We start from the raw sequence: 71,350 nt of genomic DNA, 5'->3' as shown, positions 1-71,350 counted from the left end.
AGCTCAAGGACAAAGGTGGCCATTATTGTCAGAGGAACTTGGTGTGGAGGGATGGAAGCCTCAGAAAGCCTTCAAATAATACACCGTAATGAAGAGGGGACTTACTGAGGTTCAGGACAAACCTCTCTCTCCTTTGGAAACCTATAGAGATGTTGGACAGTCCATGCCTGGGATAAAACTTCCCTGCTTAGAGCTGAGGTCTGCCTGCCTGTGCCTATCTAGAAGATGAGAGTGTCCTGGCTCTGCCCTTTGGACCTCAGACCTACCTGTCTCCTGCTCTTCATAGGACAGGACCTCCAGCCCTCTCCCTACTCTGTAGCCACCTCTAGATTTTTCTCTGTCTGCTCTGTCCCTTTCTCAAAGATGAGCCAAAGATCTCCAAACAAGACAGAACAGAGGAGAGGGTCTGAGATGTACAGGAGGAAGGTCTCCTTCCTCTTGAGCCTGTGGTCCATTATGACCTTCAGATCTTATTCACATTAACATATTACCTGGGAGGGCCTTCCTCAGCACACATTTAGCAGTTAGTTTCCATTAATTTCTCCTCCATGAGGGAGAAACCATATCCACCTCATTATTTGACTCAGCAATCTCAGTCTCATCGCTGGACTGTCAGCTCCACAGGGCCAGAGAGGGGCTGTCATGACACCATACTCTCCCCAGCCCTGAGCATGATATCTGCACAGAGGTGGCACTGAGAGGGCAGCCATTTTTCACATGTGAAATATAAATACAACAGAGGATTATAACCACTAAAAAATCATTTTAAAACAGTAAGTCAAAGCAAATTAAGTCAAATCAATAGGATAATAAAAGCACTTTTTTTCTTTTTTGAGACAATCGTGATCACTGCAGCCTTGACTGCCAGGGCTCAAGCAATCCTCCCGCCTCAGCCTCCCAAGTTGCTGAGACCACAGGTGCATACCACCCCATCTGGCTAATTTTTTTATTTTTGTAGCAACAGAGTCCTGTTATGTTGCCCAGGCTGATTTCAAACTCCTGGCCACAAGTGATCCTCCCACCTCAGCCTCCCAAAAGGAGGTGGGAGCCGTTGGCTCATGCAGGCGTGAACCAACATGCCTGGCCAAGGAAAGCACTTTCAACTAATGGTGCTGAAACAATGAGACGTAGATATAGAAAAAAATATATATGTCAACTGCTGCAATTGATTCAAAAATCAATTTGAAATGGATCTAAATGTAAAAAACAAAGCCAAGTTTATAAAGGAAACATATTAATATTTTTGCAACATTAGAGAGGCAAGCGTTTCTTGGTCAGGACACAAAAAGCACTAACTTTAAAACAAAAAAAAATGGATAAATTGGATTTCATCCAAGTTCAAATTTTCTGCTCATTACCAGACATTAACAAAACTAATAGGCAAACCAAAGACTGGGAAACAATATTGACTCTGTGTGTGTGTGTGTGCTTGTGTGTGTGTGTCACAAAGGGTTTATTTCTAGAACATATAAATAACTAAAAATGAACAGTAACAAGATGAATAATCCTGGACAGACACAGTGGTTCATGCCTGTAATCCCAGCACTTCAGGAGGCCGAGGCAGGCAGATCACTTGAGGTCAGGAGTTCAAGACCAGCCTGGCCAACATGGTGAAATCCTGTCTCCACTAAAAATACAAAAATTAGCTGGGTATAGTGGTGCACACTTGTAGTTCCAGCTACTTGGAAGGCTGAGGCAGGAGAATCACTTGAACCCTGGTGGCAGACGTTGTAGTCAGCTGAGACAGCATCACTGCACTCCAGCCTATGTGACAGAGTGAGACTCCGTCATAAAAAAATATATATATATGTATGAATAATCCAATTGTGAAACATGGCAGAAGACTTGAACAGATACAAAAGAAGGTATCTGACTGATAAGCACAAAGAACAATGCTCAGCACCAAGGAAACACAAAATGTTAAAATTATAATTATAACCAGATGCCATTTTACACTCACCAGAATGGCGGCATTTTTTTTTTTTTTTTTTAAACTTACAACACCAAGTGCCATGAGGATGAGGAGCAGCTGGGACTCTGACTCCGCTGGAGGATATGTGAACTGTGCAGATATTTGGGAAAACATCAGGAAGTTTCCTATAAATTCAGACAGCTAAGGGGATTTATGAGATACCTAAAATTAAGCAGACATCTGCTGAATAAGTCAATCATTCCACTTGCAGCTTCTTTACCCAGGAGAGATGAAAACATGTCTCTGCAAAGACTCATATGCAAACATGTGTGACAGCTGTCACACACATATGAGCCGCAAACTGGAAACAACCCAAATTTCTATCACCAGGGATGTGGCTAAGGAAAACTGTGGAGCGTCCATACTACAGAATACTACTCAATAATAAAAAGAAATGAACTACTGATACACACAATAACCTGGATACATTTCCGAAACAGCACACTGAGTGAAAGATGCCAGACCCCAGAGACAAAATCCTGTACAAGTCCATTTACATGAAGCTTTGGGACATGCAAAACTGAGTTGCGGTGAAAGAAATCAACGATCTTCCCACCTCAGCCTCCCAAGTATCTGGTCCTACAGGTGTGAGCCACCACACCTGGCTAACTTTTAAATTTTTTGTAGAGACAGGGTCTCACTATGTTGCCCAGGCTGGTCTCAAACTCCTGGGCTCAAGCAATCCTCTTGCCTCAGCCTCCCAAAGTGCTGGGATCATAGGTTTGAGTCACTATGCCTGGCCAAAATGTATCTTAAGAAAAAAAATTCTAAAACAACTATTATTAATAATAATGTAAAATCATAATAATATTGCAAACTGTGAATTTCTACCACCAGCTTATAAAATAGAACATTACTACTGTGCATCCTTCTCCCTTTCTCAGAGGTAATCACTAGCTGGGATTTTACATTCGTTATTCCTCTGATTTTCTTTTTAATTGTACTACCTCTAGTCTATTCCCTACATAGCATATTGTTTTGTGTGCCTGTTTGGACACTCTATAGAAACGGACTCATTCTGTTTGTATTCTTCTGAGACCTGCTTTTTTCACTCACGTTGTGTCTCCATCATTCATTCATCCATTCATTCATTTGTTCATTCACATAGCTATAACTCATTCATTTTCATTGCTGTATAGTATTCCAATGTAGAGCTATTTCTCATTCTTCTGCTGATGGCCACTGGGTTACTTCTAGGTGACAGCAAATTGTGCTTGTGCATATCTTCAGGTGGGTGTTGGTATGAGTTCCTCTAGGGTATAAAGGCAGGACAGGACTTGCTGGGTCATGTTAAACATGCCTCTAATTTGCTAAATAATTCCAAGTTTACTAGAAATTACTGGGTAGTTTCCAAAGTGGCCACCCCAATTTAGACTGCCACAGTAAAGGATGAAAATTCCAGCTGCTGCACGTCATCACCAAACCTTGGAATTATCAGAATTTTCTATGTTTGCAAACAAAAATAGGAATCACAAACTCAAATGCCCTGGGCGCCATTAATGTAACCAGTGACTAGACTGGGAGGACAGCAAGGACTGGTGGGGACTGCATCCAACATCTGAAAGAGGCAGACTTAGCTCTGCTCCCTGACTGTGGCCAGGAGGGGATGCAGATCCTGGGCTGCCAAAGCTCCGGAGTTTTCCAAGGAAGCTAGATATCTAGATTTTTACAGAAAGTCTTCTTTTGAAACGTCAGCAAAGATTTCAGATTTGTTTCAAACACAGTATGGCCGGGTGTGGTGGCTCACACCTGTAGTCTCAGCTACTCAGGAGGCTCAGGCAGGAGGATCGCTTGAGCCCAGTTGTTGGAGACCAGCCTGGGCAACATAGGGAAACCTTGTCTCTTAAATAAATAAATAAAACACAGTATGGACCATGTATATTTGTGGGCCAAGCCTAAACTATCCCTGTTAGGTTTATTTTGTTAAAAATTAACTCAGTTGAATGTATAACTCTCGGAGCCTGTTGGAGTTTTGGCAAGTGACCTGACTCTCCATGACACAGGTGCCTACGCGCACCACCAGCTATTGTTCCGTTCTGTACCAGCGTGAGTTCACTGTTCTTCCTTCTGCTTTGTTGTTGAGAAAGCTCAGGTTTCCGGAAGTCCTGCTGAGTCAGAGGAACAAGGGTAATGAGGGTAATTACTCTAGTCTGCTGTGAAGTAAAAGCTACTCACTCCAAGCTGCTGGAGGAATCGTTCCTCATTCATCCATGCATCCCCTCGAGCTCTCTGCAACTCATTCTTTCAGCAGCCAGATGGATTCTTTTATCTTTTCTCTTTTTTACTGTAATTTTTTTTTTTTTTTTTTTTTTTTTGTGAGACAGATTCTCACTCTATTGCCTAGGCTGAAGTGCAATGATGTGATCAAGGCTCACTGCAGCCTCCACCTCCTGGGTTCAAGCAATCCTCCCACCTCAGCCTTCCAAGTAGCTGGAACTACAGGCACGCACCACCACACCCGGCTACATTTTTTTTATTTTTAGTAGAGATGGGGTCTCACTATGTTGCTCAGGCTAGTCTCAGACTCCTGACTTCAAGTGATCTTCCACCTTAGCCTCTCAAAGTGCATGGATTACAGGCGTGAGCCACCACGCCCAGCCCAGATGGATTCTTTCAAAACATAAATGAGATGATGTCACTCTCTTGCTTGACCTTTCCATTGATTCTTATCATCCCCATACCCTTGACCAGGGCTCATCGTTGTCTCTTTGCCACCCACCCCTCCCTGGCTCCCCTACAAGCCATCAACACCCTACACTCAGTCTCAGCTGGGGGTGTTTACACATCTGCCCCCTCTGCCTGCATCACCTCTTCCTTCACGCCTCCCCTGGCTGCTCCTTCTTAGCCCCCAGATCTGTCTGACATGAATGTCACCTCCCCAGGAAGGCCTCCCCTAATTCCTTTCTAAAATAGCAAATCACCACTCCAGCAGCTCTCCACACAGCTCCCCATGCATCTCAGTCTTGGCACTCCACGCCCCGCAGGGACCTCCTGCATTTGTGTGCTTGTCACTGACTAACTGCCCTACCATGGCACGAGGTCCCCAAGGGGCTGGGACCTGGAACTGACCACCACATCCCCCGCCCCTAGTGTAGGGTCCAGTGTGTAAGTAGCCTTGGAGTGAATGCCTGCATGTGAAGCACCTACTATGCGCAGGACCCTGTGCGCTGGGCCATGTTGAGGTGACATAATGGAGGACTGTGGCCCAGGCCTCAAGGAGCCCAGGACCTAGAAGAGCGGGCAGAGACATCCACGGAGAGCTGCGGTCCAGGGCAGGAAATGTCACACAGGAGCAGGGGTGCCGTTGGGCGCCCTGAAACATCCAGCTTGGCTGTTTGCTGTTGGCATCCATGCCAGTGGGTTGCTTTGTCCTGCCAGTTGTGAGCTATTTTAATTTTCTCCCATGGATGAAGCTAGAGATTAGAGCAAACTCCAGCAGAGCAGAAAGGAGGTAAGGGCAGATGAACACTGGAGGCAGAGTCAGAACCCAGCTCTGCCCCCTTAGCTATGGGCCTCGGGAGGTGTCAGTGTGGAGGCAGGACAAACACCAGGCCCCACTCCACACACACAGGAGGGCAGAAGAAGTCAGCACTATCCTGTGTGGAGTAATGGGGATGTGTTTTAAGAAATGTGTCCTCAGGCAATCTCCTTGTGCGAACAACAGAGAGTGTCCTTACACACCCACGTGGCACAGCCCACTATACACCTAGGCTGCATGGAATGGCCTTTTGCTCCTAGTCTACCCGCCTGTACAGCATATGACTGCGTGGAACACTGCAGGCAGTTGGAACACAGTGGGAAGTATTTGTGGACCTGAACATATCCAAACATAAAAAAGGGACAGTAAAAATACGGTGTGGAAGATAAAAAGTGGTTCCCCTGTACAGGGCCCTTACCATGAATGGAGCTTGCAGGACTGGACGTTGCAGGACTGGACGCTGCCCTGGGTGGGTCAGCGAGTGAGTGGTGAGTGCACGTGAAGGCGTAGGACATGGCTGTGCACCACTGCAGACTTCAGAAACACTGGACACTTGGGCTACACTAAATTCATTTTAGTTTACTGTCACTTTTTTACTTTATAAACTTTTAAACTTTTTTAACTTTTTGAGTCCTTTCTAATAACAGTTAGTTTAAAACACAAACATCTTGTGCGGCTGTACAAAAAATATTTTATTTCTTTATATCCTTATTCTATAAGCTATTTCCTATTTTAAAACTTTCAATTTTTTTTTTACTTTGTAAACTTTTTTGTTAAAAATGAAGTCATGAACGCACACATTAGCCCAGGCCTCCATAGGGTCAGGATCATCAAGACATCACTACACGATAGGAATTTTTTAGCTTCATTAAAATATTGTGGGACCGCCATCATGTACATGGTCGGCCATTGACTAAAATGTCGTTGCACATTGCATGACTGTGCTTACTCTGTGCCTGGCAGTATCCTCAGCGCTTTGCATATATTAACCCATTTAATTCTCACAACCATCCTTTGAGAAATGTGCTATTTTTCTCCACCTTTTATTTTATTTTATTTTATTTTATTTTATTTTATTTATTTTATTTTAATTTTTGAGTTAGGATCTTGCTCTGTCGCCCATACTGGAATGCAGTGGTGTGATCACAGCTTACTGCAGCCTCGACATCCCAGACTTAAGCAATCCTCCCACTTTAACCTCCAGAGTAGCTGGGACTATAGGTGTGCACTACCACATCCAGCCAATTTTGTTTTAATTTACTTTTTATAGAGGTCATGTCCCACTATGTTACCCAGGCTTGTCTTAAACTCTAGGGCTCAAGTAATCCTCCCACATCAGCCTCCCATACAGTTGGGATGACAGGCGTGAGCCACTGCACCGGGCCTCTCCTCGTTTTATAAATCAGGAAACCAAAGAAGACAGAGGTTGAGCCCTTGCCCCCAGGTCTGTCTTACTCCTAAGCCTGGGCTTCACCAGCTGTGTGGTGTGCCTCCATGCTGCACCGAGGCAGCCCACTCAGACCTGTTCTGTAGCCCAGGAGGGCAATGCCAAGGCCAGCCTGAGAGGTGGCAAGCCTCCAGTCTCAGGGGGTGTGCAAACCAAGAAGGTCAAAGATGCTGTGGGGATGGGGCCCAGGGTGGCCTGTGTGCTCCTCTCCCTGCTGCACTAGGGGAGCCCTGAGTCCTATGACCCACTTGACTGCCGGCTGGTCACTTCTGCAGTGGGCACCAGCCAGGGCACATGGGAGGATTTGGCCCAGGTGTATCAGCTGCCTTGGGGACCAGGTTGGGTTGAAGCTCTGAATTCCAGGGGCACCACAGGGCCTAGCTGGGTCCTGCCCTCACCTTGGGAAGATAGTGACCTCTCCTCTGCCAGGGCTGAACACACCAAGGGGCTGAGCAGTCAGCAGAGCAGAAAACATTGCTCTAATTAGTCTAATTAGGCTCTTCACAGTGGCATCTGGATCTGCCCCAAAATATCGTAGGTTTCTGTCCCCACAGGGGCCCAGCTGGGTCTGGCTGCTTGGTGATGCCAGTGGGTAGGAAGCCTGCCAGGATGGAATCTGCCATGGGCCCTTTCCTTTCCTTCCTTCTTTCCTCCCTTAGACATTTATTGAGCACCTAGTGTGTGCCAGGCACACTCTGCTTTATGCCTTAACTGTTGGTGTTCTACGTCTTAAGGCTCCTGGGGTGGAGGTCACCTCCCCTCCTTCAGTCCACTGTGCTGAAGAGTTGGGCTCTGACAGCCCTGGGTGCAAATCCAGAGACTACCATTTGCTCACTGTGTGGCCTCGGGCAGGTTGCTTTTCACTCTGTAAAATGGGCTGACCACTCAGCCCATGTAGAATGTGACCGTGGGAGCCCCTCCTCAAGGTTAGTCACCTCCTCCAGGAAGCCCTCCTGGTTTCCTAAACCAAACTAGCCTCTCTCTCCTGGACTCTGGTGGTGCCCCTTGCCCCTGCCATGCACTGGGGAACATCAGGGCTGAAAGACTGGAAGTGACCAATGAGTTCAACTTTTGCCCCATGCTACCCAGGGGAAACTGAGGCCCTCTCTGGGGATTGCCTGAGATAATACAATGAGCCAATGGCAAGGTCAGCACTAGAACTCAGGTCTCAGGACTCCCTGCCCAGTGCTCTTCCCACAACAGGGCTCTCCTTGAGGCAGCTTAGCTGGTGGTGAAGACAATGGATTGAGGAGTCTGTTGGACCTGGGTTCGAATCCCAGCTCCACCTACCAGCTGGGAGATCTAAGGCAGGTCCCTTGGCTTGCTGAACTTCGGCTTCTGCATCTGTAAACAGGGGCGGTAATCACATCGTTGTCAGGGCATCTATTGCAGCAGGCCCTTAGGCAAGTCAGGGGTGTCAGTCTCAGTGGCTCTCATCTGGGCCCTGTCCGTGGGTAGATACTCCCACTTCTGGGAGGCCTGTGGTGGGTCACAGCATGCACTCTGGAACCAGGCCTGGCTTTGTTCCTTCCCAGCTGTGTGATCTTGGGCAAGTTACTTAACCACTCTGTGCCTCAGTTTCCCCTCTGCTAAAACAGAGCTAGCACAGAAACACTCCTTGTTGAGGATGAAATAAGTTACTGTTGTGAGGTGCTTAGAACAGACCTTGGCACATGGACTAAATGTTAAAATACAAATGCCTGCTTTGCGTTCCCCACCAATACTCTGGGGGAGGTTTAATCCCTCCCTTCCCAGAGGGCTCTGCGATTACTTTGGCCAGCTACCCCACAAGATGGGGGCACCCGGCCCAGCCCCCTCTGCCTTCTCTCTGGCTGGAGGGTGAGCTCTGGGCAGCAGTCACTGGGTGGGCAAAGAAAAGATTACACATTTTGAACCTTTTAGTTTCCATTTTGAGTTTGTTTTATAATGTGCATAAGATACTAGCTCAGTAATCACATCTGTACTTTCCAAATAAGTATTCAACTATGAGGCCATATGCTCCCTAAAATCCTAACAATCGTAACAGCAAACGCTCAGGCTGCCCCGCCAGGAGCCAGGCACCATGAGGAACACCTTCCCTGTGTCCACCCACTGGGTCCCCGATGACCCAACAAGATGAGTGCCATCAGTGTCCCCACCTTCCAGGTGAAGCAGTGAGGAAGTTGAGGACTCACCGAGAGCACACAGCTAGCACCAAGCTGTGTCCTTGACCACTGGGCTATGCTGCCATTTAAACCCAAAAGGTCTAAAATGAAAGGAAAGCTCTTTCATGAGGATGAGTTTTCTTCCTTTATCTCTCAAAACACACACAGACGCACACACATGCAGACACACAGATGCACAAACACATACACAGACACATGCACACACACAGACATGCACATGCACACACATGCACACAGGCATGCACACTCAACAACCACTTGTACTACTGCTGGCTTGTTGGAAAAGTTGATGTTACTTCTATTAGTGTAATTTTTGCTCCATCTCCTTTGAACAAAGATCCCAGGCTTGGAAAGCTCAGTGAGCATCCTCTCCCTGCAATGTCAAGGTCTCCGGTCACATCCTCTTTCCTCCAATTACAAGTTTTCTACCCACTGTCTCCCCTGGGGAGAGTAAGACTGGGGAAGAGAGTGCAGGCGAGCCGAGCCCAGGGCTGGGTGCAGTGGGTCTGTCTGTCTGTCTGTCTGTCTGATGGCGGCTGGTAGCCTCTGTGCTCCTCCACATCATATGGTACAGCCACCTGGGCCATGGCTCCCTCTTATTCATCTCTGCATCCTACTCAGGAGATGTTCACAATCGCTTCCTGCAGGAAGGAACACAGGAGCCACTCCAGCCCCATCTTCAGAAAGTCAGCCAGGGCATTCTGGGCTCCTGGGGCAGTCTGAATTCCAAATTCCGCTCTGAGGAAGATTCTTGGGACAGAAGAGGAAACCAAAGGGACTTTGAGAGACCGGCACCCTTTGGTGCGGTGCTCAACCTTATTTTACAGAAAAGGACACTGAAGCCCAGAGAGACACGGTAAGTGGGCTAGAGTGTCTTGCCACAGCAAATGGCAAGGCTGAGACAGGGTCCGGGTCATTGGGATGAATGAGGGCATGCAGAGCAGGGCCTGGGACATCTCCCACCCCAGAAACAAATCCTAGGCCTGCAGATCCCCACCCCTATCCCAGAGTTTCAAGGAAGGAGCTGTGAGAGCCTGCCATGGGCGAGGAGAACGATTGCCTCAGGCCTCAGACAGAGCCAAGGAAATTGTTAAGGCCAGGCCTTCACTTACTTGTCCCACCTGCCATATGCAGATGTCTAGCATGTATGTGTCCCCTGGGGTCCCGCAGGGGAAGGCCTGGCCAAGTGGGTTAAGATGACATGTTGGAAGCTGGCATGATTGCCTTCAACACCAGCTCGGCCGCTCCAAGGCAGCTTGGACAGATGAACGCCTCTTGTGAGCCTCAGTTTCTCCATCTTCACAACAGGAATAATGACAAAACCACAGCCCTACTAATAACAATAGGAACTTCAGGTTCACCCCACTGAGCACTGTGCATTCCTGGCCTGGCCAGTCCTCGGGGCAGCACTAAGCAGCCAAGATTGTCACTGTCCCTGTTCACAGACAAGAAATAGAAGGCTACTGCCCAGGAACATGTCCACCTTTGCACAGCTGTGCAGCTGTCCAGGGTCAAGTTCGGGCACAGGTTGTCAATCTCTAAATCCAAGTTATTTTGACCACTGCTGCATTAATTACCCACCTGTCTTTTACACGAGGGAACAAATGAAACAATCTATGTGCGAAAGGTCTAGTACCGTGCCTGGCACAAAGGAGTGCTGGTAAGCAGTTAGGATTAGACTGACTGTGGTTACTATGGTAACCACCAGACTTGTTCATGGTCCCCAACACTGTGAACTGCAGAGTAGTGGAAACACCTGCAAGCCAGAAGGAGAAGTGTTGAGCAAGAAAATGTGGCCTCGGCATAGAAGCATTTACATTTTTCTTTTTTTTTAAGCTTATAATTATCAGTCACGCTACAGCCCCATCCCTAGGGCAGAAACTTTTTTCCCTTTGAGCCTCAGTGCTGAGTACTGAATTACACCCCCATCCCCGCCATGTGCCAGGCACATGATCCTCATTGGCCCAGGCAAGCACCACCCTCCATGCCAATTTCCTTATTTACTCTTCTCTTCCTGTTTGCCAACGCAGGTGAGCAGTCTACAGAGTGGAATGCCTGCCCTTTTGCACGCATTCTTGCAAAATGCATAAGCTTGTATTTCTCAGTAAAGTTTTCAAAGTAAAACATTCATGCAGAAAAAAGCGCAAATGACGCATGTAGAGCTTTATGCATTTTCACAACCTGAGCACACCCATGTCACCCAGAACGAGAAGCAGAATACAATGGGCATTGTAGAAGCCCCCACAGGCTCCTTCCCCCAAGGGTGTCACTCCCGTGACTCTGACTCCAGAGAGCAGAAGTAGCTGCCCTGTGCTCTATACAAATGGCATCCTGCACCATGTACCCCTTGGTGCTTGGCTGCTGTTGCTCAACTGCACATCTGTGAGATTCACCCAGGTGGTTGTGTCTGGTTTGCTCTGGTTCGTTCGCTCTCATGCTGTCACGTATTCCCTTGTAGGAAACTACCCCTGGCTGTTTGCCCAGTCTCCTGTTGTTAGATGTGTGGGTTGTTTCCAGCGTGGCGCTATTAGAAACAGGTCTGCACATTCTGGAACGAGTCCTTCGGTGATCATAAGCACAGGCTTCTGTTGGTTAAACAGCTAGGGGTGCTATTGCTGGGTCACAGTATATGCGTATGTTGAGCTTTGGTAGTTTCTGCCCAAGTTTTCCAACGTGCCTATACCGTCTGATACTCCCGCCAGCTGCACGTAAGAGTTCCAGTCGCTCCAGTTCTTCATCGACTTGCCATTGGTCTGTGCTTCCCCTCACAGCCACTGTGATGGCTGTGCCTGGTTTTGGATTACTGTTTTACAGTTCTCACTGTTGCCTCTGCATCCCTCTTGATAGCTGGAAGCAACATCTCCTATGTGCTGGACACTTCGTATATACCAGCCTCTAGAGCTTAATCTTAAACACATTATTGGCCGGGCGCGGTGGCTCAAGCCTGTAATCCCAGCACTTTGGGAGGCCGAGACGGGCAGATCACGAGGTCAGGAGATCGAGACCATCCTGGCTAACACGGTGAAACCCCGTCTCTACTAAAAATACAAAAAACTAGCCGGGCGAGGTGGCAGGCGCCTGTAGTCCCAGCTACTCAGGAGGCTGAGGCAGGAGAATGGCGTAAACCCGGGAGGTGGAGCTTGCAGTGAGCTGAGATCCAGCCACTGCACTCCAGCCTGGGTGACAGAGTGAGACTCCATCTCAAAAAAAAAAAAAAAAAAAAAAAACCACATTATCTCCCTTAATCTCCACAGCCACCCTTTGAGAGAAGTACATCTTACAGATGAGGAAACCGAGGCACGGAGAGGGGAAGACTCCTCCTCCCAAGGCACAGCCAATGATTTCAATTGGCGGGAAGAGAAGGGGTCAAAGTGAGAACTTCAGCATGACTTGGGGGTGCTCTGACCTGACCCCTCCTCTGTCTCAAATGTGTCTAAGGGACGGAAAGGGTCTCCTGTACTTGAACTCACTTCCCTGATCCTGGGAAAATCCTAATCCTTCCCAGTCTTCAGTCTTCCCAGCTGTGAGATGACAGCAGCCAGCACAGGGCAGGAATAAACATGTGTTTGCTGCACTGACATCTACATCTTGTACTGAGCCCCTACAGCATGCCAGGCAGGCTTCAGATATCGCATTTAATCCTCACAAAATCCCTTCGAGTTGGATGTTAATACCTCCCTTTCATAGCTGAGGACACTGCGATCCTGAGAGGTGGAGACACTTGAGCAAAGTCACACAGCAAATGGCAAAGCGGGATTTGAACTCACTGAGGTGTGGCCAGTCCCTTCAAGAGCCCTCTATTTGGGGCTCAGCCCAAGCTTTGCAGAGGCTACAGGATGGCTTAGGTATTGGAATGTATTTTTAAATTGTTCAAGAAAGATTACTGTTAAATAGTTCCTGACCTCCTCCAAACTAAGAGGGAGCAAAATGCTAAGCATAGAGTTCCCATAGGATTCCACAACTCCACTCCTAGGTATACACCCAAGAGAAAGGAAAACATCTGTTCACACAAAAACTTGTACACCAATATTTATAGCAACATTATGCATAATGGCCAAGAATTGAGAAAAAGTGACCATGAATTGATGAATGGATAAATAAAATGTGGTGTATCCATACAGTGAAATATTATGCAGCCACAAAAAGGAATAAAGTACTGACACATGCCACAACATGGATGAACCTTGAAAACATTAGGCCAGGTGAAAGAAGCCAGTCACAAACGACCACATAATATACTATTGCATTTATTTATTTATTTATTTATTTATTTATTTATTTATTTATTTATTTTATTTTATTATTATTTTTTTTTTTGAGACGGAGTCTCGCTCTGTCGCCCAGGCTGGAGTGCAGTGGCCGGTTCTCAGCTCACTGCAAGCTCCGCCTCCCGGGTTTATGCCATTCTCCTGCCTCAGCCTCCGAGTAGCTGGGACTACAGGCGCCCGCCACCTCGCCCGGCTAGTTTTTTGTATTTTTTAGTAGAGACGGGGTTTCACCGTGTTAGCCAGGATGGTCTCGATCTCCTGACCTCGTGATCCGCCCATCTCGGCCTCCCAAAGTGCTGGGATTACAGGCTTGAGCCACCGCGCCCGGCCCTATACTATTGCATTTATATGAAGCGTCTAGGATAGGCAAATCCATAGAGACAAAAGTAGATTTCTGGTTGCCAGGGCGTGGGGGTCAGGAAGTAGAGACCGGGAGGAGCTGCTAATGGGTAGAGAGTTTCTTTTGGGGTGATGAAAATGTTCTGAGATTAGACAGTGGTGATGGTTATGCAACTCTATAAATAAACTAAAAAAAAAAAGCAATGAACTGTACATTTTACATGGTTGAATTTTATGGCATATGATTATATTTCAATAAATTTTTAAAAAATATCTGAGTAAGTGACCCAGCAGGAAGCATGCTGGACAGGACACTCCCTGAGGGCCCTCCAGGAGCTCGGCTGCCTCCTCACCTGGGCAGTGTGCCCCTTGTCACCCTGCATGGCCTGTTGTCTTGAGCACGTAACAAAGGTTGTCTGAATGGACTTAGTGTCCAGGTTCGACTCACTGCTGCTTCATTTGCAGGGGAAATTATGGGCCACCTTCCTTGTTGTTTTTCTTTTTTTTTTTTTTTTGAGACGGAGTCTCGCTCTGTCGCCCAGGCTGGAGTGCAGTGGCCGGATCTCGGCTCACTGCAAGCTCCGCCTCCCGGGTTTACACCGTTCTCCTGCCTCAGCCTCCCGAGTAGCTGGGACTACAGGTGCCCGCCACTTTGCCCGGCTAGTTTTTTTGTATTTTTTAGTAGAAACGGGGTTTCACTGCGTTAGCCAGGATGGTCTCGATCTCCTGACCTCGTGATCCGCCCATCTCGGCCTCCCAAAGTGCTGGGATTACAGGCTTGAGCCACCGCGACCGGCCTGTTTTTCTTTTTAGGCCTCTAAACCACCTATTCTGGTTCATTCATTCTTTTGTTTATTCCCCAAGCATTTATTGAGCAACTACTGTATACCAGGCTCTGTGCTGGTCATGAGACAAATACGAGCTTGTCCTGGCCCTCAAAGAGTAAAGATTTTATCAGGAACATAGACCCAGAAAAAGTGAAGTGTAATATAATGGAATACTTCTTGTCATCCATTTGACAATGATTTATTGAACATCTACTACATGCTGGGTCTGTGTGAGGGGCTGGGGTAGTAGCAGAGCCATGACTTGGGAACATAGACTGACTGCAGCTGTGCTGCTTGGCTTCAGACCCAGGTTCTGCCACTGACCAGCTGCATGACCTTGGGGAAGCTGCTGTCCTCTCTGTGATGTGGAGATGAAAATGGAGTCATGTTATATGGCTGGTGTGAAAGTTAAATGACTCCACATACACAAAGTGCTTAGAAGTGCCTGATGACTACCAAGGAATAGATGAGTGTGAGCTACTGTCACTCTCCCTGTAGTTACACTAGATATGGGCAGCCTAGGCAAACCAGGGGGCAGTGGGCTTCCAGCCCAGGGGAGACTCTGAGCCAGCCTGGCGACAGGCGGCAGAGGAACAGATGCAGAGGCCCGGAGGCAGAGCCACCAGAGGCACAGCAGAGGTGGGCGAAGGTGAGAGATGAGATGGGCTCTGCGGACTCTTTGTTTGGGATTTTTTGTTGTTTGTTTTTAGAGACAGAGTTTCATTCTGTTGCCCCAGCTGGAGTGCATGCAATGCAGTGTGATTACAGCTCACTGTAGTCTCAAACTCCTGGCTTCAGGCAATCCTCCTGCCTCAGCCCCTCAAAGTGCTGGAGTGAGCCACTACCCCTGGTACTCTGCAGGCTCTTGAGTCTCCTGGTTGTCTCTGCTCTGGCTCTATGTCTTTCGAGGGGGTGGTGGTGGTCTCTCCCTCTAGGCCACCGAGTCACCTCCAGGCCTTGACATCAGAGGAGGCTTCTGGGGCCAGCAGAGGGGAAAAGGGCTGGTGGGAGTGGGCAGAGAGTGGCTGGGACGAGCTGGGTGCAGCTGTTGAGGGCCGGGTGTGCAGGAAGTATTGGCTTTACGGATTTCCTTCACTCCAGCATCACTATTTCTAGGAGGGTGGCACATCATCATCCCCATTTTACAAATGATAAAACTGAGCTTCCAGGAAAGGAAGCACCTGGCCCAGATCACCCAGACAGTGAGTGGAGGTGCTGAGGTTCAAACCACATCTATTTCCCAGAACCTTCTATCCTTAGCCACCAAGCCAGGGGCAGGGTGGTGGCTGGGGAGGCTGAAGCCTTGGATTAGGGTTAGGGTTAGTGTTAGTCAGTGTCAGTCTTATAGATGGGGGCGAGACTTCCTGTGAGCCCTGGTAAACTCTCCCTGTTCCTGAACATGTTTCCTTCTCTGTAAAATGGAGCCACCAACACCCAACTCACCCAGTGGTGGTCCAAGGGGCGTTTGAAAGTGCCAAGCACCACCTGTGTGGGTATCCAGGTCAGATACCCACTGTGTGGCCTCAGGCAAAGCCTTCTGCTGTCTGGACCCTGGATCACAAATGGGGAAATGTGTCACTGTCATCTGGGGTTTCTTGAAAATGTGTGCCTGGGCTTGAACCACAGGGGCCCTGAAGATAGTTTTGGGGTTTCTGTTAAGAGATGAAGCTCTCACAGGCTAGGTAGGAGTAAGGTTGCAAAATTAAGCAAATACGATGAAAGATGTCCACTTACATTGGAATTTAAGATGGACAACAAATAATTTTTTAGTATAAGTATGTCCTATGCAATATTTGGGACATACTTATATATTTTTTAAACTGCTTACTTATTTGAAATTCCAGTTTAACGGAGTGTCTTGCGTTTGATCCTGTAGCCCGGGGCTAGATTGAATGTCTGCCTGAAGATGCTGGTCTTTGGTCTCTCTTCACCACAAAAACATGGCCCTGGGAAGTGAGGAGCTTTGTGGGAGGGTTTAGGAAAGTCAGAGGAAAAACATATCTGCCCCTCCAGCGTCCTCCTACTTCTTTTCTTGTTGTTTTGAAACTCACCCCTGTGGTTGGCTAAGAGCTGGCACCATCAGTGCTGGGGGCCGAGAGAGACATGATGTAAGAATACCCTTTATCTGATGGGCAGACTCAGAATGGCTGTTCGGGTATTTGGGGCCAGGACGCTGGTGGGTGGAGATGGTAGCTTAGGGCCTTGGCAGGCTCCAGACCACTGACTGTCTTTGCCACTCCCTCCTACTTTTGCCACCACCCCACCATGACCTGTACCCAAAGAGCACCCCTGGGCGTGAGGACCACCCCACCTCCCAGAAAAGGCTATGTCTTGTGAACCAGCCTGCAGCCAAACAGGGTCTGGGCCACTCGGAGGAAAGAGACCCTTCTCTCCCTGAGCCCTGTTTCCCCTCCCTGTGAAAGACGATTTGATTACTCTGACCACTGCAGCCTGGGGAGAGGATGTGCCAAGTCCTCCAGACCCAGTGGGCAGCAGCCTGCTCCCTGCCCGCTTTCCTCTGTCCAGTCGCAGTGCCTGCCTGGAGTCCTCGAATGTTTCCTGCCCCAGGTCCACTCCCTAATTTGCAGGGCCTAGCATAGAACGAATATTTGGGGCCCTGTTCAAAAGACTCTGTTTTATTTTATTACTTCTTATTATTACTGAGACAGGATCTCGCTGTGTCTCCCAGGCTGGAGTGCAGTAGCAGGATCACAGTTCACTGCAGCCTCAACCTCCTGAGCTCAATTGATCATCCTTCCTCAGCTTCCTGAGTAGCTGGGACTGCAGGTGTGCACCACCACACCCAGATAAATTTTGTATTTCTTGTAGAGATGGAGTTTCGCCATGTTGCCCAGACTTGTCTCAAACTCCTAGACTCAAGCAATTCACCCATCTCAGCCTCCCAAAGTGCTGGGATTACAGGTGTGAGCCACTGTGTTCAGCCAAAAGGCTCTGTTTTGAAACATCATTAAAAGTCTAAAATATGAAACTCTTCTATTCTTCCATGGTTTTCTCTTGACCTGTCATGGTTTTTTCTTGGCCTGTCATGGTGTTTTTTGTTTATAATTTAATGTCACATTCTCTTGAGTGCAGGGATGCTCGTGGGGGACCCTCCCAGGGGCCTGGGACTCGGCCCCCCTAACTCATCAAGCATGCGTGAAGCCACTGTCAAGTTTCCTCTCCTGCCAACTACCCAACAGCAGGCCATGCCGCAGACAAGCGGGGAGACCAAGTCAGGTGTCTCCCCTTCCCCTGGGCATGCCACTCCAATGCATGGTGGACAGGCAACCCACAACGGTACACTTCCCTGCTGGGGCAGGTCCCTTGTGTTAGGTGCCTTACCCCACGCCCTCTGGAGTTGCCCACCCAATGTTTCCAGTGCTGCCAGTGTGGAGCAAGGACTGCTCCTGCCTTGCCCTTCCCTGAGACACACACCCGATCCTGACCCTCTCTGTACCAGCGCCCAGCCCCTGGAGAAAGCAGCAGCAGTGGTTGGGTGGGGCCTGGGGTGCCAGAGAATGGGGTCATGAGCCGGACCTTTATTGTCCTGGAGAGGTGCCAGGCAACAGTAGCCCATGTGAGCAAGCCAAGGCTCCAAGTCCCCTGGGCACACTCCACTGTTCCACAGGGCTTCACTTATAAAACATAAATTCAGCCGGGCGCAGTGGCTCATGCCTGTAATCCCAGCACTTTGGGAGGCCGAGGCGGGCAGATCACGAGGTCAGGAGATCGAGATCATTCTGGCTAACATGGTGAAAACTCGTCTCTGCTAAAAATACAAAAAATTAGCCAGGCGTGGTGGCAAGTGCCTGTAGTCCCAGCTACTCGGGAAGCTAAGGCAGGAGAATCGCTTGCATCCAGGAGGCAGAGGTTGTAGTGAGTGAAGATTGCACCACTGCACTCCAGCCTGGATGACAGAGCGAGACTCCATCTCAAACACACACACACACGCACATGCACACGCACACACACACACAAATTCAGGCCAGGCCTGTTGGCTCACATCTGTAATCCCAGCACTTTGGGAAACCAAGGCAGGAGGATTGCTTAAGGCCAGGAGTTCAAGATCAGCCTGGGCAACATAGCGAGACCCTACTTCTAAAAAAAAAAATAGTATCCAGGTGTGGTAGTGTGCACCTGTGGTCTCAGCAACTTGGGAGACGGAGGTGAGAGGAGGGCTTCAGCTTGGGAGGTAGTGAGTCATGATTGTGCCACTGCACCCTAGGCTAGGTGACAGAGTGAGACTCTATCTCAAAAAAAAAACCAAACCCCAAAACACCACAAATTCAAAGATAAAGTTATTACAAATTTAAAGCCGGCAACCAGGAGTATTAAACATCAAGGGCAGGCTCTGAGTGCCCAGCCTGGCCCAGGCGTCCGGCCAGCCTCACCTTGCTCCTACCCGCCTTGGGGCCCTTGCCATGCCGTTCACTCTGCTTGGAACACTGTTCCTGCCCTCCTTCCTGATTCACCCCCACTCAGACACCGCCCCTGGGGAGCCCACCAGGATCTTCCAGCCCGTGTCACCCCTCCAGTGTCATGTCCCTCACGTCTGAAGCCCCGTCCCAGCGTGTGCATGTGTGTGTGTGCTCCTGTGAGTCACTTCTATCCCCCAGCCCACACTGGAGGGGTCATTAGAGCAGCGAACAGATCTGTGTTCTTCCATCGCAGAGTATCCAGGGCCTCTCACAGTGGGTTAGTAGTCAGTGTGGAATGAGTCATTAATGGGATGAATCGCCCAGGGGAGGGGATGAAACAGCAGCGCAGAGGCCCAGAGTGTGAAGGGCCGGGTGTGTTTGGAGATAGGTGTCTCTGGGTCGGAGGGCGCATGGGCGGTACTGGTGGGAGATGAAGCTGGGATGTCTAGTTGGGGTCAGACCGTCAAGGGCCTTGAATGCCAGGCTGAGGACTCAGACTGGCTCCATAAAGGGATTGTTATAAATGGTGAGATATGGTCACAGCCGTGCCAAGGACAGACTGGAGAGGGATGAGACTGGAGCCCAGGAGCCCAGGGGGAGGCTGGCACCAGTATCCAGGCCAGGGGCAGTGGGGGAAGAAGGAGGGGAGCTGAATGGTTTAGCGGCTGCCCTGGGCACAGGGTCACTTACAGCCTAATTCCTTTTTCTGGCACAGGTTAGAATGAGGCGTTTAAACATCACGTGGTGCTGAGCGCTGTCCCGTGGGATTATTATGCACTCCTGTACTTCTTGGGCCTGAGGAGAGGCGGGACCCAGCTAGCCCACCTCTGGATCCCGTTGTTGCTGTGGAGTTTTTCTCACCTGATCCAGATGAGTCCTGAGTTGGAAAGCCCCCTCCTAGAACGAGAGGGGCCGTGAGAACACTGGAGAGTGTGCCGGCAATTGGGAAAGGAAGAGTGCAGAGACGGGCCGACACCAAGCAAGGACAGCGCTGGCGATTCTGAGCATCTGAGAGCCAGGGGCGTGGTGGCTGGAAGGGCTGAGATGTCCTAGAAAGGCAGAGACACTGCTGAAAGGGAGGAGGAGACATGAGAGTGTGGGGACGGCAGCTGAGGACAGCAGGGAATAGTGTCGTGCTGAGTTTAGCCAACCTGACTCAGCTGGAAGCAACTCACCGGATTGGGAAGAGACCCTGAAAAAGGGGGAGACACTGGGCTGAGCTGGGGACCTCGTGCTGGGCTATCCTGGTCAGCTGTGGAGCACAGCTGCTCGCGCTGCTCTCTCTGTCCAGGCTGTGCCCAAGAGGAATGGAGTGGGTTGTGTTGCCAAGGAGTGGAGGTAGGGGAGCAGAAGAGCAAGGTAGCCAGTAAGTCAAGTGTACAAAAGAGACCTCTTAAAAGGCGTTAATTTAATGAGCACATGCCAGGCATGGTGATGGGGCCTCAGAAGACAGGGATGAAGCAGATGTCCCTTCTGCTCTCAAGGACTTCCCCGTCTTGTCGGGGAGAAATGCCAGTAAGTTACTTTCAAGGCAAAAGGAGTTATCCTCTTCCAAGAAAAGCACCTATTTTTGGTGGGGAGCCCAGAGGAAGGGGAAGGTGCAGCTAGAAGACAACCAGTTTGGGTTCTGGGCTCTGCCATGAGCAAGGGAGACCTCCCTGGGCCTCAGTTTCCTCCCTTGCATTGGACTAGGGCAGGACTTTTCAGCCTTGAGTGAATCTCAGAATCCCAGGGTAGGGCTGAGTGTTCACGCAGAATATGAGCACACACCCCCACCAGAGCACCTGGTCTGAGGAGGGGCCAGGTTCCAGGGGAGGCTGCTACTGCTCCGGGGAGCATGCAGGGAGAACCAAGAGACTCGCAGCAGGACTGTCTTCGGGAAACCCTCTGAGGAGCTCTGAAAGAGCAGTGGGTGCAGCAGAGCGCACTGAAGGCACTGCAAGACGCTGACACACTGCCTCTGGCCTCCTCCATTCCACGAACTCAGACTCAGCTGGCTCTGGGTTGGGCGCTGGGGTATCCATGGGGTTGAGACCTGGTGGACTGTGTGCCCTGTCTCAACCTCTGTGAGCTGGTTTGTAAAACAGGCTGGGAATGCAGTCGGTGTTTCTATTGTTGGGACTTCTCCTGATGCCCTTTAGGGAGCTGAGCAGTCTCCAAGCCAAGAACCTGGCTGTATTCAGCCTCCAACACCCCTAAACCGCAGGCATGCATGGCCCTTCTGGGGAGGAGCAGACCAAGGTCAGTCTGGACCCCAGGATCCCACGGCCACTGGCTTTGGGACAGGCAGGAGGACATTTCCAATTACAGAATCCAGACAGAGCAGCGGCTGTCTGGGGTTAGCTTCTATCTCTGTCCACCCCTTGCAAAGCCCCTCAAGCAGGGACTGAGTCACGGGATGTTGTTCAGTGTTTTGTTACTGAATTCTTGTCTAAGAAAGAGCCCAGTGTGTCAGAATGCCCGGGGGGCTGGTGGGGCAAGAGGATCAGCCCCCATCTCCTGTCTCCAGGGCGGGTTACAGAGGGCAGAGGGGCCCGCAGTCAGTTCCAGGGGCTTAGTTTTCTTCTCCCAACAGCTCCTTCCTGCAGGAGCAGCTAGCAAGAAGTCACATGGGTTCCTTATGCCCAAATCTTGTGCTTGGCATTTGGGGCTCTGGCCTCACGTTCCTCCTCTCTCTCATTCCTGCTCCCCATCCCAGCAGGGGTTCCCCAAGCCGGGGCAGCCGTATCTGCAGCTCACACAGTTCCATTCCCACATCCCAGCCTTTGCAGGGTCTGGGCCTCCCCCAAGGCCCTCCCTTCCCTCAAGTGCAACCAGCAGTCCCAATTTGCCCAGTCCTGAGACGTTTCCCAGGAGACAGGGCTGTCAGTGCGCAGAATGAGAACGTCCCAGACGAATGGGGCGAGTCGGTCACCCGACTTCACTCTTCCCAGTCCACACGGAGGCCCTCATGCACTCACAGGCAGATGGCACTCAGACACAGAGGTGATAGAAATCCAGGGTCCAGCCACTCTGAGTGGAACTTGGTCCCAGCTCCTTGGTCCCTGGTTACACTGCCTCCCTCCTAGGCACAGGCTCTCTCCTCTGTCACCCACTGGCTGCCTTACTTTGTGGAGTCTGGGGCCAGTTTTATAGAGAAAGGGGCCAATCTTAGGGAAGCCAGAGGGACAGGGACTGAGCCAGAAGAGTCTGGGGGTTCCAGCAGAGCGTGGATGTGCAACCTCCACCCCTAACTGCTGTGTGGCCGCAGAGAAACCACTCCCCTCTCTACGCCCTTTTCCCCAGCTGTGAAATTTGGCTTAGATACCATCCTTCTAAGGGCATCTGCAAATGGCAGATGGTTTTATTACCAGGTTTAACCAGCAGGTGGAGGGTCCTGAACACTGCAGCTCAGTCTCCTGTGCTCCCCACACACTCAGGACAGAGACTCTGGGCCTGACAGTGAGCAGGTGCCCCCTCAGGCACTGAGACCACCCAGGGAATGAAGGTACAGCCAGCTGAGCTGACCCCATGCCTCTGGGGGCAGTCAGGAAAGGCATCCCTGAGGAGATGACCTCTGGGCTGAGACCCCAAGAAGGGAAGGAGCCAAGGTCTGGGAGAAGAGTGTTCAGGCAGAGGGAGGAGCTGGTGCAAAGGCCTTGAGGTGGGAGCCAACTGAGAGTGCCCTGGGCTGATGGGGCAAAGGCAGGAGATGGGATCAGGGAGACCCACATGGGCCAGGTCACACAGATGTGGGTCTAGAGAGGTCACATGCCCCACTAGGGGTCACATGGCCAACTCAAGAATAAAAGGCTCGGCAGCCTGGGTGCAGCAGAGGATGCTGTTGCTCTGGTGTCCACGGGCCAGAGGATACCAAGGTCCAAAGTATGATCTCCAGGCCCCAGTGAAACGACGGCATTCCAAGCGTTTCTGGGTAACATCATTTGTCAGCAAGATGTGAGAGTGAAAGCCACTGGCTCTGGAGCTGAGCAAGCAATGCCATCCCCAGGAGAAGGAGTGTGGCCCTGCACTCACTACCCACTCATGCACTCATTCATCCATTCCATTCATTCATTCAGAAAGCTTTCATGGAGAGCCAGACTCCGGCTCCTGAAGGAAAGAACTCTCTTGGAGGACTCCCCTCATTAACTCAGAAGTTTTGCCTTTAATGTCTTCACGTTCCTTGTTAAGCCCCCACTTCCCTTCCCCAATGCAGCAGGGTCTTATCTGGTTGAGGTAACATACGTTAATAAGAATATTAATGTCCACTAAAGTGTTAGCTGAAAAAGAAGACATTAGCTGATAACCAAAGCATTGAGAAGTATGATGTTTAGCTGAAGACAAAGATGGTAATTGCTAATTAACGCATTAGCTAAAAAACAAGGAGTTAACTGATCACCAAGCATGAGCTCATGGATCTGGGCTGAAAGTGAGGGTTGGCTGATGATTAAAGTTTGGTTGAAAAACTAAGCAGTTAACACATAGGTAACTGGTGATAGTTTTTAAGATATTAATCCAAAAGTAAGATTTCTACAACCCAATAATCAAATGACTACCTAAAATTGAAAACAGGAGTTAGTCGGGCATGGTGGCTCATGCCTGCAATTCTTGCCCTTTGGGAGACCAAGGCAGGTGGATCACTTGACTCCTGGAGTTCAAGACCAACCTGGGCAACATGACAAAACCCCTCTCTACAAAAAATAACAAAAATCAGCTAGGTATGTTGGTGCATGCTGGCAGTGCCACCTATTCGGGAGAGTGAGGTGGGAAGATCACTCCTGGGAATGGGCGGCTACAGTAAGTCAAGATCACGCCTCTGCACTCCAACCTGGTACCAGAGCTAGACCCTGTCTCAAAAAAAAAAGAAGAGAAAACAGGAATTCAGGAATTCAAACAGATATATTTGCGCACTCATGTTCATCACAGTACTATTCACAATAACCAAAAGGTGGAACCCACCCAAGTGTTCGCTGACAGATGAATGGATAAAGACAATTGGTCTCTACACACAGTAGAATATTATTTAGCCTTAAAAGGGAAGGGAATTCTGACACATCATACAACATGGATAAACCTTCAGGATATTATGTTAAGTGAAATAAGCCAGTCACAAAAGGACAAATACTATAGGTTCAACTGGTATGAAGTCCCCAGGATAGTCACATTCATAGAGACAGTCAGTAGAATAGAGGGGTGCCTAGGGCTGGGAGTTGAGGGGAGAAGAGAATGAGGAGTTAGTGTTTAATGGGGACAGGGGTTCAGTTTGGGAAGACAAAAAAGAGTACTGGAGACAGATGGTGGTGACACCTCCATAGCACACGAATGGTCTTAATGTCACTGGACTGATTAAATTTAAATTAAGATGGTAAATTGTATGTTATGTATCTTTTACTGCAATTCTCTAAATGACAACCCAATTAAAAATTGTCAAAAGAAATGTGATGACCAATAAGCACATGGGAAGATGCTCAACTTCACCAGCCATCAGGGAAGTGCCAGTTAAACCACGAGATGCCAGTGCACACCCTTTAGAATTAAAGTGAAAAGGACTGAACTATCAATGTTGGAGCAATCAGGACTCTCCAACATGGCTGATGGGTGTGTGAGAATCACCCTGCAAGGCAGTTACGAAGTTAAACACCCACCTCCCATGTAATCTAGCACTTTTAGGTGGGGAAACCAACTGGAAATGAAAAGCAGGGCTGTACAAAGACCTGTGCCCAGATGTGAGTGGAAGCTTTACACATCATGAGCCTGACCTGGAACTATCTGTGTGTCCCTTACCTGATGAGTGAAGAAGCAGACAGTGGCATATCCAAACAAAGGAACACCGCTCAGCAATGAAAAGGGACACAGCACAGATGCACACAGCAACGCTCACAGTCCTCAGGGTCGTTCTGCGGAGGGAAAACACCAGGCATGAAACGAACACACGGCATGATCCCACTTACCTGACATTCCAGAGAAGACAAACTGAGCCTGCACAACAGGAGGCCACCAGACATTTTCACCCGGTGTGGGGGTGCGAGGTGGGGACTGTCTGCCGGGACATGAGCGCACTATCTCAGGGTGATGATCTGCTCTGCATCTTGACTGTTGTGTATCATTTGTAAAAACTCCTCAGACTCTAAACAAAGTGGGGCGCTAGGGGCTGAACTGTTCCTCCTGCCCCCCACCCCAATTCCTATGCTAAAGCTCTAACCCCAGCACTTCAGAATAAGACTGTATTTTGGAGACAGGTCTTTAAAGGGGCGACTAAGTTAAAACAAGGTCATTAGGGTGGGCCCTAATCAACTGGCATCTTTATAAGAGAAAATGACATAGACAGGTGCAGAGGGAAGATGGATGTGAAGATGCAGGGAGAAGGCTACTGTTTACAAGCCAAGGAGAGGCTCAGAAGAAATTAGCCATCCCAACACCTCGATCTGGGACTTCCAGCCTCCAGAACCGAGAAAATAAACTCCTATGGTGGAAGCTCCCAGCCCAGCCTGTGGTATTTTGTAATGGCAGCCCTAGCAAGCTAACACAGGGTCATCTTCCTATATGTACATTATCCCTCTGTAAAATACAATTAAATGATTTTTTTTTTTTTTTTTTTTTTTTTTTTTTTTTGAGACAGAGTCTCACTCTGTCGCCAGGCTGGAATGCAATGGCGCGATCTCAGCTCACTGCAACCTCCACTTCCAGGGTTCAAGTGATTCTCCTGCCTCAGGCTCCTGAGTAGCTGGGACTACAGGCGCCACCACCACGCCCAGCTAATTTTTTGTATCTTTAGTAGAGACGGGTTTTCGCCATGTTGGCCCAGCTGGTCTTGAACTCCTAGCCTTGTGATCCGTCTGCCTCAAGTTCCCAAAGTACTGGAATTACAGGCATGAGCCACCGTGCCCAGCCAAAGGAGTATTTTTTTAAAGCAAGCAAGCAAGCGTAGGTGATAAGTGGACTGTACATGACTCCTCAGGGCTCCAATACCCAGCATTCTGCTATGCTCTCAGCAAGCCCTCCATAAACGCCTTCAATGCCAGTGAAAGCTGTGGCCGCTACCTAATGTATGAACCGGTCACTGAGGTGCTCCCCACTCTTTCCAGGAGATTCTAGAGGTTTTTAAAAGCTCCTCCAGTTTAAAGTTATTCACACTACTGCCCTACCACCATTCCCTGAATACTGACTATGTACCAGGTGGAACGCGCCATGGTGGTGGAATGGCAGGCCTATGAGGGGGTTATTTTCATCCTCATCTCACAGGTAGGCTTTCTGAGGCTTGGAATAGGGACATGACTTGCCCAAAGTCACTCAGGGAGCTGGTGGCCATTTCAATGTCCAGATGAAAGGCTTTATTCTCACAGGGGCGAGTCACGTTTCCATGGACTCCCATTCCTCAGGTGCAACCTGTCTTTGTCCAGTCGGACAGGAAGGCATTGCTTTAAGAGCTGTGGAGTTTATTCTCTCCTGCTGGGAGGTTCTGGGCAGACACTGACCTCAAGGAGGCCGGGGAATTGGAATCTCCAGAGAAAATGTCCACAAGGCTGAAGGCGTGGGGGAGGTGGGCTGCACCACCACGGTGCAGCAGGTGTGGAGGCCTGGGTAGTTACTGGAGGCCCAGGAGGTGTGTCCTCAGTAATGGGAGGTAGTGTGGAGGGTCACAGTCCCACAACCCACAGGGATGTGGCTGTGCAGGCAGCTGCAGCCATGTGGTCAGGGTGGCCACACACCCTGATTGTGGCCCAGAGCATGTCACTCTGCTTACTCCATTTCATGTCTTCTGGGCAGCCAGCTCTGACCCCGCAGGATCAAGGACCCATCTGGCCCCCACAGCCCACAGAGCTACTCACACCTCCTACTCTCTGTTTGAGCCTTTCTCCTCCACCAAACTGTGAGCTGCATGGGGCAGAGCCCATATCTGCCTTCCTTTTGAGACCCTGACACCTGGCCCAGGTGAGAGCTGGACGGTGAGGCAAGGCAAACACAGCTGCTACAGCCCAACCTGGCTCCACTCCCAGCTCACCCACCTACCAGCTGCACAACCCCAGGCAAGTCAGCACATCTCCTACAGCCTCAGTTTTCACCTATGCCAAATGGGGTCACCGAGGACTGTCTTGCCTCCCTAATTGCAGAGGAAATAAGAGACTTCACACTCCCTGGGCTGGGCCCTGGGATTCCCTTCCCTCTGGACCCCACTGTAGATGGAGTAGGTGGATGAGGAAAAGATAATTATAGGGCCAGGCTTGGGGGTGGATGCTTGGCTGAAGAGAGCCAAAGACAGCTTCAGGGAAGAGGAGATTCCTTAAACGGGGCTTTGAAGAGGGCAGGGGTCGTCATACCAAGAATCACCATTGTGATGGTGATGGCTGGCATCTCTGGAGGACCTACCCTGTGCTAGGCACTGTTTTAAATGTTTGTGTGTTAACTCGTTTAATCCTCAGAATAACTTAAACTCACATGATCCCCATTTTACAGAGGAGGAGGCTGAGGCACAGAGAAGTTTGCGACTTGCCCGAGTAGGAGATCACCCATCAGGGCATAACAAGCGAATGGGACAGCCTGGGCAAAGGTGCAGAGGAAGGAAACAGCCTGGCGCCCAGGAGAGTTGGTCGTAGGTTGGTACAGCCATGAGTGCCCAGGAGCCCCACCCCTCTTGTGTAATCCTCTTCTACACTGTCCACAGGCTTGGTCGAATGACCGGCTTTAGCCAATGGGACATCAGCAAATGAGATGTAAGCAGAGGCTTGGGGAGCAGTTGCATACTGTGGCTTGCTCTGGGAAGGCTGCATCCAATGGATGAGCCCAGGCTAGCCTGCTGGAGACATATGGCTCAGCCAACAGCTGCTAACCCAGGCCAAGCAAGGCCAACTTAGACCATGCTGCACCAAGGTGTCTTCAGCTGCCTGGGTGAGCCTAAATGAAACCAGCAGAATTGCCCAGCCGAACCTGGACCAGATGACAAAGCTAATTTAGTGTGGTTTGATTGCACCAATAGATCATTGAGACAAACTTTCAAGTGTCCAGTATCTGAAGAGAACGAGATACCAATGCTGTGCAGATGTGACAGAGCGGGTAGCTGTACCCGCAGTGCCCTGTCCTGGGAAGCACTGTGGGAAGACAAGGCTTAAAGGAAAACTTCTGGAGTTCTGGGTTCCTGATATCGGCAGCCCCAAGAGGAGTTATCAGATCATACTCCCCTCTGCATTCTGGACCCCAAAGAGGATCCTTAGCTCCCACCTCACTGCCTGCTTCCAAAGCACCCAACTAGCTTCAAATGCCGTCACCCTCCATCCAGTATCTGGCATGAAGCCAGCACATAGAAGCTGCTTTATTTTATTTTATTTTATTTTATTTTATTTTATTTTAAGATGGAATATTGTTCAGCCACCCAGGCTGGAGTGCAGTGGCATGATCTTGGCTCACTGCAACCACTGTCTCCAGGTTCCCTGATTTTCCCATCTCAGCCTCCTGAGTAGCTGGGATCACAGGCACCCGCCATCATGCCTGGCTAATTTGTGTGTGTGTGTGTGTGTGTGTGTGTGTGTGTGTGTGTGTGTGTGTATGGATTTTTAAGTAGAGACGGGGTTTCACCATGTTGGTCAGGCTGGTCTTGAATGCGTGACCTCAGATGATCCACCCATCTCGGCCTCACAAAGTGCTAGGATTACAGAGGAGCTGCTTTATAAACAGTTTTTGAATGATGGGGAATGCAAACAGCCTCGCATATCTACCAGGTACTCTGAACCACTGCAGAAACACTAAATACAAAATCAAAGCTGCCTGTCGTACAGCTGGACAGGGTGTGTCCACTGCTCCCACACCCCTAGAATGGATGGACTGTTCACTTCCTCCTTAGACTCAATTGCTCTTCCCTCCTGCAGTCCCCCGCCCAGGTTAGACAGCATCTGAATCCCCCACTTAGAATGAATGGAGTATCTGCCTCCCTCCTGAGACTGGATGGAATGTCCACTTACTCCCTTAGACTGGATAAGGTTAACACTCCTCCCCTTTTGGCCTAGGATCTCCTTAAAGGCAGAGGCCTGCCTAATCCATCCCATGACCCCAACACAGGATTTGGCCCTGAGGTCCTGCAGGGTAGAGCCCTGGGTTTCCCAGCAGGGCCCCCGCCTGGGTTAATCCTCCACTTCCTGATTTTCTAGTGGTCTTTCTCATGCCTGGAGTCTGTGTGGGATGATCAGAAAGATGGACTGACACACAGCCCACTTTCATTTTTACTAGTTTTCCTCTTCCTAGTTCCTCCTCTTCTCCCCAGCATATTTTTTTGCCTGCATTTCACAGACTGAAACCAAGGCCCAGGATGCATAATGTGGTCAAGTTCATGATAGGGAGTAGATGGTGAAGCCGGGACTTGAACCCAGGTCTGTCTGGTTGCAGCCCCAGCATTCCCGAGAACCATACCCACTACTACAGTGCAGGAGGGGCTTGAGCCCCTGTGCTGTTTGCTGGGGTCGCAGGTGAGGATTATGCTTTGGTTTTGAAATTCTGCCCTGGAGAGGGGCCTTCTGGGAAGAGAAGGCTCTGAGGCTGGACAGGGTCTCTGAGGGCCACCCGAGAAGGGCTGGAGAAAATGGCTTCCGGCCCACAGGGACTGGCTGGCCTTGCAAAGAGCACTGGACAGGGAACCATAGACACCCAAAGCCAGTCTTGGCTCCACCGCTAGCCAGCCACTTTGCCTCATTTTCCTTATCCATGGGCACAGTAACAGCCACTGAGACCATGGTGCCAAGTGCCCCGTAAACATGAATTCTCCTGCCTCACAGATCCCCCAACCCACCTTGGTATCTCCTTCTTCCCCTCTCACATCTGCTCACCCCATTTCTGAATCAAATGCCTGCCACAAATTTCTTGCTCCTTTGGTTTAACCAAGGCAAGTTGATCACAGAACTGAATGCCTGAGGCCGGGCTTGGTGGCTCATGCCTGTAGTCCCAGCACTTTGGGAGGCCGAGGTGGGCAGATCACTTGAGGTCAGGAGTTCGAGTCCAGCCTGGCCAACATAGAAAAACCCTGTCTCTACTGAAAATACAAAAATTAGCTGGGTGTGGTGGTGCATGCCTATAATCCCAGCTACTCAGGCAGCTGAGGCAGGAGAATTGCTTGAACCGGGGAAGCAGAGGTGGCAGTGAGCCTAGATCGTGCCACTGCATTCCAGCCTGGGGGACAGAAACTCCATCCCCCGACTCCAAAAAAAGTGAAAAACTATACTTGTAGAACAAACAAGCCTCCCAGCCAGGATGCCTCTGAGTGACATGTGAGGTGGGATCTGAGAGCAGAGATGTGCAGCCAGGTCCCACCCAGTCTCACTTGGACCCCCAGGGCTCCAGGACAGCCCAGGGCTCAGGGCTGCCAAGCTCTGCCTATGAGTCTCAGCTCCACCTTTTCGTCACTATGTGACCTCTGGAAGGTCACACTGGCGCTCCCTGCCTCAGTTTCCCCATCTGTGGAATAGGTGCCTGCCAGTCTGATTACCCTCTTGTTTGCGGATCAGATGCTCTGCAGGAGGCAGGGCACCAGCACATTGTGAGGCACACGGTGATTGGTATTCTTCCATCATCAGTGGGCACCGTGGGGGAAATTCTCTGCCACGGACTGAAAGGACCCCCAGTCTGCACGACCGCTGGATACCCACGAGGGCTATGAGTAAAGTAAAAATTTTGAAGAAAGCCTTTTATTGGCTCCCAAGAGCCTTCCCAGAGCCCCGCATGCAATAGGCCCTTAATCAGTAAGTGTTTCAGCCCTCGGAATTCATTCTATTTGGTTATTTATTTATTTATTTATTTATTTACTTGAGACAGGATCTCACTCTATTGCCCAGGCTTGAGTGCAGTGGTATGACCGTGGCTCACAGTCACCTCAACCTTCTGGGCTCAATCGATCCTCCCACTTGAGCCTCCCCAGTAGCTGGGACCACAGGTACATATCACCATGCCCAGCTAATTTTTTTTATTTATTTTTTGTAGAGATGAGGTCTCACTATGTTGCCCAGGCTGGTCTCAAACTTCTGGGCTCCAGCAATCCACCCGCCTCGGTCTCATGAAGTGCTGGGATTGCAGGTGTGAGCCACTGTGCCCGGCCAGCCCTGGAAATTCATCTAACCAGTAGTCTTAAACATTTTTCATGGCAATATTTTTTAGCCTCACTCCTTTTTCTTCAAATGAATTCTTACAAAGTAACCTATTGGATTAAAAAAGTATCAAAAGGTTTCTGTTCTTGAAAGAAAGTGGGGCCCCAAATCCTGTCTGGTCCTTCTCCTGACTCCAGCCACCCTGGACACTGCCATGAAACAGTGTGTATGCCCCTGCTCAAGCCCAGCAGTTATCACACCCGCCTGCAGCTATAGTGCACCTGCTGTATACTTGGCACTGCCTGAGCCTGTTGTCACCATCCCCTCCACTTCTCAGTCATCATCCTAAAATTGAGATCTTATCATCCCATTTTCCAGGTGGGAAGACTAAGGCTGAGAGAGACTAAGTAAGTTAACTGAGGTCATCCAGCATGTGTGGGCTGGGTCAAGATTCACAATGAAACCTATCAGTGCCTTTCTACTGCCTACTTGAGGCATAGGAAAACTGTGGCCTGGAGCAGGGGCAGGGGTGGTGACCTTCTGAGGCTATACTCTTATCCGCTGAACCAGGGTCAATGCCAGTGTGGCCTTGATGACTTCTGGGCTGGTCAGCCCTGGTCCAACCCTGGTTGTGAATGCTGTGGGGAGAATGCACTGGGCTAAGTTTATAACTGCCCTGGACCCTGCTGTGTCACAGATTGACTTCCGAGGCAGCTCAGCCCACAGCCAAGTTCAGCGGCTCCGGGGTCTGAGTGTTGTCATCACCTTTTCCTCTGAAATCCAGCTGTAGGGCATCCAGGGGTGGCTGGAACAGAGGGGCCATCGAGTCTAACCCCACAATTTACAGATGGGGAAACTGAGGCCCAGCCTTCCAGACAGTTGTCATCGGCCTTCCACTGGGCAATCACTGTTGCCATGTATAGCATTAGTGACTGCAGCCTCCCAACAACCCCAGCAGTCCAGAAAGGAGCAACGCTTATTAAGTTGCAACTGTATGCCTCGTATTGCATTAAGTGTGTTCTTAACTGTTACCTCCTTCACACTGCATAATTGCCCATCTAGTAAAAGGGGAAACTGAGGGTTCGAGAGGGAAGGTGACTTGCCCCATCTGCCTGACTCTAAGACTCATTTCTCAGTGCCATAGGAACCCATGGTGTAGGCGTGGTGGTGTAAGGGAGAGGGAGGAGGGTAATTTATAACTCTAGAGACACCGACTGAGAAGTCCTCCACCCCCCACTAAACAGAATGTGGGTTCTGTAGCATATAATACATTCTTACTGACTGCACAGGGGAATGGACAAACACTAGGCTCATTGGTGGTGCCCAGTGCTTGGTGCTTAGTGTTTGCTGAATGAATGAATGATTCTCAACAGGGCATATTAAAAAGCTCCCAGCTACTGTCCTTAGCAGAGCAGTCAGCTGCCCTTTCCCCCAATACCATATTTCCTCTTCGTCACTTTTCTGTTCCTCTGGTGGGCTACTTGTCCAGCTCAGCTTCTCATGTCTGGAAGGAACTATCTCTGCTTCTCTCTGACTCCTACCTCTCAATGCTAAGCTGTTCCATGATCCATTCCTTCGAGAGCATTTCTCTCGGTCAAGGAACAAGCACTAACAGGCTGACTTGGTTCCTCTTCAGGAGACAGGTTTATACTTTGAAAGGGGAGGCCTTATGAAAATAGAATCTGAGGACTTGGTGTGTGGTCTGGCAGCATCCAGGACTGGGACTCAGCCTGGGACTCCAGAGTTAGAACTTAGTCTATGACCACAGTCAGGGCTGCCTGGAGTCAGGAACAGGGATTCAGTTAGGGCTCAGGACTCAGTCTATAACTTGGATTAGGATTCAGCCTGGGTTAATTTATTTATTTATTTATTTATTTATTTATTATTTATTTATTTATTTTGAGATGGAGTCTTGCTCTGTCACCCAGGCTAGAGTACAGTGGTGCAGTCTTGGCTCACTGCAACCTCTGCCTCCTGGGTTCAAGCAAACCAATCCTCCCACCTCAGCCTCCCGAGTAGCTGGGACTGCAGGTGCACACCACCATGCCTGGCTAATTTTTTGTATGTTTAGTAGAGATGGTGTTTCACCATGTTGGACAGGCTGGTCTCAAACTCCTGACTTCAGGTGACCTGTCCACCTCAGCCTCCCAAAATACTGGAATAACAGGAGTGAGCCACCGCGCCTAGCCAAGCCTGGGTTAATGTTTGAGCTCAGACGGGAACCAGGTTTGCATTCATCCCATGAGCTAGGATGGTGGATTAGTCTATGGTTAGGGTCAGGGCTCTAGGACCATGATCAGGCCTAAGTCTGTGGCCAGGATTAGGGTGCAGTCTGTGACCAGGATCAAGTCTCAGCCTATACAGAGCTTCCAGAACCACTTAGCTCCCTCCCAAAAGTCGATCCCCTGGAATCAACAAAATTTTCCTTAAAACGTAGCTTCTTTCTAGAGAGTGCCCTCCTGGTGCTGCCCACATGGCCCTTGCAGCCCTGCAGGAGAGTTGCCTCAGCGCCTCCGCCGAGACCCTGCCTCCCGCCTCCCTGCCTCCTGGCTCCAGGGTTATTAAGGGAGGAATCTGTGGGAAGAAGAGAGTAAACAAAATCCATCACGCGGGGATGGGGCTGGCGCCCATTCCTCCTGCGGCTCCGCAAGCTGACTCGGAAACCAACAGCGCTGAGCGGACAATGTTGACAGGAGACTTAATGAAATCCAGAGGGAGGCGCCCTGGCAGGGCCTACCTGGAAGGAGGCCCGAGCTGATAATTACATTAATTCTGGTCTATGTCCCAACAAGCGCAGAAGCAAGGGCTGGGGCCAGGGCCCGTTCACCCAGGGCTCCAAGAGTCTGTCATAATTACGGGGAAAAATAAGTTTCGGAACTTACATAACCTCACTGCTTGGGCCCTGAGGGTTAGACCCACTTTGCTTTGCTTTTCCAGGAAATGCACATATGGCAAAACTGCGCTTGTGTGCCAGGATCACCTCTGTGGGTCACAGAATGTGTGAGAGCACGAGGCAGGAATTTGGTTCTTGTCCCCATTTCTCAGATGAGCCAAACTGAGGCTTAGGGAGCAAAAGGGTCTCATTCAGAGTCCTGCAATCAAAAGGCATAGGGCTAGCATCAAGCTCCATAATCCAGTTTTCCCTCCTCGAAACCACTCCAGCATGGAGACTGTGGGTGACCGGGAGCAGGGAGATGCATTCTGCCCAAGAAAGGAAAGGAAGGGAATGGTGCCCTTCTCAAATGATGCATTGGAGGGGGCCAGGCTAAGAAGAGGGAAGAGCCGGCCAGGCAGAAGACACAGCAGATAGAAAGGCACAGTGGCCGGAAAGGATACAGCGTGATGGGAGGAAGGGGTCATCCCGTAGGGCTGAGTGCTGGTTCAAGGGCAGAACTGGGGTAAGGAAGTTGAGGCAGGGTCATGAGGAGCATCATATGTTGGGGGAGCCACAGAAAAGTCTCCCACAGATCCTCTTATTTGAGCCTCATGAACTAGGTGCTTTCATTGTTCCCATCTTACAGATAAGTAAATTGAAGCTTAGGAAATTTGAGTCTCTTGCCCAAAGCAACGCAGCCCAAAAGTAGTATGACTGGGATTAGAACCATGTCTGTTGGGTTTAACTGCTCCTTCAAACACACTTCTTTCCTGCCTTACATGCCCCCTGCCGACTTTCCTGGCTTTCCAGTTTGGCTCAGCCTGAGGTGCCAGCCTGAAGATGCCCCTGGCCAGAGTGGAAAACCACAGAACCTTCAAGAACAGGGCGGCAGCAGGGGCACACTGCACACTCAGGCCTCTGCAGGGCTGTCTCCAGGCGAGGAAGCTGAGGGTCAGGGCCCTAAGGCCTGTGGTGGCAGGAAAGAGGGGAATTAAGGGGAAGCCAGCTCTAGGTGGGGTGAAGACGAATTGACATCCAACAGAACAATGGGTTACTCGGACAGGAAGTGAGCGCCCCAGCCTTGGAGGCATAGTATGAAGGGGACAGACAGGGAGACAGGAGATCTACATGTCTTGGTCCCAACCAAATCTGCACATCCAAGTTTCCAGGAGCCTCACCTCTCCTGGGAAAAACCATTCCTAGCCACCTTCCACTGAGGTCAGCTCCAGGAAGTGTCAAGTCCTGCCTGGGGGATCTGTTGCCTTCCAGAGGTTCCTCCTTAGACGTTTCCAGCCCCTTGAAAACGGCACCCAAACAGAACCTGAAGAAAAAGCCCTCACATGTGCGGGACTACTCTGTGGGATCCTGTCTCTCCCCTGAGCACAGACACAGGAGCACAGAGAGGGGGAGTGAGTAACCAGGCGTCACACAGCACAGTCCAGGTGGGCCTCCTAGAGAAGGGGTGTGACCAAGGTCACCCTCAGGGTGAGACCTCTTGCTTGGGTCAGAGGGTCCTTGACGTTGCCCTAATCAGGAATGAGAGTGTTTGTTTTCAGCCAAATATTTCCCCGACCGCAGACGAGACGGGATGCGACTGCACATTCCAGAGTCCTGGCAGCCTGAGAAACCATGCTGTGGGGCCTGCCTGGTCCCCTTGCCTCCTCCTGGGGGCCTGGTGCCCACCCCCCAGGCTCTGGGGTCTGGCTGCCAGCTTGGATGAGAACCTTGTTTGTGGCAAAGTGTTGGCAGCACCCCAACACCTCTTCTCTCCCTATCCTTCTGAACCTCCTAGATCTCAGCTCCACGGATGCTAACCTGGATTGTGGAGGTTTCACCAGACCCCAGGAGATGAGCATCCCAAGCAGGGAGACAGCGTGTGTTGTGGCCCAGAGGTGTGACAATGGTGTGGCCCCCCTGGAGAAGGCGTGTGTGCTCTGTGGCTGGAGCATGAGTCTTCTGCCCAGCAAGGGTGAGGGGAGAGAGGACAGGTATTGCCAGCTTGCAGAAGGCCCAGAGCTCTAAGAATCTGTGGTCTTGGAGCAATAGAGAGCCATGGAAATCGAACAGGGGAGTGCCAGGGTTAGAAACGTGTTCCAGGAATTTCCCTCCAGTGGACATCCATGGCCAATTGAGTGGACAGGCAAATGTGTGGGCACCAGAAGGCCGGGGAGTAGGCTGAAGCAGGTGCAGCCAAAGTGGAGTGCAGAGGGTGGGACAGAATGAGAGGAAAAAGCAGAGCCAGATCATTGACTAGCCATGAGACTGATAGATGTGGATATTAGGGTCCTCATTTCCAGAAGAGGAAACTGAGGTTTAAAAGGATGAGAAGCGACTTGCCCAGCTGCCTGAGGAGCAGTGGAGCTGGCATCATGGACTGTGATTCCACTGCCATTTCTCTCTACTGTATCCACGTTGGTGGAGCTCACGGCCTTGACCACCTGTGGTCAGGATTTCTGAAGTGAGTCACGTTCCCCACCCAGGGCCCTGGTCAGAGGCGGCATGTCTCCACCCCCGGCCCTGCTCAAGGCCCTGGCTCCTGCCAGAACTGCAGTAAACCCCACTCCCCCATACAGTCCATTCTTCCTCTCCACTCCTTGGTGATTCCTGGTGAACTCCTACTAATCCCTTGATAGCCAACTGAAAACCACCTCCTCATGGTTGCCCTCCAGACAACTGCAGACAGAATCAGTCTCTCCTCCAGACCCTGGGGTAGTTAGTTATTTGAGTGCCCCATCACCTGGGAAGGCTTTGAGGGCAGAGGGCTTGTATCGTCTCTGCCGTCTCAGGACCCAGAACAGGGCCAGGTATACAGTAGATAGTCTATAACTGTTGATTACAGGGAGCAAATGCACGAACAACTCCATGCTCACACCCAGCACAGATGATCAAAGACAGGTTTTGAAGTCACGCAGCCCCGGCCAACTCCTGTCTCTGTCTCTGGCCAGCTGGGTGGCCCTGGGGCTTCAGCTCCCTGAACCTCAGTTTCCTTTTCTGTAGACTGTTGGCAACTGTCCTGAGCGTGCAGCCTGAAAAGCAAATTCAGTAACAGACATAGCCCAGCAGAGCACTTGAGAGCATGGTCCCTGAAGCCAGCTGGCCTGGGTTCAAATCCAGCCTCTGCCACTGCCTAGCTGTGTGGCTTTGGGCAAGTTACGTGACTGCTCTGGGCCTCAGTTTCCCCATCTGTAAAATGGAGGATAGTAGTGCCAGTCTCATGGGGTTATTTTGAGAATGAAATGAAGAAACGTATGTAAAATGCTTACAACAGGATATGGCAAGTAGGAAGTGCCGGACACACACTCGTGAACATGAAATGCCTAACACATGGTGTGCACTTGAGCAGGGTGACTCCAACTCCATCTCCTCTCACCTTCCCTCCTGCAGCCCAGAGAGAGCACTGTAGGGGCTCTGTGCAGAAGCAGGAGGGCTCTGATTAGCTGCCATAGCCAAGGCCCCTCTCTGCAAAAACATCAGTGAGTCAAACACTGCAGGCCCCGCTGTAGGATTTCCAAGCAGAAATCCTACACAAATGTGGAATTAACCACCCACGTCAATATGAATGGCACTCATTTCAGAGCCTTCCATGGAGGGGGAATATATCAAGCAAGTCCTGCTGAGAGAGGATTTCAACTCTACAGCTGCAACCTCTGAGCTCGCTCTAGAAGCACCTTTTTTTTTTTTTTTTTTTGAGATGGAGTCTCGCTCTGTCGCCCAGGCTGGAGTGCAGTGGCCGGATCTCAGCTCACTGCAAGCTCCGCCTCCCGGGTTCACGCCATTCTCCTGCCTCAGCCTCCCGAGTAGCTGGGACTACAGGCGCCCACCACCTCGCCCGGCTAGATTTTTGTATTTTTTGGTAGAGACGGGGTTTCACCGTGTTAGCCAGGATGGTCTCGATCTCCTGACCTCATGATCCGCCCGTCTCGGCCTCCCAAAGTGCTGGGATTACAGGCTTGAGCCACCGCGCCCGGCCTAGAAGCACCTTTTTAATGAGCTTCTTTTATTTATTTATTTTTTTTTATTTTATTTTATTTATTTTATTTATTTATTTTGAGACAGAATCTTGCTCTGTCGCCCAGGCTGGAGTGCAGTGATGCGATCTCGGCTCACCGCAAGTTCCTCCCGGGTTCACGCCATTCTCCCGCCTCAGCCTCCCGAGTAGCTGGGACTACAGGCGCCCATCACCACGCCTGGCTTTTTGCTTTTGTATTTTTAGTAGAGATGGGATTTCACTGTGTTAGCCAAGATGGTCTCAATCTCCTGACCTTGTGATCTGCCCGCCGTGGCCTCCCATAGGCGTGAGCCACCGTGTCGGGCCTGATGAGCTTATTTTAAGTCTCAAATCATGTGTTCTCTTCCACTTGGCAAGGTCAATATTGCTGTGAGCATGATTATTTTAGTTACTGTATTTTCTGGGCTCTAGGTATAGGTGATTCACCCAAATTATGTGACTTAGTCCCTTTAGCCCAGAGATGAGAAAGTATCATTCCCAGTTTAGGGAGGGGGACACTGAGGCTCAGAGAGGTTGCTGACCAAGCCCAACGTCACACAGTGTGGAAGCAGAGTCAGGATTTGAACCTACATGAGTCTGATGCCAAAGACAGTGATCTGAAACACCAGGTCTCAGCTCTGGCTACACATTGGAATCAACAGGGGAGCTTCGAGCAGTCCTGATGGCTAGATGGAGTCCCGGAGGGGCTGATCCTGGGCTGCTCGCCAGGAGATTGCACCCAGCAGCCAGATTGGCAGGTCGGCTCCAGGAGACAGTGACACCATATCTAGGGAAGACATGTCCAATCAGAAAGAGATAATCCACACAGCTCTAAACTTTGTCCTTCCCTAAGGATGGAGGGACCATCTGTGTCTTGTGAATTGAAAAAGCCACTCTCCCTACCTTAATTAGTACAAACCCCAACCCCAGCCAAATCCAAGGTCAACAGCCACTGCTCTAACACACTTCGCTGCCTTGCACTGTGACCCTCCTTTGCTGGAGGTGAGGATCCCCAGGCACAGAGACATGAAAGCACCTGCCCAGGGTCACACAGCTTTGAAGCACTCAGCCTCAGGCTCCTTTGACCCCGGCCTCCCTGCAGTGAGGGGTGAAGGTGATGAGCAGGGTCATGGAGGCACGGCTGGAGAAGCAGGTGGCGTTTAGCAGAGATCACAGCAGCCCTGGGGACCCGAGACTTGGTCCTCTGAACTCTGAGGAAGCAGATGGTAGGTTTGGGGGCCCAGAGGCAGCATCATGTCCCTTAGCAGGGCAAGTCACAGGGGACAGGGGGCCATGTCCAAGGAAAACATGTGCAATTAGAGAGATGCAGTCATGAATCTCTAAACCTTGCCCCGCTCAAGGATGGAGTGACCATCTGCACCTTGGTAAGCACCTCAGTGCAGCACTGGGCTCCCGCACCCCAGTGCCAACTTAATCATTAGAGACCCAGACCTCAGCCAAATGCAGACTCAGAATTTCTGGAAAGCTCCAACAGTCAGCAAGGAAACAGCAGGTCTTGAGACAGAATTTCTCCAGGAGCCCCTTCTGACGCCCCGACCATCGTCTGGGCTGGACACTCACCACATCCTCCCCATCTGTCCTAGGCCCCTGCTTCCTCTTAGGGCTCAGCAGAGGCTGGGGCTTTCCCAGTTTCTCTTCTCTTATTAGCAGTGGGATCATTGCTTCAAACAGAATCTTTGGAATTTGGTTTATCCAGACTTTGACTCAGGCCCATTTATTTTGACATTCCAGTGAGATGTCTCTGAGCCTTCATCTTGCCTGTAGGGACAATGTTTTCCTTCCTCCAAAAGTTCCTCTCAAATCCAAACACCAGTCCACATTCCCTGAGGCTGGTGGATTCCACATCCTCTAAAAGATGCTCCGTTCTAATTCTAGTTCTGCTACCTCCCAGTTGAGTGGCCTTGGGCTGGTTACCAACTTCTCTGAGTCTCAGTTTCCTCATCTGTAAAATAGACCCCTAGGTCATACTCATAAGCAGGCCACCAAAATTAAATGAGATAATGGCATGACGATCTTCGAGGCATGCGGGAGGCATTCGGTCATGGAAGCTTAATTGCAATAAGAAAGGAACTGCGAGCCACCCAAGGTCCTGCAGCCTCTGGGATCTGCGTCCTCTGTGGCCCGCAGCTCTGACCCCAAATCATCGTTCAGTTGCCAGTGATTGATCCCACGTGGCCGTGCTACGACACAAATACCTATGAACTCCCTCTCTCCACCCAGGCCAAAGTACACATTGGCTTTAATAATTAAATATAACGAGCCTGAGCCCTGGCCAAGAGACCCATCAGGTGCCAGCTGCTCTCACACCCACCTCTAAAGCTCTCACGCTCCATCCACACTGCCGCTGTGCTGGTCTAGACCCCCGCTAGTGCTCATTCCCTCACTCCCCACCCCACCCCTTGCCCTGCCTCCAGGCTCAGCCCCTCCAGTGGATTCTCTGCCCAGCTGGAGCCATAGAGGTTGTTTTAAAGCACTATAGTCATCTGGCTACCACCCTCCATGGCTCCCCATTCCCCTCATATCAGTCTCTGGAAGCCTTTTGTGATCTGGCCACAGCCAACCTCTCCATCACCCCGGCCTCTGTTATATGTTCTGCCCACCCTGCACCTCTTGCAGCTGCCCAAATGTGCCAAGCTCTCTCTTGCCTCTGAACCTCTACATAAGCTGTTCCTTCTTTCTGCCAGATACCCTTTCCCCAATTTCCCCTGCTGACCAACTCTTGTTCATCAGCTCAAGTGCCTGGGACCTTGAGTCTTTTCTGCGTAGGTCTCCACAGGGGACGTGGGCTTCCTCACAACATGGTGACTGGATTCCAAGCATGAGCATCCCAAGAGAATTGGATGGAAGGGATATTCCCTTTATGACGTAGCCACTCAGCATTGTCCTGCCATTGTCACAGGCCCACCCAAAGTCAAGGGGAGAGAATATGTGGCCTCACCTCTCAGAGAGGGGTGTGATTGTCACACCACAAGAAGAATGGGATGGGAGCTGTTGTGGCCATCTTTGGAAAACATAAAATGTCACCGAGGGGGAAGGTACATGTAAGAACTGTATAAGCACTGTGGCCGGGGACATTCAGGACAAGGGCAAATGTCCCTGATCCTCACTGTCTTAACAGCTAGCGCTTTGGTAGACAGCATGGCCCCAAATCAGTCAGGAAAGCTTAGCTGTGTCAGTCCTGTCTGCAAGTTCATGAAGCACTGGGGAAGATTTCTGTCGGTAATGGGAGCATTTCCCATTTAACATGTTTTGAATTTTAAAGCTCCAAGTGTTGGTGATCTTAAAAATTCCTCGGTGGTGCTGAAAAAGTGAAATGGGCCACAAATAACTCCTAAGAGCTTTGGGGAAGGAAGGCCAGGGACTTTTCCAAGTATGCCTGGCCCACTAAGGGTCATGTACCCCAAAAATTATCCGGAGAAAAGGATATGCCTGGCACCCATCCCCTCAACCACAGGAAAGGCCTGGAATATTCTGGGGAGATGCTCCAGTGGGATCTGGTGTGTGCACATTCCATGCAGAGGTTGTGGAACAGAATCGTAGGGCAGGGGTGAGAGTGCTGGCATGGGCAGAACCCAACCCTGATTTCCTCTCTTCTTGTTTTTTACCCTAGGCTCTGCCTCCTTTTCCCTCCTGCCAGCTGGAGCCAGATCATTCAGATTTCCAGAGTGTGAGGAATCCTTCAGCCCCTGTGGTGTAGCCACTGACACACTATCCAGCTGCCACAGTTGTGGGTGTTGAACTCTGCCCTTACCCTTAGGCCTTCAGTGGCACTATGTGGATCTCCTTGGGGCCTCCAGGAGGAGAAACTTGCTCTGTCTCCTTGGCCAGGAAAGGTGAAGCTGTGTGACCTAGAACACGCACCCCTGACCTCTCTGAGCCGCTCCTAGTAGCAGCCTGTGAGTTGCTTGTCTCACTAAGTAGCTGGGAAATAACAGCATGAAAGTGCCTCAGAGCCAGGTGCGGTGGCTCACGCCTGCAATCCCAGCACTTTGGGAAGCCGAGGCGGGCGGGTCACGAGGTCAGGAGATCGAGACCATCCTGGCTAACACGGTGAAACCCCATCTCTACTAAAAATACAAAAATTAGCCGGGTGTGGTGGTGGGCACCTGTAGTCCCAGCTACTCGGGAGGCTGAGGCAGGAGAACGGTGTGAATCCGGGAGGCGGAGCTTGCAGTGAGCCGAGATCGCGCCGCTACACTGCAGCCTGGGCGACAGAGTGAGACTCCATCTCAAAAAAAACCCAAAAAAACAAAGAAAGTGCCTCAGAAAGGAACTATAAGTGAGTGTACACTTACTATGCATCATTAATAATAACAGCACTCCCCTTCCAAGATGACAGAAGAAAGGGATTCAGCAGCAGAAGGCACATACATGCTCTTTTGCTTCTGGGCGCCAGCAAACCCTTCATTGAGCATGTATTGAGCATCTGCTGCATATCAGGGCCTAGGAAGCACCATGGACACAATAACGCACTCGGTGTGCACGGCCCCTGCCCTCATAGGCCCCCCATGTTGGCTGTTCCAGAAACACAGGAGCTGGGGAAGTGGCATCAAAGCAGAGACCTGAAAGATACTGAAGAATTAGCCAAATGGAAAGGACAGGGTGATTTCCTGATAGAGGAACTGCATATGCAAGGGCCCAGGGCCCAGGGAGCAGGGGGCTTCTGGGGAAAGACCAGCCATTCGGATGGCTGGAGCATAGGGCCTCAGCACCCATGCAGAGCTTGAGGGGGATTAAATAGTAAGAGAATAAAGAAAGAAAATGCACAGAGTGTTAGGAAGTGGTGAGAGCTACAGAGAAAAATAAAGAGATGGGAGTAGAGATGGGGGAGGATAGGAATGCGGGTGGGTAAGAATGGGGCAGGGACAGGGATGAGGTGGGTATAGAGATAGTGCAGAGGGTGAGGCTGCCATTTTATTTTATTTATTTATTTATTTATTTATTTATTTATTTATTTATTTATTGAGACGGAGTCTCCCTGTGTCACCCAGGCTGGAGTGCAGTGGTGCGATCTCAGCTCACTGCAAGCTCCACCTCCCGGGTTCACACCATTCTCCTCCCTCAGCCTCCCAAGTAGCTGGGACTACAGGTGCCCACCACCACGCCCAGCTAATTTTTTGTATTTTTGGTGGAGACGGGGTTTCACTATGTTAGCCAGGATGGTCTTGATCTCCTGACCTTGTGATCCACCTGTCTCGGCCTCCCAAAGTGCTGGGATTACAGGCATGAGCCACTGCGTCCGGCCAAGGCTGCCATTTTAAATAGCAGGGAGGCTGTACTGACAGAGGACATCTGTGCAGAGGTCAAAGAAATGAGGGAGCCAGCCCCGTGGGCATTTGGGGGAAGAGCATTCCCCGCAGGGGAAGCAAGAGCAAAGGCCTTGGGCCTTGCACTCCACACCTGAGGGGAGCGGCGGGGCCGGTGTGGTGGAGTGAGCCAGCTGGACGGAGGCGGAAGGGGAGGCGTGGGAATGTTGGAAGTCAGACCACGCAGTCCACTGTGGGGACCTGGGCTTCCATCCCAAATGAAAGGCAGCCATGGGGCTGCTCGCCAAGGCAGGGATGAGGGTAGACATGGGTTTAACAGAATCCCTCTGGGCCCTGTGAGGACGGGCTGAATAGGTAAGGGAGGAAGGAGCAAGGGAGGAGGCAAGAGAGATGATGCTGGCTGGACCAGGTGGTAGCCGTGGCCATGGTAAAGAGTGACTGGCTTCTGAACATATTTTGAAAGTAGAGCCACCAGAAACCAGAGAAAGAGAGGGGAGGGGAGGGGAGGGGGGAGAAGAGGAGAGGGGAGAGGAGGGGGCAGGGGACAATAGTGACTGTGGCATTCATAGTTCTCTGCCCTCTTGCACTGCATGACAGACATAATTAACACAGGCCTTTTTCCCATTGAGACCAGATTGGTTCTTGGACTCCTCCTCAACCCAGACCTACAAGGCATCACTCCCACTAATCAGGATTGGATGCCCAATGAGGCCAGGAGGCAGAATGGGTTCACAAAGGAATACGCACCATCATTTGTGGGCATCTACCATGCTCCTGGCACTAGCTAGTTGCTTTTCCAATTCTCTCATTTCAAGGAGAGACAAACTGTGGGATTGGCAGTAGCATCCTTATTTAACAGATGAGACCAGGGCTCTAGCGGTCCACACAGAACTCCCCAGCTAAGACATTTAGAGCTAGGATTCAAATGCAGTGGTCACTTATTCCAGTGCCAGCCCCAGTTCCCCACGGGAGACCCCCTCCTCACTCTGCTCAGGCCTCACCCACCACACCTGGGCCTCCTGGCCATGCCAGGGCTCCACATTCCAACAGGCTGGTAGAGGCAGGTGTGGGCAGAGCATGCCTGGAGGCTGAGAACCGCACCTTCCAGCCCCGGTGCCTTCCTGGGGCAGGGTGGCTCAAAGGGGCATGTGCGCCTGTGCCAGGAGCCAACGCTGGCTGGGGAGGGGCCTCACCCCACCTGGGGGCTGCCAGCCCGCCTGCCGGCCAAGGTCCTCACCAGTGCCTTCTCTCCTCTGGCACACCCATCAGCTCAGCGTGAAGACTTGCTAAGGAAAAGGTACAACTGGGAACACGAAGCTGTCCATACCTGGAGATGACTCCAGCAGCCAGGAGGTGGAGCTGGCCTCTTACCTGGGCATACTCTCTCCACAGGAGCATCCTCCACGCAGTTAGAGTGGGCTGTTGATGTGTCTGTCTTTATGGACTGTGAAGGTCACTAAATGCCTGGGACTTAGAAGGCTCCACGGGCAGGCTCCGGAGGCCAGCCAGCCTGAGTTCAGGTCCAGCTCTGCCACTTACTTGCTGTGCCATCTCAGGCTGGTTACATTACCCCTCTGGCCCTATTTCCTGGTAAAAGGGGGCTGGTAATAGCATCCACCTCATAAGGCTCTGCAAGTACTGGGGGCAGGGGTAACTCACATGAAACATTTAGCACAGTAAGTACTGAGGAAGGTTAACCATTACTATCCTTATGAGCATTCATCCCAAAGTTCTCAAGATTGACACGGACTTGAGCAAGCGCCCAGGAAATCTGTGGGGAGCATAGTGAGGGCCAAGCTCCTTGGGGTGATAGCTGAAGGATGAGGAGGCAAAGAAGACTAGAGGAGAGAGGAAGGAGGAGCTGAGCGTAAGCCCCTGCCAGCCTCTGCTTTGCTGTGTGACCTTGAGCAAATCCATTGCGCTCTCTGGACCTCCAAGTCCCCGTTGTTTACATTTGGAACACGCATAAAGGCCCCCTCAGCTCTGCATCTGTTTTTTGGTACCGGCTATGAGCAGGTAGAGCAAATTAATTAAATTAATTTGAATTAATTTTAAAAATTAAAAAAGATTTGGAGTGGGTTTGAGACCCCCAGGGCCTCCCACTTTCTTGGAGGGTGGCTCACTTTCCAAGGAAGGCAATTGGGTCATACTGGCTATTTGGTTTTTCCTGTGCATGGCCCTCCTACCCCCTCTTCCCCGCCAGACTAACTTCCTGGGGGTGGCCATGCTCTCTCCCAGTGCTCTATGAAGCTCGGGCTCAGGCCTCCTTAATGCCAGGCCAACTCTTCCTCCTCCTTCCAGACTCATCTGGGCTCCACCTCCTCCAGAAAGCCTTCCTAGACCCAGGCTGAGTTAGCTGAGTGGGCCTCCTCATGGGAAGGGGTCTGTTTTGGGTTCTATCTTCCTTCCAGGTACCCAGAACAGGAACCACACTGGCCTGGCATCTGGAGTGAACAAGGGGATGTTGCCCAGAAGATGTCTGTGGAATGGACAGGTCCTGAAGTGCCCATGGGAGCTTGAGAAGAAATCCAGGCAGGCTGGTCAGCCCCAGCTCAGCCCCACCTGGCTGGGACCTCTGGCAGGTGACCAACCCTGCCACCTGTTGGATGGGGACTCATGGCGCTGCAGTGAGGATTAAGTGAGTCAGGAGACTCAGAGCTTGGCGCGGTCCTAAAGACAACGGACTCACCTGAGAGAGAGTTTGTCCCCTGCAGATGCTGTCCTGGCCTGCCACCTGGCCCGGGAGTTCACCTCGGCTGCCCTCCGCGACTTGCTATTCTGACCTTTTAGTAAACAGCAAGCAGGTCTCCGGTTCTGAACTCTCCCAGGTAACAGCATCTACTGAAAATGTGAGAACTGTGTCCTGTCTTTATTATATTTGTTTTCGTGGTACCTTCTGTTTATAGCAGCCTCTTCTCAGATATGACGTGGTGTTTCCTTTTTTAAATATACTGACCTAAGCTGGGCATGGTGTCTTGTGCCTACAGTCCCAGCTACTCGGGAGGCTGAGGCAGGAAGATGGCTTGAGCCCAGGAAGTTGAGACTGCAATGAGCTAAGATTGTGCCACTGCACTTCAGCTGGGGCAGTAGAGCGAGACCCTGTCTCTAAAAAGGTAAATGAACAGGCTGGGTGCAGTGGCTCATACCTGGAATCCCAGTGCTTTAAGAGGCCAAAGCATGAGGATCATTGAGCCCAGGAGGTCAAGGTTACAGTGAACTATGATCCCACCACAGCACTCCAGCCTGGATGACAGAGCAAGACCCTGTGGCTAAAATAAATAAGCAAATAAATCAGCTGACCTAGGCAATAGCATCATATAGCAGAAGAGCTAAGCACAAGGACTCTGAGACCATGTGAGCCAGGTTCAGATCTCAGCTCCGCCTCTTCATTGCTGTGTGCCCTCAGGTGGGTCTCCTTGCCTCTGTTTCCCCACCTGTACAGTGTAAGGATGGCAGCAGGACCCCTGTCTGGTCTGAGGGCTGTTGGGAAGGTTGATGTGTGCAAAGTTCCTACAGCTGGGCTCAGGGCACAGTCAGGGTTCCCTACTTCTGTGAAGATGTTTTACAAAATGAGCTGACACAAGCGAGCCTGGTGACCTGCAGACACCACAGCCTGGGAAATGCCGGCCCAGTCCACCCCCTCTGCCTGCCCTGCCCCAGGAGGCCTGCTGCTACCTGCCCGCCTCCCTGGCAAGCCCCCAGCAGCACTGCCGTAATCCCCAGGCTGGTAAACGCATGATTAGGTTTCTCAGCTTTTGTCCTGTTACTTGGAGCAATTCTCAGGCCCTGAGCACTCCTCCCACCAGCACCTCCCCACACCGACTCCCAAAGCCCTAGGCCCCGGGTCCAACTCAGCCCCTAGCCTGTGCCTCAGTTTCCTCATCCATGAAATGGACAATGATACCTGCCTGTCATTCATGAGTAGGCATAGCGCTGTTCTTACCTCACAAGCCACGGTGAGAAATGGGGCTGCTATCATCACGCAAGCTCATCGTTCCAGTGCTGCAGGTATTGTTCACCTGCTGACTGCGACCTTTACTGAGGGCCCCGAGGGATGCCGCTGTGCCTTCACCAGCCTGCCCATTCCCACCTCTCAGCCTCTTCCTTGCTTGGGACCCTCCCGGGAAAGCCCTTCCATTATCTGCTGTTAGCTCATCTTTCCCGGCCTCTAAACATCCCACAGTGTGGAACCCAGGGGCCATTTCTTGCCACCTGGAGCATGGGTTGGGATGAGGAGGGAGAAAGCAGAGGCCACTCAGACCTGGAGTACCAACCATGTGGCCTTGGGAAGGCCACTTAACCCTGTGTGCCTCCTTTTCTGCATCTATAAAATGGGAACAGTAACCTCTGCTCCTCGTGAGGTTATGGTGATGATTTTATAAGCCACGTACCCGGCACATGGCCAGCCTCCCGTGGCTGTGCCCACTGGGTGAGAAGGAAATGGGGAGGAAACCCTGCCTCCACAAGGTGGCTTCTGGCACTGTATTTGGCCTTATTACATGTAGAAAAAATTTACCTTATTTGCACGGTCCGAACTGATCCCCCTGGGGAGCTACCCAGCACCTCTCCATGGCACCCCCATTCATTCCGCCTCCACAGTGGCCAGTGCACGGCTCCCAGACCCCCTGTCTGAGCAGTCCTTCCCTGCTCAAAGCCTCTGATGGCTCCTACTGCCCTCAGCCACTCTCCTGCTGCCTCAGCTGGTGTCCTGGCCAGGCCCCGTGACAAGTGATTCCCCATAAGTGCCTCATGTTCTTCCGGGTTGGCCAGCAGCCCAGAGGCCTCTTCGGCCAGCCCCACCCCACCACCTGCTAAAATCTTATTTGTACTTCAAAGCCTCAGGTATGCTGCCCTCCTGGACAGAGCTGGAGACCTGGGATCAGCCAGGCCTGCGTTTATATCACTGCCCGCTACTCACTTGCTGCCTGGTCTAGGCTAAGTTGCCTTGCCTCTCTGAGCCTCAGTTTCCCAATCTGCAAAACAGGTTCCTGATGGAGATTAAGGATGATGTAATTTATTGGATGGTTCCAGTGCTCTAGACACACAGCCAGGCATATTACCAGCAGGATTCATTTTCTCTTCCCAACTGTTCTGTGACCTGGGGCACAACCAGCATTCAGAAGCAATGACATCATGTATACTCATTCATCTAGTCCTCAAAGCAACGCCATAGGAGAAAGACTGGGATTACCCCCACTTTATATATGGGGAAACTGAGGCACGGGATGGTGAAGTGAGCAGCCCGAGGCGACACCCTAATACATGACAGGACTGTGATTCACTCCAGGCAGCCCCACCCTTGGACCCTTGCAGTGAGTCATTGTGTGATAGGATCTCTGAACATCCCCATTTTAGATGGTGGAACTTAGATCCAGAGGGAAAAATGACTTGTCCAAATCTGCACAGCTGGGACCCAGCAGAGCCCAACACACAAGAGGTGCTCTGGAAACATTTTCCCAATCCTATTTCTCAGACCTGGGGAAACAGGGTGGTTCCTAGCTGACACTGTCCCTCCATTCCCGTTTCCTCACCCCAGGGGTCCTACTGGGTCCAAGCCAGACATAGTGGGCAGGGAGGAGTGCTCGGTGGGCTGAGGCTGCCTCCAGCTGCCCCGGGTTGGGGCCCTGTGCCTGCTGTCTGGGGACAGGGTTGCTGGGCTCCCTGGTGCTCCCCATCCCCACGTTCCAATCTATGCATCCCCACCCCCATGTCTACCTGTGTGCACTTGATTCTGTTCTCTCCACTTTTGTCCCCCATTGTATCTGACTCCTAGGCTTCTTTCTCTCTCTCTCGCTCTCTCTCTCTCTCTCTCTCTCTCCTCCCCCTTCTCTTTTCTACTCCATCCCCTGTCTCTGCCTGCTGTCTCTGTGGGGTATCCACTCTCTGTCTGGGTTCCTCTCTGTCACTCTCTCTCATCATCTGGGTTCCAGACAGAGTCTGGGTTCCTCTCTGTGACTCTCTCCCATCATCTCTGAGAAACGGGACACGTATCATCCACAGTTCTTTGCTATAGGCATTTGGGGCTGTCAAAGGTAAGAACGTCCAGCTGGAAAGCTGGAAAGGCCTCAGAGACCACCTTGTTCCACCAATGGGCAGTCAAAGCCAGATGTGCCTTAAGACTTGCCTAAGATCACTCAGCAGGTGAGAGAGGGTAAGAAATTCCCCCACCCTACAGATTCAGCCAGAGGTGTGCTGCCCACAGGATCCAGGCTCTGCAGCCCCTCCTCCTCCTACCTAGCTCCGAGACTGCTGGGGCCTCTGCATGGCAGCCCACCCAAGGCTGGCGGGTGAGGGCCAAGGGCTCTGTCTGGTGAAGAATAAACTCCGAGGAAGTTTTAGGGCAGAAGAGAACACCTGGGCCGTTCCAGAGGAGGTTGTAAGGGAGGTAGATACTACACATGCGCCTCAGTTCCTCCATCTGTCTCTCTGCATCCCATTTTCCATCCCATGGAGGGCCATGGCTGGGGAAGGACAGTGGGACCGTCCTCAGGGCCCTCCAGAAGTGGCCTGCCTGCTGGCGTCAATAAGCACCAAGTTGGGGGATGTGTCTCCCTCCTGTCCTCAGTCACAATCAACTTCTCAATGTGCCCTCTCCCCAGCCCAAAACCCAACCCTTCTATGGAGTCCTGCAGGCTCAGCTCAAGAGCCTTTCTTTCAGGAAGGTTCAATGTGCCCCACCCACAGCCAGAAGGTCCCCCTCCCTCGAGGCCTCACCGGTTGTCTCTCTAGGCTCTCTCTCTGCCTTCTCTCTCTCTCTCTCTCTCTCTCTCTCTCTCTCTCTCTCTCTCTCTCTCTCTCTCTTTCTCTCTCTCTTTCTCTCTCCCTGTCTCTCTGGCTCTCTGGTTCTCTCCCTTTGCCACCTGCCCCCACACCTCCATACTCTGGCACTTACCAGTCCCCCTTCCCTTGCTGTCAGCGTTCACCCTGGAGTCACGTGACATACCCCCCACCCGGACCCTAAACTGTTTCCTGACCTCATTGCCAGCCCCTCTGCAGGGTGCTGCCCCCTCCATGTCCCATGGAATCCCACACCCCTATGCAAGCAGTCCACTCTGGACAGAAGAGAAAGCCATGGGCTCAGACAGAGCAGGCAACCTGCCTAAGTCACACAGCCCAAGTGGTGGCAGCACCGATGTCAACACCCAAGCTGTCTGACCCGATTCCCAGGCTCTTGAATAGACCTGCCATCTCTCCAGCTGGGGTAGGGCCTCTGTTCAGCCCAAATCACCTCACTTTTGTCCCTGATTGTACAGGGTCTTTCTGAAACAGATAAACCACAGGGGTGGAGTGGGGGCCTTGACACTCAGCAACACCCTGATGAGGCTTCCCAGCAGCGCCTGGGCCCCCTGAGCCCTGAGCTGTTTCTGAGGGTGACCTGAATTGGCTCTTCCTGCCCAGTCTGTATTTGTGTCAAGCTGGTGCCTGAGCGACGTGAGGGTGGGCAGGCTCCCCTGGCAGCAGCTGCCCCTGCCAGGACGGGCAGGGCCTGTGCAGCCGCCCAGGGTTGATGGTCTTTGCAGGGTGGGCAGCCGGGGAAGGCTGTGGAAATTCTGGGAGAAGCAGCTGCCTCTCCCCGGGGAGTGGGAGGGAGGAGGAGAGAGGAGGGTGGCAGGGACAGCAGGAGGAGGGGTTTTCCTCCGGCTGTCCTTGCAGTGACATGCCTGCATGTCTGGGGCATGAGCTGACTGCCCAACTATGTCCACGGCCACCTACCAGGGCCCGCCCACCCTGGGGACAGGGCTGGCAGCCGGCGGCTTCAGGCTCCAAGATGCTCACCAGTGGCTTTGTAGCCTTCTCTCTGCCTGGAGACCCAGGAGGAAAGACACAGCCCCACTTCCTATAGCCAGGTGAGGGTCTAGGCACCTCCCAAAGCACATCCCACAAGGGAGGAAAGAGAGGTATGGAGGGAGCAGAGGGGTCTAGGGTCACACAGCCAGTACCCTCTCTGTGATGAGAGCTCGTCTGCTGCCCTATTCTAGCTCCTAACTCTCAGTCACTCTCAGCCCCCCAGAGTCCTGGGCAGCACTTGCCCCTAACAGATGTCCAGTGCATGCTTGTTGAATGAGCAAATGAATAAAAACAGACAAAGATGGGACAGAGGCACCTCGATGTCCTGAACAGTGTTCCAGCCTTCCTCTGGGCAGGTATGGTGCTGATCCCTGTGTTACCGGTCAGGAAACTGAGGCTTAGAGTCTTAGAGTAGCATCCAGCTCAGGACTCTCCTATTCGGCATCCTGGCAGGAGGTGTCTTACGGAGCCAGTGTCCACCCTGTGGCCTGCATGCTGTGTCCCCAAGGTACCTCTAGGGTGAAATGAGGCCATGGACGGATTTGGGGCTGGGACTGGTTTCTGACCACTGGGCCACCTGCCCAGTGGATGCCAGGTCAAGCCCCCCTTCCTGGCCACCCTCTGAGGACTGAGGTGGCCCCAGGGCTAGGCCAACTGAATGTCTGTTCCCATTTTTGATCACATCATTGAATATGAAGGAGCCTGGGAACCACATCCTTTGGAGCTCAACAGAGTTTTTTATGCCCTTGAGAAGCTGGCTGACCCCACACAGCCTTCTTAACTTCTCTGAGCCCCAGTTTTCCCACCTGTAACACAGGACCCCAAATCATGCCACCTGGATCAGAGGAAGTCAAACACAGGAACAACAAAAGGGGTTGCAACCTTGCGTGAAATACTATACAGCAGTGAAAATGCATGAACAGCAGCTACACGTGCTGGCATCATGAGCCTCAGAAACACGATGGAAGGAGAAAGGCAAGTTCCAGAAGAAGGCATTCAGTGTGATCCACTTTACATGAAGATTTAAAACACACACATTTGGTATCTATTATTTGTCAATACATTTATATGTATTAATAGTAAAAGAATAAAAACATACTTTGAACAAGAAGCATCAAGTTCAAGACAGTGGTTAGCTTTGGTGAAGACATGGAGGCGTAGGTAGGTGTATGCTTTTGTTTGTGTTTTGAGACAGAGTCTCACTCTGTCACCCAGGCTGGAGTGCAGTGGCACAATCTCAGCTCCCTGCAACCTCCGTCTCCCGAGTTCAAGAGATTCCCATGCCTCAACCTCCCAAGTAGCTGGGATTACAGGCACCTGCCACCACACCTGGCTAATTTTTGTACTTTTAGTAGAGACGAGGTTTCACCATATTGGCCAGGCCAGTCTCGAACCCTTGACCTCAGGTGATCCACCCACCTCGGCCTCCCAAAGTGCTGGGATTACAGGCATGAGCCATCACTCCCGGCCTCGTAGGTCTACGTTCAACTGATCCAAGATACAGATTTGTTAAAATTTGACCTGCTCAGCATCAGTAGTCCTCATTTCTCTAGCTGTCCAGAGGAGAGATAATGGGGATAAGTACTGTTTTGGAGGTGTATTTTGACAGGGCTTGCTTCGGGGTTGCACGTGCCTTCAGGCAACTGCTTAACCTTGCCAAGCCTCAGTTTCCTCATCTGTGAAGTGGGGAAACAACCCCTGCATGGAGTGTTGAGAGGATTCAAGGCAGCCATGCATGCACATAAAGCCCTCCGTGCAATGCCTGGTGCACTGAGACACTCCTCCAGCAGTGGAAACAACTGAGGTCATCACTAACTTTTGAGGCGGACTGAGGGTGGGGGTCTGTGTGGCGAGCCTGAGACTTGGGGTCCCAGAGCTCATTAGCCCACTAGTAGGCCAGGCCTCTGTAGCTCCCCCTGTGGAAAGAGGTCAGGCCTAAAGACACTTCACTCCATAGCAATCCCTGCAAATCCCTTCCCGTGCAACTCACAGGCCCCACTAATCAGTCACATGGCTGACCTTGAACACGGAAGCTGACCCACACATGAGTCCACCCACCTCCTCCCACTGTTGTGAAACCCTGGTCTAGGGTGTCTGCTGCCTGGGGAGAAGAGAGGCCCATTCAGTACCAGAAGCCTGGCACTTTCTGGGAGCTGGGCTGAGAGCTGCCACACCTGCATCTGGGCTCTGGGTCCCCACTTACAAGGCCTGAGAAAAGGCCTGGCCCTAGCTTGGCCTGGCTCTGTGACCTTGACCAGTGCTTTGAGCTGTGAGCCTTGTTTCCTCATCTGCTAAATGGGTGTATGATGGGCCCGCAGCAGTAAGATGATGTGTGGAAATTGCTTGGCTGGATGAAGCTACCTTTACTATTGGTATTTATCTCAAGGTCATCTCTAGGCCATCTCCCAGACTCAGCATCCTAACTTTAACCCCATGAGGTCAGAGGCCCTAACCCTCCATGTGACACTGTCCCCTACTTGCCTAAATTCTCCTGGACGTCAAAACCAGCTCGAATGCCACCTCCTCCTGGGCCTTCCTTGATTCCTTCAGGGAAGGAATGTGTGTTTGACTCCCTCTGATCCAGCTTTCTCTGTTCTCTGAGGTCCTGCTGCCCTTCAGCCCAGCTTCCTGGCACCTCTGGCTGTGAATTTGAGATGCGGCTGTGTGCAGTACTCTTGCTAAAGGGGCTTCTTCAGGCTTTGGTGGCTGCGTTCATCCTTGCGCGGTGCACAGGGCTCTGTTCACTGAATGAATCCTCTGCATGGAGAGAGTTCTGGGCTTAATTGGAAACTCCACAAGGCCAGGCCTGCTCACTTCACCACTGGATGCCCAAGGCCTAGCATGGTGCCTGGCACACAGGATGCCTGCAGAATGGGCAAGGAGGCTAGAGGGCTGGTGAGGCTCTTTTCTGTTCTTTGCCATCTGATGCCCATGCGCCTGCAAGCTGGGTCCTGGGTATTCTCACCTCCTGACAGCCACACCCTCTGTGGGCCCCTCCCGCACTGAAGGGGACTGACCTGTGTGACCCATAGGATATTGCAGAAATGATGGTATGTGACTTCCGAGGTTAAGTCATATAGGCATTGCAGCTTCTGCCCCACTCTCTGGAACCACTTCCTTTAGGGGAAGCCACGGGTCTGGCACCCTATGCAGAGGAACTGAGTCCTCCCACGAATAGCCAGCACTGACTCCCAGTTTTGTGAGTGAGCTGCCTGGAGAGCAGAGCCTCCAGCCCCAAGCAAGGCTCCCAGTGGCAGCAGCTCCCGCTGACACCTTGACAGTGACCCATGAGAGACCTCCTCATACCCCCAAGCAGAAACAACCAGCCAAGCCACTCTCAAATTCCTGGCCACAGAATATAACAAAGAGTTATGGTTTTGAGTCTCTCTGTTTGGGGCAATTTGTTACACAGTGATAGGTAACTGATAAGAACAACCTGAGCTCCAACCATGTCCCTTGGGGCCAGCAGGATTTCAGGCAGAGGCTGTGCCAGGTTGCTAGAGGATGGCCGGCCAAGTAAAGATCACACACAGGGCTGCAGAGGCCTGATCCTCACCTCCCAGACAAAGGTGGGGAGGTGTGAGCCTGAGCCCTAGGCAGGGGAGAGAGTGCTCTGTTCCAGCCCCAAGCTGGGAACTTTGTGTTCCCGAGAGGCAGACACTGTTTGTCACTCTGGGGTGACGTGCATAGTGCTCCCTGAAGGCAGAGGAGAGACACAGGGCCTCCCTGGTGATTCATAGTGTTCAGGAAGGAGGGGTTGAGCATGTACCTAATCAGAAGCTGCTGCAAGGCCTGCCTGGTAACCAGTTGTTCTGTTTCTGCATCTCGGCGTCAAACCTGATAAGCCAAGGTTTCCCCAAGTGCAAGCACACCCAAGTAGGACCAGCACATCTTCTCTGCCAGGCCCCAGGCTGGGCACACAAAGGTGAACTGGCCATGATCTCCATCCTCTGGAAGCTCAGCTCAGGCCAGCTAACACTGATTGAGCGCCTTCTGTATGCGGGTGCTAGGGGTAGCACCAGACTACTCAGAACCCAGCCACTTCACTGTGGCACCATCATCGCCTGCTGGGACTGGTGCAGTAGGCTCCTCACAGGTCTTCCTGCTCCTGTCCTTGCCCCGAGCCTTACAACCCATTCTGCAAATGGAGCTCAGCAGGGTCTCTACAAATGATAAATTAGATCATGTCTCGGCTGCTTGAAACCCTCCACTGACCCTGACATAAAAACAAAAGCTTACCTTTAGAGTGGAGAGATCTGGGGGTCACCACCCGACCGATCTGAAATCACTGGGACCACCTGACATTTTGGGCCCCTTGGTGGCAGGAGATATAAGGAAGACATAGCCCCACTTGGGCTCAACTTATTCAAGGCATTTCTCTTTATATAAAGTTAGGGAGGCAGAACCCATTAAATGTCACTGTAAGGAAACCATCAGATACCACAACTGTCCTGGACTCTTCGTTAGAGTCACAATTGCCAAACACACCCCAAATGGCCCTTAATGGGAGAATGGGTAAACCACGCTTCATCTACAGAGTGCCTACGGTTCAGCTCAAAAAGCTGCAGGACACACTCCATAATGTGGAGAAGTGCTCATTTTGTGCTGAGCAAAAGAGGCCTTGGACACAGCGTACACACTGCATGTTCCATTTCCATGAAGTTCTGGGACAGCCTAAACCAATCTGTGCTGATAGAAATGAGGATCTGTGGGTGCCTCGGGCGGGGGTGGGGATTGCCTGTCAGGAGCCAGAAGGACCTTCTGGGAAGCTGGAAATGTTCTGTATCTTGATCTGGGTGATTACACATGTACAAATTCCCAAGCTGCACATTTAAGATTTGTTCCCTATATGTCTGGCATATCTCAATATTTTTAAAAAATTATCAAATAAATAAGCTTTTTAAGTCTATGTTAGGGCCAGGTGCAGTGGTTCATTGGATGCTGAGGCAGGGGTATCGCTTGAGCCCAGATCTTTTTTTTTTTTTTGAGACAGGGGTCTTGCTGTGTTTCCCAAAGGCCCCATGTAGCCTGGCCAACATGGTGAAACCCCATCTCTACTAAAAATACAAAAATTAGCCAGGCATGATGGCAAGCGCCTGGCTAGCTACTTAGGAGACTGAGACAGGAGACTCGCTTGAACCCCAGAGGTGTAGGTTGCAGTGAGCTGAGATTGCGCCACTGCCCTCCATCCTGGGCAACAGAGTGAGACTCTGTCTCAAAAAAAAAAAAAAAAAAAAAATTACCCAAGCATGATGGTGCACACCTGTAGCCCCAGCTTCCTAGGAGGCTAAGGCAGGAGGATCACTTGAGTCTAGGAGTGTGATGCTGCAGTGAGCTGTGATCACAGCACTGCACTCCAGCCTGGGCGACAGAGTGAGACCCTGTCTCAAAATAAAATAAAATAAAATAAATAAATAAAAAGTCAATGTCAAGGATAATGAGTGGGAGACTGTCTGAGTTTAAAAGAATTTAAAGTGACATAGCAATCAAGTGCAACATGTAAATTTTCACTAGATCCTAGGAAAGAAATGAAGGGAGTGAAGAAGGAAGGAAGGAAGGGAGGGAGGGAGGAGGGAGGGAAGGAAGGAAGTGATGACGGATGGAGGAGAAAGGAAGGAACAGAAGGGAGGGAAGGAGAGGGGAGGAAGGAAGGAAGGAAGGGAGAGGAGGAAGGGAGGAGAGGGAGGAAGAAGGAAGGAGGAGGAAGGAAGGAACCGGGGGGAGTCTTTCTAAGTACTCCTGGCCTTTTTCTTTCTGAAGGATCCTTTTCTAGTCTTTCGTTATTGATCAGCCTTCCTCCTTTTTCTTTAACTTCTTGTCTTTTTGGAGTTAGGAAGGAAGGAAGGAAGGAAGGAAGGAAGGAAGGAAGGAAGGAAGGAAGGAAGGAAGTCCACTAGCTAACCCAAGTATCTGAAACATTTTGTGATTTGAATATGGGTTGAGTATTACGGAGGTATTTGAATTTGATTTTCTCTGGTAATAACCGTATTGTGCTTAGATGGAGGAACAACCTTGCCTAGCCTTTAAAAGACACATGAATAATATGTAGAAGTAGGAGGCACGAAGTCTGCAAGTTACCTTCTAATGGCTAGGCAAAAAAAGGGCAGTGCACCAAAATATGAGCAGTGGTGGAATCTAGGTTGGGTATATATGAATGCTTATTCTATAGTCTTTAAATTTTTCTATATTTTAGGACATTTTTATAAAAAGGGGTTGAGGGTACGATGAATAAAATCTAAGGTCTCGGCTATGACCTGAGAGGCTATGTCATCCAGCCCCTGTCTCCTTTGATCTCAGCCCCTTCAATCTCCCCCTTGCTCTTCCTGCCCCCGCACCCCACACACACACACAGACACACATGCACACACAGGCACACACATATACACACAGTCATGCAGGCAGGCACGCATGCACATAACTTTCTCACTGGTCAACCCTGGAGCTGGGAGAAGTGGGGAAATGGATGCCTCCCCCTGCACAAAGAGGAATCCCTCTTTTCTCCAGATGGGAAATCTTTCCCAAAAGGCCCCACATAGACTTTCTCTTACATCTCATTGGCCAGAACCTAGTCACACGCCCACCACAAACCTGTTGTTGGCCACAGAAAATGGGATGGCTGGTACTGGTACAGATAGATCCCCTGTGGTGGTGCCTATTGCCCCCTCCCCCTAAATAAGAGTTATCTTGGCCAGGAGGAAAGGGGGTGGCCACTGGGAATACAAGGCCAGGGATGGCCATAGTGCATTTCTGGAACTTGGAGATGGTGAGGCTCTTTTGCATCTGGGCCTTCCAGCGGGTCTGGGGAACAGCTGGTGGCCTCAATCCCATTCTCCAGACGGGGCAGTAGAAAATCAGAGGGGTGGAATGACTTCCCACTCCTGGCTGGTCCAAGTTTCAAACCTCTGTAATTGGAAAGACTGCGAGGGCAGGATGAGCAGAACATGGTGTGTGAGAGGTTCCGCTGGGCGGGGAGATACAGCATACAGCAAGGCTTCACGGAGAGGGGTGGTGCTCGGCGGTGCTTGCAGCATGGAGGGGATTTGAGTGAAGGTTGGAGAAAGTGTCAGGTGGGGCACAGAGGGAGCAGGACAAGGAGGGCAGAGCACTAGGCACATGTGGGCAAGAAGAAGGAGGAGGAGAGCTGGAAAGGAGGGCGGGGCCAGATCTGAAGGCCACTGGAGTGCTGGAAGAGAGACTGTTCTCTGTTCCCCAGGCAATGAGCAGCTGCTGAAGATTCTAGGGGTAAGGGCAGAAGCATCTTAGAGAAGCTAAGAGTACCAGAGGAGTGAGATGGAGACCAGGAGACCATGGAGGAGGCTGGTGCAGGGCTGTGGACACAGAGAGGAGACTCAGAGACAGCTCTGGAGGCTGAGGCTTGTGGGGCCATTTCTTTTGGGAGAAAGCCACCCAGGAAGGAAGTCCCCTTTGTCCCTGGCAATCCACGTCAGCACTTCATAGCACAGATGGAAAGTTCTGTCTACCCTAAATCAAACGTGCAATATCTCAGTCTTAGATTCCCACGCCACTGGGCCAACATCCACTGAATGCAGCAGGTAGGTGAAAGCCAAATCGTGGAAAGGTTAACAGCGTGGTCCTGGTGGACTTGGGAGCCAGAACACCCCTGCTGTGCCCCGTGTGCTCTGTTCTGACGAGCTGTGTCCTCTGCCCCTGGAGCCCGTTCCCTGTCTGTGCAAGTGGGACCTTAGCAGTCACAGTGGCAGTGTCCACACGTGTTGGGCCCTGGCCGGGCATGAGGTCTGCTCCAGGCTCTTTCCCTACACGGACCCAGATGGACCATGGGAGGTCCACATGGCCCTGTGGCAGAGGGCATGGAGACCGCATTTTACAAAGGGAGGATAGAGCCTGCACTTACGGAGTTGTCTTGAGGGTGACACGCATCAACACACGGCAAGCACAGCTTTGGTGTGAACATTGCCCTGGGGAGGGTATGCAGAAAGTCCTCACAGAGCCTGAAGAAACAGCCATGGAGATCTTCAGGAAAGACCCTGGGAGGTAGAGAGGGGGTGGGGGAGGTAGAGAGGGGGCGGGGAGGGTGGGAGACAGCCCTGGGAGCTGCCAGCATGAGGCGGAGATTGCGCATGGGGCCTGTGGGAACAGCACTGTGAGAAGAGGGAACAGCCTTCTCCCTGGTTCCAAGCTATGGAGTGGCAATGTCAGCGCTGCTGCTGCACCTGGAAAGGACCATGCTGATGAACCCCTCCTCCCCTCCCCTCCTCTCACCTGTGTGTGGTCTTGGGCAAGGCCCCCATGCCCACTAAGCCGTAGCTTTCCTGAGACAGGGGTCAGCCTGGCCCGGCTCAGAAGTCAGCTCCACCCCTGACCCAAGGCAATGACTGAGTTGTACAGGCCCTCAGCTCTCCCGGCTGCAGCTGGAATCTTCCATGGCACATTCTATGCTCACACAGGTGCTTTTCCCACAAGATTCCAGGGAGCCACTGGGAGGCTGGCTGCTGCCTGCTCAAAGCATCAAGCTGTTCCTAGCCACTAGCCCCAGGCCTGAGAGCCCACCTGTCAACCTTTGCAGTGATCATCCCCAAAAGGGCTGGAGGAAGGGGAGAGCCCCAAGGAACAAGTGCTGAGCCCTGTGAGCTGGGGTCCTGGCCAGGATGTCATTTCACAGAGGAGGCCCAAGCACCCGGGATATGGCCTAGTGGGACTCCCAGGAGCCACACTCCCATGACCACGCCCTTCCTGACCCCTACCTAGAAATGACCACGGCAGGGAACCCTGGCCCAGCTGTGGCCCTGAGCCTGGAACACAGGACAGGCCAGTTTTGCTGGCAGGGAGGTGGGACCCAAGTCAGGGCTAGGGTCTTGGGCGCCTATTAAGACAGTCTCCAAGGGTGGCGGGGCCTTGGGGGAGAGACTGAGTTGGGACTGACCACCTGGTGCCTTGAAGCCCTAAGAAGGAACAGGAAGTGGCCAGGCATGGTGGCTCATGCCTGTAATCCCAGCATTGTGGGAGGCCGAGGTGGGAGGATCACCTGAGGTTAGGAGTTCGAGACCAGCCTGGCCAACATGATGAAACCTTGGCTCTATTAAAAATACAAAATAATTAGCTGGGTGTGGTGGTGGGCACCTGTAATCCCAGCTACTCAGGAGGCCGAGGCAGGAGAATCGCTTGAGCCTGGAAGGCAGAGATTGCAGTGAGCTGAGGTCGCACCACTGCACTCCAGCCTGGACGACAGAACCAGACTCTGTCTCAAAAAAAGAGAAGCAGGAAGGCACCAAGAGATGGGAGGCCCCTAGACAATTCGAGAAGGTAGGGCTCAACTCTTTGTTGCACAGAAGGAATAACTGGGGCCTGAAGAAGGGGCCCCACAGCAAGTCTGCAGCAGTTCTGGGCCCCAACCCAGGGCTGTGAGCTCCTAATCCTTGGCGCTGTCTGCACAGACAGGCACCAACTCTGTGCCTCCTCTGGAGTCAGGCAGCCAGGATTCCAGTCCTGCCTCTGACCCACTCCCAGGTAGATTATTTCCTTGTTGGCAAAGTGGGGCTAATAATAGCACTTGTCTCATTAGGCTATCGTGAGGATTAAATAAACTGATGGCAAACAAAGACAACATTGCTACTACCATTACCCCTGTCCTCTCCTTCCTCTCGCCTCCCCCCTCACCCATGTAAGACTTTCCTCACTTCCTTTTTCCTTCTAAAAAGAAACAAAAAACCAGGCATCCACCCAATCAGACATGTTTTTTGTTTGTTTGTTTGTTTGTTTGTTTGAGATGGAGTCTTGCTCTGTTGCACAGGCTGGAGTGCAGTGGCGTAATCTCGGCTCACTGCAACCTCTGCCTCCCGGGTTCAAGCAATTCTCCTGCCTCAGCCTCCTGAGTAGCTGAGATTACACGCGCCTGCCAACAAGCCTGGCTAATTTTTGTATTTTAGTGGAGACGGGCTTTCACCATGTTGGTCAGGCTGGTCTTGAACTCCTGACCTCATGATCCACCTGCCTCGGCCTTCCAAAGTGCTGAGATTACAGGGCATGAGCCATCACGCCCACCCAGACATGTTTTATAAAAATAAAAAAAAATGTGAAGTGCAGCGCTCCCTGGAGGCTTTGCTGGCCAAGGGGAGCGGCTCACACCCACAGTATTGTCCCTCCGTGGGGTCTCACCGCTCCTCCTTACCAAAGGGCCCAAAGTGCTGGACACTGTCCCAGCTCCGCAGTCCAGGTGAGGACGCAGAGGCTCACGCAGTGAGGTTGTTTGCCCAAGATCACACAGCTCGGATGTGCTACTGGGGCTGCCCTACTCTCTGTGCTGGAGTCCCTTGGTGGGGTCCCCAATGAGACTTCACTTATCATCTGTCATTTATTCATTCATCCTTCGTCTTCATGTTTCCTGATGGGCCTCATGTCTCTTAGAGAAATGTGCAGACTGTCCTGTTTACTTCTGCCACCCCCAGTCTCTAGCACAGAAGGCACTCCTGGACGGAAGCTGAAGAAACACACACATAAGGGCCGGGCGCGGTGGCTCAAGCCTGTAATCCCAGCACTTTGGGAGGCCGAGACGGGCGGATCACGAGGTCAGGAGATCGAAACCATCCTGGCTAACACGGTGAAACCCCGTCTCTACTAAAAATACAAAAAACTAGCCGGGCGAGGTGGCGGCGCCTGTAGTCCCAGCTACTCGGGAGGCTGAGGCAGGAGAATGGCGTGAACCTGGGAGGCGGAGCTTGCAGTGAGCTGAGATCTGGCCACTGCGCTCCAGTCTGGGTGACAGAGCGAGACTCCGTCTCAAAAAAAAAAAAAAAAAAAAAAAAAAAAAAAAAAAAAAGAAACACACACATAAGAGATTATTTGAGAACATAATATGCATGCGCCTCAGACCTTCACATGCACATGTGGCTTTCTCCTTGAGCCACTTCCAGCCCCTCCACTCCATGGAATCCCATCTTGCTAGGGCCAGCGAGGGCTGATCTCCAGGTAGGTACATCCATGTCACCTGTTAATCCTCTTGCACTGATTCCCACACTCTTCTTTTGGCTTCCATGACACCCCGTCTTCTGGTTTCCTTCAGCCTCCTGCCATTCCTCTTTGGGCTTTTTTATGAGCTCCTCTTCTGAGGCTGACTCCTTCAAAGTTGGAATTCTTGTCTCTTTTAACACGTTTTCCTGGGTGTTCTTGTGAATTCCCCAAGGTCTAATACCCTGGTCAAGGAAGGCTTTCCTGAAGCACATCTAACCCCAAATCACCAACAGGAGCCTCTCCCTTAACCAAGGCAAGGAGAAGGGAACCAGTCCCAGGTGAAATGTAATAGTGGTAAAAATCACCATGAAGAGAGGCTTCCTTCCTTTTCTTTGGACCAATAACAAGTATTTTGACACAGAAGCAGGAGAATATCAGCACTTATTGGGCATCCTCTGTGCCAGGCACTATCCAAAGCGTAATCTTATTTACTCCTCACCAGCCCAGAGAGGACTGATGTGGAAGGTGTTCGTTAGCTTAATCTGTGTAACAAGCTATCCAGAAACTAAGGGGCTTCAACAATAAAGATTTTTTTGGTTGTCAGTTCTGCATGTTGGCTGTCTCTGCTTGGTTCAGTTGGGTGGGTCTGCTGCCAGCCTAGGGGGCTCCTTATGAGTCTGTCATCAGCGGTGGGCCTCCCCCGACATGGTCTCTGGTCCCCACGGCAGGGGAAAGGTTCCGCTTTTGACACCAAGAGCATCAAGTATTACGTCCACTTCCCAATCTGCCACGTGGTCACCCAGCTAGTAGGAACAAAACAGCCGGGTGGATTCCCAGTCCATCACTCCCTCCACAGACCCAGACTGAGCTGCCTTTGCTGGGCCCCTTTCTATGGATAGAGCTCAGGCTTTTGAGCCTGGAGAGACAGGCCTCACCAGAAGGGCTACTTCAAGGGTCCCAGACAGGCCGGTGACAAGCAGGGGCTTGACTGAAGAGGAGGATTAAGGGCACTAAATCTGTCCCTCGGGCTTGAAGGATGGCCAAGGCACAGGGCACCTGGCCAAAGGCAGGTCTCCGAGGAAAGGGGACAAGCGCACCGGCTTTGCCAGCCTGGCCCAAGGGAACTCTGAGCCCCCGGCACACACCAGGTACGCTGCTGGGTCCCAGGAGCTGACCGTCAGCCATGCAGACCTGGTCTTCACCCCGACTAGCAGTGCACACAGATGCCACAGTCACCAGCCCTCAAATGATGTTTCCACTTAAGGACAAAGGCTATGAAATGAAGGGGCTTTGGGGCCTGCCTGGGTGGAATGCCGTCCTTCCTACTTTCCAGGTGTCAGACCTTGGGCTGGTTACTTCTCTCTCTGAGGTTTGATTTCCTCCTCTGTGAAATGGGTTTGGAAATTATGCCTTCTTCCCAGGTAATGAGGATTCGAGAAGACAGCGCATAAAGTACTTCTCTCCAGCCCAGCACATGGATATGGTCTAGAAATGTCAGCCATCATCAACTATAGTCCAGAGTCCACAGTTCCCTTTCCAAGTTCCTGAGTCCAAATGTGTCTGGCTATCAGAAAGACGACTCGGAGCATGTTCCATAAGTGCTACACGTCACCCCGGTGGGGTGTGGAGTCGCCTCCCATAATCAATCACATTGATATTTCTACAGCGAAATCTATGACTACTCACAGTAGGTGGGCTGGACATGGTAGCTCAAGCCTGTAATTCCAACCCTTTGGGAGGCCAAGGCAGGAGGATTGCTTGAGCCCAGGAGTTCAAAACCAGCCAGGGCAACATCGCAAGACCCCATCTCTAAAATAAAAAAAAAAAAGAAGAAGAAGAAAGAAAGGAATGAAAGAAGGAAGGAAGGAAGGAAGGAAGGAAGGAAGGAAGGAAGGAAGGAAGAAAGGAAAAAGAACCACAGTATATGAGCTAAATTGTTTCTAAATAGTTTCACAAAATTTCAAGTTTTGCCACCAAATTTGGGTTTTTGTTTTGTTTTATTTTTCAAAACTTTTTGAATATGGAAATTGTGGGTAGACGGTTCTTTGGATCATTATTATTATTATTATTATTATTTATTATTATTATTTTGAGATGAAGTCTTGCTCTGTCGCCCAGACTGAAATGCAATAGCGCGATCTCAGCTCACTGCAACCTCCACCTCCTGAGTTCAAGCAATTCTGGTGCCTCAGCCTCCTGAGTAGCTGCGATTACAGATTACAGGTGCCTGTCACTACCCCTGGCTAATTTTTGTATTTTTAGTAGAGACAGGGTTTCACCATGTTAGTCAGGCTGGTCTTGAACTCCTGACCTCAGGTGATCTGTTCACCTTGACCTCTCAAAGAGCTGGGTTTACAGGCGTGAGCCACTGCACTTGGCCTGCATCATTATAATTCTTAGTGATTCTCAACCTTGGCTGCATATGAGAATGAGCTGGGGAGTTCCTTAAAGGCAGACTCTTGGGCCTCACACCACACCACATGAATCTGTCTCGGGGGGTGAGACTGGGCATCTCTTTAAGAAGCTCCTAAGATGAGTCTGATGTGGACCCCAGGATGAACCACGGTTCTATAGATTATGAAACAGGATGGGGTGGGGTCTCACTCATATAGGAAGTACCAAGGAAGACTTCCCCAAGGACAGGACCAAAGGATGCACAGAAACCTGCCAAGTAAAGGACGTCAGAATGTTCCCAGCAGAGGGAACAGTGTGAGCAAGCTCCCTGTGGTCAGAAGGGAGGCAGCTGCGAGTCAGAGGAACTGAAAGGTCCCCAGAGTGGCGGGAGCCTGAGAGCAAAAGGTGACACTGCCCAACTGAGTTCTCCTGCTCTGTCTGCAGCTGAGACGGGGACCCGTCCTGAGGCGGAAATCTGTGTAAATAGGCAAATAGACACTTTCTTCCCAGAGAAAAGTAAGCAGCAGCCCTGGTCCTTTCTTCCTAGCCAGAGCAGAAGGGTACATTAAAATCAGAATGTTTGGGGCTGGGAGGAGACACAGATCCTCTAACCTACCTTTTTTTTTTTTTTTTTTTCAAGACAAGAGTCTTGCTTTGTCACCCAGGCTGGAGTGGAGTGGCTAGATCTTGGCTCACTGCAACCTCTGCCTCCCGAGTTTAAGTGTTTCTCATGCCTCAGCCCCCGATTAGCTGGGATCACAGGCACACGCCACTTCACCCAGCTAAGTTTTATATTTTTAGTGAAGACGGTGTTTCACCATGTTTGCCAAGCTGGTCTTGAACTCCTGACCTCAGGTGATCCATCTGCCTCAGTCTCCCAAAGTGCTGGGATTACAGGTGTGAGCCACCATGTCTAGCCTAACCTGATGATTTTAAAGTGTTTTTATCTTTAAAATTATTTGGGTGCCTTTTAGTCAAACAAACTATTTTGCCACTGCCCCTATAGTGGTTGGAGCAAAGTGGAGGTGATGTTGGGTGTCTGGAGATCTGGATCTCCCCAGATCTCCTTGGGACTCTATGGAACCCAGTTTGAAAACCCCAGGGAACCATGACTCAGGGAGAGACATCGGGATTGTCCAAGGTGCCCCCAGCCACCCTGCACAGGGCTGGAGTTCCTGTCCCAAGAGATTGGCCTGAGCGGCACTCCCCAGACTTTTAGCTGTCAGGTCTTCCTGCATAAATTTTCCATTTGCTGCAACTCATCTGTTATGGGCCACATTGTGTCTCCTCCAAAAGAGATGTTGAAGTCCTAACTCCTGCTACCTGCGAATGTGACCTTATTTGGAGATAGTGTCCTTGCAGATGTAATCAAGTTAAGATGAGGTCATTAGGGAGGGTCCTAATGCAATATACTAGAGTCCTTATAAGAAGAGGAAAATTTGGACACAGGGACACAGAGGAAGATGGGTATGTGATGACACAGGCCAGAAGTAGAGTGACGCAGCTGCAAGCCAAGGAGCACCAAGGACTGAGAGAGGCCACCAGATGCTAGGAAGAGGCAAAGAAGGCTTCCACCAGGAGCCTCAGAGGGATCTACCACTTTGACTTAGGCCTCCAGCCTCTGGACTGTGTGAGAACGTATTTCTGTTGTTTTAAGCCACCGGGTTTGTGGCACTTCATCACAGCAGCCCTAGGAAACAAACCCACCTCCTAAATCATTATTCATTTAATTTGTTTTTCTTCAAACAGACTCACTTCCAAACAACTTGCACACATTTTGCCAAAAAGTAAAGCTTTCATTGCTGCTACAAATGCAAGATCACAATCCTTTCTATAAATAGAAGATGCCTTAAAAATGCAGACAATGAAAACCAGCCAACCTTGCTGGCTGCAGGTGCTCGACAGCTCTGATCTGGAGCCGCTTTTGTTCAAAAAGGAGATGAGCAAGTGACCAAGGTGGTGAAGATGCTGGAGCACCTCACTGAGGCTGCTGCTGCTGCTGCTGCTGCTGCTTCTTTTTCTGGTTTGTTTGTTTTTTTAGACAGAGTTTCACTCTTTGTTGCCCAGCCTGGAGTGCAGTGGTACGATCTCAGCTCACTGTAACCTCTGTTCCTGTCTCAGCCTCCTGAGTAGCTAGGATTAAAAGTGCCCACTACCACACCCAGCTAATTTTTGTATTTTTAGTAGAGATGGCATTTCACCATGTTGGCCAGGCTGGTCTTGAACTCCTGACTTCGGGTGATCCGCCCCCCTCAGCCTCCCAGAGTTTTAGAATTACAGGCATAAGCCACTGCACCCGGCAGCTTCTTCTTGATTGAGCAACTGGATAAATGAGAATGGAAAAGAGAAAATATATAATAAGGAAGTTATAGTTAACAATCATTTATTGTATATTTCAAAGTAGCTAGAAGAAAAGAATTGTAATGTTCCCAACACAAAGAAAAGAGATTTTTTTTTAATTTTTTTATTTTTTATTTTTTGAAATGTAGTCTTGCTCTGTCACCCAGGCTGGAGTGCAGTGGCACAGTGTCAGCTCACTGCAACCTCCACCTCCCGGGTTCAAGCTATTCTCATGCCTCAGCTTCCGGAGTAGCTGGGACTACAGGCTCACACCACCATGCCTGGCTAATTTTTGTATTTTTAGTAGAGACTGTGTTGGCCAGGCTGGTCTCTAACTCCTGACGTCAAGTGATCTTCCCACCTCGGCCTCCCAAAGTGCTGGGATTATAGGTGTGAGTCACTATGCCTGGTCAGAAAAAGATAAATGTTTGAGGTGATGGAGATCCCAATTACCCCGATTTAATCACAGCACATCATATACAGGTATCAAAATATCACATGGACCCCCAAAATACGTACAACTATTACATATCAATTTTTTAAATAACAAAAAGAAAAGAGAAAAATTCCCTTATTACCTGAATACGTCTCATTCTGGGATGCTTCTCATGATTGAGGCTTCAAGGGTGGGTATCCCATCCCTGCCCACCTTCCCTCTATGTTTGAGGGAATTGATGCCCAGAAAGGTTCAGTCATTTGTCCACAGTCACACAGCAAGTTAGCTGCCAAGTCTGGATCTGGGCCGAACTCCTATGTGCTTTCCAGGAAATCACACGTCAGATACTTCTTGGTCCCATTCAGAAGTCCCAAGTCATGCATGGTGGCTATGAGTTGAGCACATAGACACAGCAGGGCATTAAACTCTGAAGGCTGAACAAACAGATTCAGCCTGTGTGTCGTAAGCATGAGCAGTGACAGCCGGTGGATTACAGAATATTACTGTGCTTCAAGGCAGCTGGACTTAGGCAAAATTTGGCTCACACAAAAGGTTATTATAACCCAAATGAAGATTTTTTTCCTTCTCACTTCCCTAGACCATCCGTAAGGAAAATCGGGGTCCTTGCAGGCAGCAGTCCTGCATCTTGTCAGTAAGGTCACACACTAAATGACAGAGGTCGTAGGGCTCATGTTCAAAACCAGACACCCCTTTCACCCTCATCCTGGCTTTATGGCGATCTCCTTCCTGCCCTATCTCTGCTGCTCTGTCATCTCCTCTTAGCTTTCATTGCTCCTCTGGCCCATAGGAAGGAGCAGGGCTCATAGCTTAGGGTCTGATACACTTGGATTCAAATCCCAGCTCCACTGTGTGGCCCTCCATCGGTGGCTCACCTCTCTGAGCCTCGATTTCCTCATCCATGAAATGGATCCCTCCTCCCAGGCTATTAGGAGAGGTCCATGAGAGAGCATCTGTGAGCACTTGGCTCAGTGCCTGGCACACAATAGGAATTCAGTAAATACTGATGCCTTCACCCTGCTGGATTGTGAGTTCCTGTTTTTCTCTGCCATATGTAGGGCTAGCCTTGGAGGCTTTCCATGTAACCATCAATAATAACACAAGGCTGGACGAGGTGGCTCATGCCTGTAATCCCAGCACTTCGGGAGGCCGAGGCAGGTGGATCACTTGAGGTCAGGAGTTCGAGACCAGCCTGGCCAATATGGTGAAACCCCATCTCTACTAAAAATACAAAATTAGCTGGGCATGGTGGTGCATGCCTATAACCCCAGCTACTTGGGAGGCTGAGGCAAGAAAATCACTTGAACCCGGGAGGCGGAGGTTGCAGCGAGCCGAGATCACACCATTGCACTCCAGCCTGGGCAACAAGAGCAAAATTCTGTCTCAAAATAAATAAACAAATAAAATAATAATAATAACACAAATTGTGTGTCTTTCCATGAGCAGCCCTTTCCTGCATTCGGCTCTGCATTGGTGCTGTGCGGAAGACACTAGGACTACCCTTAGGCCCCAGACAGAGGAACCCATGTCTACGGGCTCCCAGAGGGGCCCTCCTGAGGCTGCACACCTTCCCACAAGGTCATATACACATTCCACAGGGTCCAAGGGATGCCACCACCATGAGCCAGTGCCCTCCAGCTTCTAAATTGAACCCTGGGTACACCAGGTCCCTGCCCGTGGGCCTCTCCCCCATTCAAACAGCTGAGGGCGGAGAGGCACACTGGTGTGTACCCAGGCTTAAGGCCGGACAAGGGGGCTGTGCTTGGGGGCTGAGCCTGAATGGAAGGTGGGTTGTCCCTCCGCATGGACCAGAGCTGCTCAAGTGAGAGGACAGAGCTTGGAATGGCAGGAGAAGAGGGGTGAGGGTGAGAGGGAGAAGAGGGTGAGGCCAGGGCCTCAGATGGAGGCTGGCACTCCCCAGCCACCACTTGCTGGATCCAGCTCCAAGGAGCCTGGGAACTTTACATTCTAAAGTGGCCTCCAGCTCACCAGAAAATAAGCATAGCAAGGCGGGAGGGCAGGGTAGTTTGTGCCTAAAAGCGTATTAGCCTGACATATAACTTCTCAATACTGAGACAGTATTTGCAGCATTTGTCATCTCAGGGTAGAACTCTGCCAGTGCCAGGGGTGTCCTGGTGTCATCCCAGTGGTTTTCTCGACCACTGACCCACATTTGTCAAATAAGGGAAGTGCTGGGCCTGAGCCTTTCAATACACAAGTATAGAATAACAGGCTTAAAGGCTACAAATAGCATCAAAGCACGAGGGATGATAATGCCTCTAGAGACCAGGTTCAAGTTCCCATGTGACAAGTGTCACCTCCACCCTTGGTGCCACTTGCACAAGAGTATTAGCTTCTCTCCTCCCCCAGGGCCTGTCTAGAATCCCCCTTGGTAACCTGGACCTGTCTCTTCCCTTCCCTTACTCCAGAATGAGCCCCTGGGCCCAGGTCAGGCACCTGAGACTCAGATGGACAACCTCCTGTGCCCCCTGCCCCTCTCCTCTTGCTCTTGCTTGCTGGTTTGGCCATCCTGGCAGAAGTCATCAGAATGACAGTGATAGTTATGAGCACTCACCTTGTGTAGGCTCTGACCTTCACATTCACCCTCAACAGGGCTCTAGTGCCATCCTCATTTTACAGACAGACAAAATGAGGCTCAAATTGGGGCTAATCCTGTGCCTAAGGTCACAGTTCGTAAGGGGCAGAGCCTGGAATTGAACACACATCTCTCCGAGTCCCAGAGCCAACACATCTGCCCCCAAGTCTAGAAACCACAGATCAGAGGGACCTTCTGGGCATTCCTCTGTGTCATGGGACAAGTCACTTGCTGACCTCTGTTTCCCTGGGGAAGTGGCTTTGGGGGATACCTGGGGTCATCTAGAGCGAAGGGATCCTGGGAATCCAGGAGTGGAGCTGGGGCAGCCTGAGAACGGGGCCCACCCCACTCCGACTCAGATGACCAGTCCCAAGGGCCCAATCAGGCCAGCCTTGGATCAGGCCATAAGTGGGAACAAAACAGGGAGCTTTCCTCTCCCGCTTTGTTTATGGTCTGGGAGCTGAGAATATTTTGAATTGTTGTGTTTGGGGAGGGAGGGAAAAATAACCAAATATAAGAAGGCAGTCACTGGGAGGCCCGGGCAAGAATGCAGAGGAATCAGGCCTGCCTGGGGATGTCTGGGCCACCGGAATGCTCGGAGGCCTAGCACCCTCTAGCTCAAGGATCCAGCACTGATGAGACATTCACGTTGCCTGGAGAGCTTTATTTTAAAGAACGAAGGACAAAGAAGAAGGAGAACGAGAAGAAAAAGCAGCAGCAGCCGCTGCCACTATCTCATGCCCATTTAAATGAGAATTTCTGAGCGTGGGACCCTAGGCGTCAGAACTTTTTCAGTTTCTCCTTGGGCCACCAAGGTTGAGAACTGGTACCTCCTGTAGCAGTGGTTCTGAAACACCAGCTGCCTCGGAAGCCCCTGAAGTGCTTGTTAGACAGGACCGTGCCCCACCACAGAGTTTCTGATTCATGAGGTCTGGGCTGGGCTGGGGCTTTGCTTTTCTAACAAGTTCCCAGGTGAAGCTGCTAGTCTGGGGGCCAGACTTTGAGAACCTCTCCCCTGCATTCTCAGGACTCCTTTTGTGGCTTGTGGACTCACAGCTGGGATGTCTCCCAGGAGCTTGTTAGAGATTCAGAATCTTGGCACAGTAGCTCACACCTGTAATACCAGCATTTGGGGAGGCTAAGGCTGGAGGATTGCTTGAGCCCAGAAGTTTGAGATCAACCTGGGCAACATAGAGACACCTCATATCTATTTTAAAAAGCAGTCTATGGCCATACCACCCTGAATGCGCCCGATCTCATCTGATCTCAGAAGCTAAGCAGGTTTGGGTGTGGTTAGTACTTAGGTGGGAGACCGCCTGGGAATAATGGGTGCTGGAGGCTTTTGGTATGGCTGGGTGCAGCAACTCATACCTGTAATCTGAGCACTTTGGGAGGCTGAGGCTGGCAGATCATGAGGTCAGGAGATTGAGACCAGTCTGGCCAACATGGTGAAACCCCATCTCTACTAAACATACAAAAATTAGTTGGGTGTAGTGGCAGGTGCCTATAATCCCAGCCACTCGGGAGGCTGAGGCAGGAGAATCGTTTGAACCCAGGAGGCGGAGATTGCAGTGAGCCGAGATCACACCATTGCACTCCAGCCTGAGCAACAAGGTGAGACTGTCTCAAAAAAATAAATAAATAAATAAATAAATAAACAAAATAAAAATGCGGGGCGTGTAATCCCAGCACTTTGGGAGGCCGAGGCAGGTGGACTGCTTGAGCTCAGGAGTTTGAACCCAGCCT

The 71,350-nt window shown here is 51.1% G+C and overlaps 1 long non-coding RNA gene and 1 pseudogene across 1 annotated transcript; one reads left to right on the top strand and one right to left on the bottom strand.

The window, feature by feature from the left end:
• Nucleotides 1-22,926: 22,926 nt before the first annotated feature.
• Nucleotides 22,927-46,046, bottom strand: LOC115899924. The gene is made up of 3 exons (XR_004059536.1): nucleotides 45,796-46,046; nucleotides 24,678-24,790; nucleotides 22,927-23,740 (listed from the first exon to the last, which is right to left on the bottom strand). It is a non-coding gene; the product is annotated as an uncharacterized LOC115899924 (long non-coding RNA).
• Nucleotides 46,047-70,826: 24,780 nt separating this feature from the next.
• Nucleotides 70,827-70,945, top strand: LOC115892281 (annotated as a pseudogene).
• The last annotated feature ends 405 nt before the right edge of the window (nucleotides 70,946-71,350 follow it).

The sequence above is a fragment of the Rhinopithecus roxellana genome, chromosome 1, assembly GCF_007565055.1.
Source record: "Rhinopithecus roxellana isolate Shanxi Qingling chromosome 1, ASM756505v1, whole genome shotgun sequence".
NCBI lineage: Eukaryota > Metazoa > Chordata > Mammalia > Primates > Cercopithecidae > Rhinopithecus > Rhinopithecus roxellana.
This window is presented reverse-complemented; position numbering and strand designations above follow the sequence as displayed.